We start from the raw sequence: 72,089 nt of genomic DNA, 5'->3' as shown, positions 1-72,089 counted from the left end.
AGTGGTGAGTAGGGGGGATTGTCCTATTTCTGCGGTATATACCTGCAGGGGGTTTTCTGCTGAGTAAGGTGTTGACTAGGCAACTGTTGGTAGAATTACAATAGATTCATATTTTAACGCGATAGCGTTAAAGAGCTCGTATCGCAGAAATTCCGCCGTCGGCGTCGGCGCCGTTGGTTGTGAGAGAAAAATCATCATCTTGTCCGTGACCGAAAAATCGAAAAAGCTGCAAATAAAATAAATAATAAAAATGTTAGGTCCAAGTGAGAATCGAACCCAGGCCGTCTGCGTGGCAAGCAGGTGTTCTACCACACAGCCACGCCCCTGCTTGGAGCTGCACTGAAAGTAACTTTCATGCTTCCCAAAAATACGCGTCCTGTATACAGGTGTCACAGTACGAGATGTAATATCGCAGTAATATTGCGTGGTACAAGCGTACATTGCCATCGGGCGTCACACCATGTCAATATCATAACGACTTCGTGGTTTAAAGACAGCCACCCATTACAAAAGGCACACACATTACTGCGCGTATTCCCTTGAGACCACGTAGTGGGTGCATCGCAACTTTGAAAAAGTTTCTCGCGCATATTTGCTCCTGGTTAAAAGCATATAAGGCACACACCTTAGTGCGCGCATTCTGTTAAACACTCGTAGTGTTCGAAGTGCGCACTAGGGGCAGGTGATCGCTATCGCGTTCAACTCTTAACGGCGAAGCTTAAGCGTACCCCAATTTTTTTATCAATTTCAGGGTGGCAGTCAGGTTGACGGATTCGCTCAGTTCGTCAGCTGCTGTTTGAGCTCAATCTGGGTGGCCACAATTTGAAAGCAACGGGTGTTCATCATTATGATAATTTCCAGTTGAGTAGCTAAGTAACCGTTCCCGGAGTAACAAAGGACCTGGTTATACACAGCCTCTCTGTAAAGGGTTGTCAGATAAATGTTCGGCCCTAACCAGAAACGCCAATCTGCTTTTCTAAAGCTCTTTCTTCGTATTTTCAACGACGTCAAATAAGTAGTTACTTATAGAGCTTGCTTTTGTGGGTTTTCTCGACAACAAAGACATTTATTCGACGTTTCGACCGGAGTTCGGCCTTATTCAAGAGAAATAGCGATCTCCGGTCAAAACGTCCAATAACTTTTGTTTTTCTTTTTGTACGTGCTCCTGCACCTATATGCATGTATGTAATAAGACGTACATACGGCACTCAGGTTCGTACATCGCTACATAGAAACGCGGGCAATATGCATAAATCATGTCTGCTGTGCTAATAATGTCGTGCGCAAAAAACAAGCCCAGGTCCTGTTTTCAGTGCGTCTGGACATGAAAACAGCACCCCGTCATTTGCACTGCGAATGGTTTACGCGCACACACACGCGCGCTAGTCGATATGTATTACCATTCGAATACCTATTATAGTTCGAGAACTTTCGCTATCGACGCAAATAAGTGAGATTGACGGCCACGAAAAGCACGTGTATTGATAGATAAAACTAGTAGGGAGCGTCTGGTGTACTGAGTGGCGGTTTTGATGGCAGTGAAACTTTAGACAATTGCCGGAACACTGTTGCGGCTCGTTAAAAAGCACTTGGGAAAATTGCTTATTGATTCCCTTGCGAAAAAGAAGCGACAAAGGCAGAAAGATCAAGCGCAACATCTAATGGGAAGTGCCTTCCCAGAAACCTAAATTTACACCTCATGATTGCTCCTTGGTCGTGGTTGAAAAAAAACTGCATAAATGAAGCGTACGCACGGAACGCTTTATTGACGCCACGTGGCTAACTTCGAGCCGGCCCCGTATACGTGGAAATAAGCATACTCCTCTAAAAGCATAAACTAATACGTGAATTAAGTGTTTTGCAATGAAACAGTGAGAATAGGTACAGCTCCTCTGGTTCGGGAACGTTGGTAAACGTTCAAGGACAGTATTTCAACGAGAAAATACAAGGACAGGATTAAGACATTCCTTCGTCTTTCTTCGTATGCACGTTGCTTTACGGGAGTCTTAACTATATGTGGCCGTACCACAGAAACATCAGAACACAATGGAAGTGTAGTATTCGGCAGCAGCTTCTTTCGTTTATATTATTGCGCTCCAACGTATACACTACTGCCACCTCGGGTAGCCGCGGTAAGCTAGCTACGCACGTGATCGGAGGACGTCCTTGTTGACGGACAGGAAAAATACATGGAATTCTATGCAGCTGCCCTCTAAGAATCTGTGGAGGCAGCCTAACACAGAATATTGTGGAAGACTACGAACATGCCAGCCCACCGTACTGCGTTAAAAATTTGTGTTCAAGTTTCACTTTCGTTCTATCATAAGAGTTCAGTTTAGTTCATAAGTTCTGCATACATGCATATACATGTACACAGAACGGGGTGCCAGACCACACAGCTGAAAGGGGACCTCCTCTCACAAGATAAACATTGTGCAAACATACCCAGGATGATACAGCAGTGTTGTAATAGTCACTAAGTGGAATGTCACACGAAGTAAATAGTATAATAATTGTTAGGGTTCTACGTCTGAAAGCTACGATATGATTGTGAGAAACGCAGTAGTTAAGGGTTCCGGAAAGTTCGACCACCTTGGGTTCATTAACGTGCATCTAAATTTAAGCACACGGACCACCAGCATTGGATCTCCATAGAAATGCAATCGCCGCGTCCGGGATTCAATCCCGCAACATTCGAGTCCGCAGTCGAGCACTATAACCACTAGACCATCGTAGCTACGGTGGTCTAGTGGTCATGGTGTACGCGAAGCAAATGTAGTACAATTTGCGAATAATACAATGTAAATTACAGGTAGTGCGACAAAAATATGTAGTTGAGGCACCTATAATGAACAAATCCTGGTTTTGCAATAAAGACGTGTGGCGACGAGTAATCGGTCCAGATACTTAGAGATCAATATCCAAACACGACGCTAAAGAAATAGAAGTAATTTTGCTAATGATTCACATAGTCAGCAAAAAGAACCCACATAAGAAGCGAATATGAATCGTCGTTTTTCCCGACATTACAGACCCTCGAGGGGTTACGGTGTAGCTTCCCGAACAAGGTCTAGCCGCTTCATCGTTTTCAGAGTCACCTAATCCGATGCGAAAATAATCCGTATCGGTGCACGCGATATTGAACGCAATACCGGAAACGTCGACCGAGCGGTCCGCGTCGTCGAAAGCAATACCGTGTGCAACCGAGCACCGCTCGGCCAAAGTGCGTCGCTATCACTTCTTTGCAACGCGACTCCAGTTTCATGCAGTTGGAACGGCATACGACGTCACCAACTCGACATGGGAGAAGTGGTTGCTGCTTCAGCGTTTGCTGAGCGCGCAGCGCAGCGTTCGCTTTTGTGCGTGCCTCTCATAAACAAAACAACCTCTAGTGACGTATATGAAACCAGCTTTCCTTGCACATAAAGAGAAGGATGTGTATTTGGTAGAAATACTAACTCTAAGTGGCTTCTTTATACGGAAGCACTTGAAAATATTCCTGCGTGCGCCTGACTTACGCTCAGAGCCAAATAATTGATGGACGTAATAGAGGCATTCTAAAGGTATTTTCCTGAGGCACGCAGCGGCTTCGTTTGAAAGGAACCTTGAGGAGAAGATATACCTTTGACGATAAGGCGGGCCCTCGAAGACACACGAAACCATGCGCCGCTGAGTTTAAGAAAAGTGTGCTATGGACATAGGATGCAGCGCAGCTTTCAAAGGCAATATTATGGGAGGGTTCGTTCGTTCATTCTTCAGCAATGTCGCTTTTGTGACATCCACGTCACTACAGCTACGACGCAAAAACATCTATTACCACAGTGAAGTCATTCCACGTAGCTGATGACAGAGTGACCGATATCCTCCATAGTGTTAAAGATAACGAAGAAGATATAAAGGAGAAGATTCTTATATTATATTCTATTATTCGATTCTTAATATTTTTTGTTTCATTTTTACATCTTTCATCTTAAATAGAAAATATTTAAGCTTTAACTTAAGAATTATGTTATAAAACTATTCGGTTCTTGGCCAATCCCCCAGCGTGGGTGTGTGCCAGAGTTTCTAGGTTCTACTCTACTCTGCTCTACTCATCGTGGTTTATATTCGGTTAACAACATTGTTTCAACGTACTTTGCTTAAAATTGTTGTAATGTATCTGATTTTGCAAGCCAAGCCACAACCACAATATTATTATGAGGCAGGCCGCTGGCGATTCCTGAACACTTTTCACCGCTTTGGTTATTTAACCCGCACCCAAATATAAGTACATGGGTGTTATTGTTTTTCTTTTTTAGCCCCATCGATATGCGACGGCATGGAATCGAACCTGAGTCCCCGAGCTTAGTAGTGTGGCACCTTCCTCGCCTGCTAAGCTAGCACAGCGCGTAGCTTAAGGTACGAACTTACACATACATTTACATAATGTACGACAGGTATCACCGCACCAAGCTTTCTTTCGACACAGCCTAGTTAGAGGCAACGAGTCTGCACACTTCTGAAATATGTATTTGAAACTTCTCCTCACATATCTGTCTGCGTATTTCGCGGATCTTATATTGCAGCTATGCAGCAGCGCAACCATTGCCTTATGTTTTAATATCTTAGTTGTTCACGAACCAGGCTAGTGAGTTGCATATATTGCCAGAACTTTCGTCAGTGTCGCTTTTTTTATTATTGTTCGGCTTCGCCAAAACAATGTTTTCTGTATTGCTTGAGAAAATAATAGTACCGCAGGTGCATGCTGTTTTGGACTGATATAATAAGGATAATTTTCTCCTATTCCTCGGCGTAAGGCTGCGTAAGCCTTGATAATAAATAAAGCATAAATTAATAGGTAAGCAGACATGCCCTGTTAGTAATTATAATTCTGAGTGTTTGGATCATTGTCTTATGCCATAACATTTTTTTATGGAAAGAGCCCGAATGATTTCTTAGTATTTATGTGACGAGACGTGCAAACGTAGCGCTTTTGTAGGAAGCACGTGTAAGCTTTTTGAAAAAAGTCACAGTTTCGCCGCAAAGCCGAAGCAATGACTGCGATAGCAAAAAATTACAATACCGCAAGAAGAACACCAAGAAGCTCTATACTTGCGGCACGCCCATCATCCGCAAACGACTCACAGAAAGAACACGCACAGGATGACCACGAACTAACAACAGTAACAGCTCGACGCTTGCAGTTCGCTGCACTGCTCAAACAGAACGAAGGACGCTCGAAAAGAACGCACAGGCATACACAGGACGAGCGCGAACTGACAACTGTCCCAGTTACTTATTCGTGTTTGAGCGGCGCACTACAGCCCAACACTTTTTTTTTCTTTTGTTAAAACTGCGGCGCGTGGAGTGGCCGCTCCGCGTCTCCTGCCGCGCGGTGGCGTTCGACGCATTGTTTACCCGGTGTTCTACATCGCGTGTATGTACAGAAATTGGCCGCTTTTTAGTGCGCGTGTCCAGAGCAGTTTTCAAACAGAAGGAAAATCTGTCATTGCTTTAAAGCGCACCCTGCGGGCAATCTCGCGAGTGATATCGCACAACCGGAAGCACCTCAGAGATCTGCACACCGCCAGCGTTAAATGGTGTATATAAATAGCTCGCGGTTAGTACTGTACACAACCGGTGGTGCTGAGGAGCAAGCGGCGCGCCGAGGAGCAAGGGGTCGAGGGTTCGAATCCCAGTAGCGCACTTCGAATTTTTTTCTTCTGATTTATTTGTCTTTTTTGGTTTTTTTATATATATACATATATATACACATCCGGGGCATGACGGCGACAAAAAAATCAGGCGAGAGTGCCAATGTAACTGCTATCGCAACAAAAATTCACCACCCAAGCACTCCCTACAGATGTTTAACCAGCGGCACCGGTGAAACATGCGGCACCGGTGTTTGTCAGGAGCTGTGATCTGTCGAAACGTATTCTGTTGTAGCTTCTAACTTCTCGAACAGCACAATTACCAGATGCGAGCTTTTAATTTTGCGTTTGGTGACGTTAGATTAAGTGATATTAAGAAGAGACGTGAGGAATTTTATGGGTAGAGATTCATGCTGCGGCTGGTATCATTCCTAGGCTATATATGCTGACAAAACCTGAAGAGAAACAATTTCAAGCGCGAAGACCCTTCGAGGTAGCTTATGCTAACATTGCTTCTTCATTATATCTTCTGCGCACTCACGGACTCACCGACCGCCATATTTTTTTTCGACCTGCTCGTCATATACAGCCCCACTCTCAAAACTAAAGAAAGCCACTAAACCATACTACAAGCATGGCTGTGCGTATATAAGAAAGCTGAAGCTTTGGGGGCTGTTTTCTGTCGGGATCAATTTAGGAGGCATTCCGGTCTGTTTTGAGTTATTCAGGAAGACGCTTCAACGCAAGGTGCGATACTCGAAAATAGGAAGCAAGAACAATTTATTACACCGACCGCGATACTTGAACAGGGCACTTTGTTGAAGAACGAGCAACTCGAACACGCCTGGGATAAAACTTTCTCGAGCCAATCGCCTTGAGCTGCAGTCCGTCGGCTAAGATGGAGCGGTTCCACGGATCGACGCATCTTACGCAGGTAGAGGAGCCAAGAGAAAAAAATTAAATAAAGTGAAGAAGTGTTCGTAAGGACGGCCTGGCAATAGTGCGTGAAAAGGTAAACGGTCATTTATCCAAAATGATGAATGCGCACTGAGCGCCCCGACTCGTGGAAAGGAGTTCAATCATATTAGGGCCGAAGTGTGTCCGACAAAAGATGAAAAGCAGAGTACGCCTAGTAAAAAAAATTAATGAAAAGATTACTTTTACGTTAGGTTGTTGGCTGAATAAGGTCACTCACAGCCAAAGCGAGTGTGCATTTATTTATTTATTTATTTATTTATTTATTTATTTATTTATTTATTTATTTATTTATTTATTTATTTATTTATTTATTTATTTATTTATTTATTTATTTATTTATTTTCACACCTGATATCAGAACTCAAAGAGCCAACACAAAAGGAAAGCTTTCCTTCGAGTCCATCTCATGGTTGTTTTGTTACCTAAGGTCCTTGCCTGTCACGAGGCTGAACCGCCACGGCGGTCTAGTGGTTATGGCGCTCGTCTGCGGACCCGAAGGTCACGGGATCGAATCCCAACCGCGGCGGCCGCATTTTCGATGGAGGCGAAATGCTAGAGGCTCGTGTGCTGAGACTTAACGACATGTTAAAGAGCCCCAGGTAGTCGAAATTTCCGGAGCCCTCCACTACGGCCTCCCTCATAATTATGTTGTGGTTCTTGCTCGTAAAACCCCAGAGATTATTATCATGTTATTTTCTCAAAGCACAAGAGTAAAGTCGTGCGTCATCTTACATAATCATAATCTTACATAATAACGTCTAATTATTTTACCGAACGCACATATAATTGGTTTTAAAGATGTATTTCATAGAACGTCACATATTAGTTTAAACCAAAAGCCTGAAGTTCAATCCACCCCACCTCTTAGGCACGCACGCACATCTACCGAAATGTTTGCGTATCTAAGTATTCATATAAATGCCAATCCGCAATAAAGCCAGCTACCATAAACACAATACTAGGCTTGTTTCTAGTCATTTTTTTAGGAAATATCAAACCAAGAGGCCATTCTCTAATAGAATAGGCTACCTAATGTTGCCACTACAAACAGGCTATTCCTTAATGCTAACAAAATGCCGTCCAAGTGATTGCATCACAGAACTCAACGGTACTTGCGTTCAGAAAGTTGGGCTTCTGCAGGCTCGCTCATGGTGCGGAACCCAAATGATTCCCACGAGAGAACAAGAAATGAGGAACAGAGAACCTCTGCGGGCGGATTGAAAGATAGGCATTGCCTGCGAAAAAAAAGACAGCTGTTCGTTTTAGGAAGACGGTAAGGTCAAAAGTTGGGCGAGTTGGTGTTGGTTCATGATACACGGAAGAAGATGGACACGGGACGACGCGCGTCGTCCCGTGTCCATCTTCTTCATTGTGTACCGTATTATCGCGCCCTTCCGTGTATTAGGAAGACGGACACGAATCTCAAGTCATGTATAATCCCTTAGGGTTAAGGTTAAGCCGTACAACCGTCTTTACTCCCTAAGTATCCGTGATCGCATTCAGGCTATTTCGTATTCACTATTTCGAATTCAGGCTATTTCTTATTCACTATTTCGTATTCAACGAAATAGCCTGTCTACATAAAAATACAGCTACCTATACTACCCGTTACGGTGAACTATGGTTTGTACCAATATGAGAACAAATTATGGCTTGCAAATTATAAAAAATTAGATTACCGAGATTGCTGAATTCACTTGAAAATGCTGGCTTTCTAACCTCAAACATAACATGGTCTCAACTGGCTTCGCTTATTCGATCATTTACATAATTTTTGTTGTTGGATATTGTCCGTTGAGCATTTGTTGAACATGTTTGTTCTTCTGTTGAAATGCCGGACATTTTTTGTCGAACACTTTTTCTGTTGTTAGAACTTACCGCAACCTGTAAGAAGTGTATACTGTAAGAAGTGTGCGATCATGTCGTCAAATCACAATGTCCGATAATCGATTCCTTTCTTACCTGTACTTATAACTATGTACTTTACATTATTTTGTAATTTTTTGTTTGTATTGAGTAATTCATGTCGCTCACGGTAGATGAAATCTTGATTCTTAAAACTCAATCATGACACCTATGCCATCTCCGCCACCTGCTGCCGCCATATATCACCGGGGGCTAAGAACTTCTCAAGCTTCCTGTAGCAGCTTTTATCTTAGCCCCTGCCATTGTGTAACGATGTTTTCAAAGGGAAACAAATAAAGAACGAAAGAAAGGATAACACAATTTGGGCAATCCTTCCTTTGATACTGGACATATGAAAGCTTAATCTACTTTTAAATCATTTAGGCGTGTAACCTTGCGTCGTAAGTTAACTGTACACGCTAACTAACAGGAACACTAAATATAGGTCCCCAAGAACGACGAGGTTTTCAACACATGTACGGTTGTGAACGAGAAATTGGAGGCGGCCCTAATCTCTCACATTGTTGTCCGGTAGTGGCGCTCCCACGTCAGCCTTCGTGTGCCCTGGTGTATCCGTAGAATTAAGATTGCGTTTGGTCGCGCGGCCGAAACGGATCTCAGGGGCCACGTAGAAAAAAAAAAGGGTGCACCCGATGAGTGTGCGATTAATTAATGAAGAGAGACGAGAGTGTGCACGTAGAGGCGTAATGCTCGAGTTGCATTCTGTTACACTTCGTCCTAGTGGTATCGTTGCCGCGAGAGATTCGACTTCACCGACTTCCATCGCTATCAAGACACCAAAGCGCGCGCTCCCTGCATGATATATATAGGTCCGAGCGCGGACAGGAGGAGCGCCCGAGCTCTCTCTCCGCCGAGCGAGCTCCGCGATGCGAGCGCCCTCACCGGGTACACTTTTCCTATCCCTTACCCTCCGCTGCTCCGCGATGCGAGCGCCATCCCACGCCCGCGCGCTCCTCCTCTCCCTTACCTTCCGCCACTCACCACCTGCTCCGGTTGCTAGGCGCGGCGCAGCTGTTGCTAGGGGCGAGGAGGAGCGCGCGCGGAGAGATAACACCGGTGCGCACGCCGGCCAGGGACGCAGGACAACCCCCGACTAAGAAATGCATTCGCATTTAAAAACGCGTGGTTGAGATCAGCTCCTCAGGCGCCCCAACGATCCAAGCTGCTAACAAGAAAAACCGTTTGTTTTGTCAATGAACTCATTCAATTAATTTTCAGCAATTACCCTGAAAGTTAATCGGCCCTTATGTTAAATGAAGTTAGGCTGCGATATCATATCTATCCAATGTAGGTCTTAATTTGAACCGGAAACATCGATTTGGCACCAGTTTTATCGTTTAGAAGACTTAGTTCTCAATATTCGGAAAATCCGAAGTGACTGCTCGAGCTCGAGTGCTTGGAAAAGAAACCCGAGCGTCACGATGTTCGTGCCACTAAAACATTACCCACATGAGAATAAACTTCACTAATATCCGCCTCGGTGATAGAGCGGTCACGGCGCTCGCCAGCTGACTCGAAGGTCGTGGGTTCGATCCCTGCCGCGGAGGTGGCATTTCGATGGAGGAGAAATGCTAGAGGCTCGTGTAATGTGCGATGTCAGAGAACGTTAAAGAACCCCAGATGGTCGAAATTTGCAGGGCCCTCCATTATGGCGTGCTTCATAATCATATCGTGGTTTTGGCGCATACAACCCCAGATAATATGATCATTATCATTAAGGGGAGAGCCTTAGATGCCTTATCAAGCCCGAAACTTGATCGTCGGCGTCGGCGGCGTCAACACGAGTGACGCAACAAATTATCATCGCGTGATAACGTCACCATATGGCGTCATCACAACATCACAGGCCTCAAAAACTTGTGACGTCATCACGAAGTCACTTAACGTGACGACACATGATGACGTCATCGCATAACATAATCACTTTGTCAAAGGTGGCCCGATCACGGAGGCAGTGCAAAACCAGGCGAGGTGCAGAAAGCTTGCCGGGTTGTCGGGGGAGGATCAATACACTGACTGAGAAGCAAAATAAGAAGAAGGTGGCTTTCATCTTCGAGTCGCCTTAGGGGAATGCACAAGGGACCTTGTGAGTTTTTTTATTATTAAATTTCACAAACGTTAGAGGTTACCTGTACCTTTTCACTGTGATCGCAAGTCCGCATTGATATATGCGCGGCAACGTGAGACCGTTCAAACGCATCGTAACAGAACTGCGAGCGCTGTAGCGATAGCCAGAAGCAAACATCGGATCGATATTGCGGGACGAAGAGCCTTTCGTTCAATGAATATTGAATCTCGAGGCCTTGGGATCGAGGGAGCGCGAAACCTTGGAACATTTTTTTTTTCTTTTTTGCTCTAGTCAAGACGTTGTTTTTCAAAACATCGTCTTAGCTCTCGAACTTTCGTTTAGTTATATCAAATCACTCAGAAAGCGTGGCGAACAATAAAAACCTGATGTTTTGTTTCCTTTTTATCGGCTACGATGGGGAATATGCTTAGAGGTCGTGGCATCAAATAAATAAATAAATAAATAAATAAATAAATAAATAAATAAATAAATAATAAATAAATAAATAAATAAATAAATGTACTCACAGGGTTCCTTATGCATTCCACTCAGACGACTCGAAGACGAAAGCCATCTTCTTTATCTTCTCAGTCGATGTATTGATCTTCCCCCTCCCCCTCCGAAAGCATTCTGCGCCTCACGTGCTTGTGCATTGCCTCCAGGATTGGAGGCATTGCAAGCCTTCTGCATTTCATCTGGTTGTACACTGCCTCCGTGATCGGCCGAGCTTTGACCAAGCGACGGTGTCATGCAATGACGTCATCACGTGATCATGATTTTTTTACCAGTCGTGTTGTCGCCGACGCCGCGGGACGCCCACGCCGATGGTAAATTTTCGCATTTGATGAGGCATCTAATGCTTTCGCCTTAGTACATAAACTAAGCTCTATACGAACACTCGAAAAACTGAATAATACATAATAGTTGGACCAATGACCTATGGTGCTTCTGTACGTGTTTCAATGAAAAAAATGTACAATTCGTGGTCACAACAACCAGGAAGCAATCGTTAAAGAAATATTCATTGCGAAAGGTTAGTCTGCGATGAATCACCGATTTGCTGAACAGCAAGTTCCCTTGTTGCGAAAGATCGATAGGATGCAATTCAGCAGCCCGGATTCCCGAGAGAGAGGTAATTACCGGCTGTGCGCTCAGACTTGTAAACAATCCACGTTTCTAGCAGATGTTCTCGCGAGGAGTCGATTGTGCCGGAAGCGATGTTCGCCTCTTCGAGCCGGCTTGGAACGTTCCCGCCGGGGACGTAATAATTTCATCTGCAGTGTGTGTATTCAGGTGAGTAGATTGAAGGTGGATGTACGCTAGAGGCACCCTACATATACTCACGGATTGAAACACGAAAGTTTAGTGCTAAGTTATGCACGTACTTTCGTTTCCAGCCTGTGCAATTGGTGTCATAGGGTCGTAATTTTGACCCGAACACTTAAACACGAGCCAACATGCTCTTTAGCGGCCATATTTGCAGCAGTTATTGCTCACGATAACTGCGTCTTGCAGCTAACACACACACACACACACACACACACACACACACACACACACACACACACACACACACACACACACACACACACACACACACACACACACACACACACACACACACACACACACACACGTACCCTTTAGCTTCTTTCCACGCGTGCCTCTCGACTTATCTGATTCTCTCGCCATCGCGCATTGCGAGAAACCGCGAGATCCGTTCAGTTTCCTAGAGACCTGTTCCGATGCTGTGAGTGACTACCGTCGGTGGAACTACCTTTACTTACCCCCTGGGTTGTAGTGTATAAACAATACAAACAAGACAAAGTACGACTGCTTGCTTTGCGGAAATCCACACCCACGATTACCTGCGAACGGCTCGCTCGCTCCATTGCCACTGTTTCGCTCAGAATCGGGGAAGGAGACTTGAAACGAAGATACTTACTTCCGCGGCCCACGAATGCTCTCTCGCGGAGCGATGCCGTCGGCGAAGCACCAGGAGTCTCGCTGATTGCACAAAGGCTGCAGTTTGAGCTTACGTGGCGTTCGAATACGCAGCTGTATGTGTGCGTGCCGGAGTCGAAATTACTTGTGTGTTGTTGTTGTTGTGTTCGTCGTTTACGAGAAGCAAAGCTTAATTTACCATCTCGGATTCACTCCGAGGACTGCCGTTCCGAGGCTGCTGGTTGTTGCTTTCACTTAGTTCGAAGGAGTGATCGCGAGCTTCGACTCATGCCCAAACCTCGCCAGTTCCTGAGAACTCCCGTTTTTTGCAACTCAGTGCTTGTTTATACATACGAAGCTGCGTAACGAGCTGATCTTGTTACACGCCAATGCATTTCCAAGTGCTTTGATCGAATTTCGGGAGCGGTGATATTTGGCAGCACGCGAATAGGTGGAGTATTGTTATCACGCAGATTAAAAACATTTTTTAGTGAAGTTCGGTTTGAATGGCTGCCATAAATCAAGCTCATTACAGGGCAACGTATTCTGTTGGAGCGAATACAGCAACTTCGCGAACTTCATACAGAGGTGTTTTTTGCCCTCTCGCGTATGATACGTATTTTAAGTTAAAAAAAAAATAGAAAACTCAAAGGGTCCCTCGCCTATACGCCTTAGACGACTCGAAGATGAAAGTCATCAACTTTCACTTCCTCTCGGTTGATTGTACTGATCCTCAGTCGTATGTGTGTGAGGGGTGGGGGTGGAGAAGAGCGCAACCGATAAAGTTTGACTGCCGGAGGTTTCTTTTTAATGAGCAACTGTATCTAATTACGTAGATGTTTAGGCAGCAGTTGCGATGGCCCCGACGTTTCGAAACCGGTACGATCTCTTCCTGAAAAGTTGCTTGCTCGAAAACGGCCTCAAAATCGATCTCCAAGCCAGTCCCGAAACGCCGCTACCGTTTTAAACTGTGAACCGCGCCAGCTCAGCATCGAGAATGTTTTTCACGCAGTCATGCGTACTTTTAAGCTATACCTATGAGCGCGAGTGTTCTGGCGATCAGCGTTCATCACCGAAATGCCGAGTCGGGCTTCGAGCCCGGGACCATAAATATAAAGAAACTTTACGGTGCAAATAGAACAGGGATGAGAGCACACAAAACAACAGAAGAACGTGCCCACACTGCGAGCGCTGTGATAATCCGGATGCGTGAGTGCAGCATGTCGTTACAGAATGCCCGCAATACGCAGAAAGCACGCAGAGCTGAGTGGTCTGTTGAACAACCTCGATAGACGACCACTCACAAGTAGAAAAGTGCTTTGACCGTGGCCAAATCCTGACAAATAAAGACGCGCAGTGAGCACTCTGCGTGGTTTTTAATGGACAATAGCTCAATAAGCCGTTTATGATTTTCATCATTGCTTCCTTGCATAGCATTGTTTTATTGGTGAACATATGTCAGAGTCATGTTATATTTAATTACATAGAGAACTATCTGTACGGACTGTATCCGAGGTAATCCATGTGCCCGACCTCCCTGTATGTATTGGACTCTACGGAACTGAGCAGGTTGACCACCTAATTTACCTATACTTTTCTCAGTCACCATCCGCAAGTTGTAATTAACGTGAAAGAACGCATGGCAGTTTTCTCTTTTGGACTTGTTAAATAATATTTGTTGTCCTGTCTAACTGCATAGTAAAAGCGTAACCTCAAATGCCATGTGCACTACGATGTTTGTATAAAAAAACGAACTTGATTGAAATGTTTTTTTTTTTGTTTGTGAGTTGCGAACTGTCGCTAGTAGTGCTGTGCCAAGTTTTTTACCCGGTCAGTGTATCCGCTTTTTATTGTAAAATTTTTAAGTGGTGATCACGCAACTGTTGAATAGTTGTTGGGCAGTAGGGCCATTGTGAGGCAGTTAATTAACCTTTAGCCATACCTTCCCTTGACATATATAATCTTGAAAACTATAAAAATGAAATGAAATCAAATGTCCGTAGACTCTGCTAATTGTTTATACGCCGTATATCGTGTATGTATGTAGTGCTTCTCACTATTTTTCTCTTTTCTTACACGTTTAGTCGTCCTAGTCTTTCTTGTTTTTGTGTGGTGCTTCAATACTGCTATCATGTTGGGAGGGCCAGCTCTAACCTAACCTACATCGCCACGGTTTTTGTTTTCATATATAAATAAAGAATTTGGCGCAGCTTGCACTAGTAGTGCGAGGCTGGAGAACCAACGGTGGAACTAGTATTCGGACTCCCGAGGAAGAAGCCACCCTCCCAAGCCCGTGTCCCTGACACGTGTTCCCGCTAAAACCGTGTCGTGGGTTTGGCGGGGGTCACGTGACTAGCGTTACGTGATGTTGGCGGAAACATCTCACGCGACGAGTGTTACGTGATTTTTCTGGCGGGAACAAGTCACGTGACTAACGGTACGTAATTTAATGTCATGTGACTAGTGGTGCGTGATTTTACGTCACATGACTAGTGTTACGTGCCTTTACTTCACGTTCCCCTCCTCTTCCTTTTTCATCATTTCTCTCTATTTCTCGCTTCCGCTTTCTATTTCTTTTTCTCTTTCTTTCTCTTTCCATCTTGATCTATTTTTATATCTTTTCTTGTCTGTTTCCATCTCTCTCTCTTTCTCTCCGTATATTTCTTTCTCTGTCTTTCTGTCTTCTTTTTTTCTTTCTCTCTATTTCTTTATTTCTCTGTCTCTCTCTCTCTCTCTCTGTGCGCATTCTCTTGGAGTTATTGCATTGCACGCCGGAGAAATCGGAGCACGTGTTCTGGGAGTAAAGCAGAAGTTGAAGAAGAGAACGAAGAGGAAGAAGAGAGCGCACGCCGATTCATGATGATGATAACTTCCGCTCGCACTACCCGGCGTAACGAAAAGCTTAAACAGATTCGCCGTTAAAAATAATGCAACAGGATGGCACCCGTCATTTTGTTTTGCGTGTACATCGGCCTTGTTCAACTTGCACCGCAGAGCTTTTTTTCAGTTATGAGAAAACGCCAACTAGCTCAAACCGAGATTCTTCCCAAACCCGGGTACGCGACCTCATAAGCGAAACGCCACATTCACTAAAATACAGCGACGGCTTTGGCGAATCACTGCTGGCAGGGCTCCAGCTCTTTTCGTACATTGACACTGCAAGAATATTGTCAAGTCGCTGTGACGGTGAAGAAAAACAATCGCAGGCGTTAAAGATCAAACTTTTTATTGAGTGAGCTGGTGCCCAAAAATATATAATAATAATATCTGGGGTTTAGCGTCCCAAAACCACCATTGTTATGAAGACCCGTAGTGGAGGCTTCGGAAATTTCGACCACCCGGTGGTTTCTTTCTGCACCTAAATCTAAGAACACGGGCCTCAAACATTTTCGCCTCCACCGAAAAATGCAACCGCCGCGGGCGGGATTGGATCCCGTGACCTTCGGGTCAGCAGTCGAGCGCCATAACTGCTACACCACCGTGGCGGTGCCTGGTGCCCAGAAAATGAATGACACCCAAAGTGCAGCGATGTCGGCGCATGCAGTCGTCGGTCGTCGAATAATCTGCTGGTCGGTGAAATTCACCGCGTTTTATTCATCCTTTATCGAACCTTCCAGCGTTATCGATGGCGCTCGGGTTAGCTCTAGAGGAAACTGTATTGTTCGCGTTGTGCGCGCAATCTTGTCGGAAGATTTGAAAATAATCGGGAACGTTCCGAGACGTTTCGGGGCAACCTGTGCAAAGCAGTGGTTGTATGCGTGACGGGCTGGTCACATAAAAATAGAAATATAGGCGCGTGTGACAATGTCACCTAGATCTACGAGGCAGCCTGTGAGCTTCCTCAACAACAAAAAAAAAATTCTGCAGCGTGATTTTCTTCCTAATTTCAAAACTGTGGACTCGAAAGCTCGGAACTGCGCTACACGCTGCTATGGTTAAGACGTATTAGACACCCGCGCGCTCGAGGTTGCCACGAAGCCTTTGGAATTTGCATGCGAACCTCATTATCAGAGTTGTTCGGAGAGACCTCCGTCGCCTTGCGTGGCTGCTTCGCCGTCTTCATTCGCGTGTTATGTAAATGAGGAGCTCCTTCAATGACGGATTAAGTTCGAGTGGCTGGTTTGCATAAGCTGACGCTCTCTTATTTCGTCCCAACCTTCCGTAACTGCTCGAATGGACCGGCTGCGGATTCCCGTGCAAGGAACCGTTCACATTCTGATAGAATAACATTGTCACGCACAATTAGCGAGTGGCTTCTTTGCATGCCTTTAAGCTGTCTTTAGGTTGCCACCGGTACGAATAACATTATTGCATCGCTCAGGGCAGACACCTTTAATGTACAGTCGGCGTGAAATGTTTAGGGGTCACGAGACACAAGAAAAAGAGGAATATTCCCGCTGCTTTGGCAGGCAGTTTTGAATTTAGATTTCAGGCCTGTTCCAAAACGCGCTAACATGTACTGTACAGTTAGACCGAATACAGCCACAAATTTTTGGGAAATTCAAATTTTGCTGAGACCTAGTGGTCTCTAAATTTTTGATGCCAACCGTACGTTCGTGCGTTTTTATGTATGCTTGTATACCTAAACATGCAAAATTAAAATCTTCGGGGGAGGCGTTTAATTTACCCCCCCCCCCTCCCGCCCTCTTTCGGTTACAGCAACGGTCTCTGGCAAACGGATGCGCAAGTAATCGTTCACGTCGTCATTGAAGTTTGTTGACAACGCGTTCGGTGACTTCACTCTTATTTGCCACGTTTCCTAACAATTTCCTAACATCACATATAGTGCTTCTGTGACGGCAGAGACTGTTCGCGAGAGTTGAACCTTGTCGTAATAAATATTCCGAGAGGAAAGTGTCACTAGAAACAAGAAATAAGACAGTATTTTCGAGTCATTTGTTTGCAAAATAAGAGACTAGATTCAGTTTCAAGGAGTGGCGGCCACGTTCTGCGAGCAGGGTGGCGCTTAATTACCGCTAAGCACATCGCTCATGAGTGGCGGAGCACCTAAGTTGAGGTCGTTCATTTATAAAGCGCGTAATTAAAGGCTTCTGAAGAAGGAAATATGACTCGTTCCCCCTTAGCCAGGTAAAAAAATAATGTCCCCCCTCTCCTCCATATCCATCGGTAGCAGTATCTCATGGCTTCGGTTTTTCGCTGAATAATATACAACGCCAGTCTCATCAAGAGAAGCTGTTTTCCCCAGGAGGTTCACGCTGCGAGAAACCTCGAAGGTTGCGTTCGTCGCTCGCGCGAGTCATTAAGAAATGGGCACTGTGCAGTTCGTTAGGAGGCGCGTAAGAGTTACGCTATTTCGAGGGAAAGACTAAGCTCTGGGGTGGCTATATGTTAAGTGAGTCAGAAGTGGAAAAAAAAAAAAACGTTCTATCTCGACAGACACTGAGCCGTATTTTGTGAGGCTTTGTTGCGTTTGAAAGACAATCTTAATGTCTAGTGAGTGTAGGAAGGACATTGCTTGCAGGTCTGCAGTGTTTTTGGTAACACTTGGAAAATCTTAATTAAAAAAAAATGGCGAAAGCACCGAGCTTACAGCTTTGCACTAAAGGAATATAAATATCACAAATCTGTAAACTGCGCTTAATACTTCGCGTAAATCGCGTAAAAAAAAGGATACGGTACACACAGTTCTGCAAGAAACGTCGCAAAAAACGTTAGTGCCAATTTCGTGAAACCCTTAGGACGCCGTAATAAAATAACGTAAATTGTAAATTCTTATATCAAACTTCTGCGCTTGGCATTCCGAAATACACGACCTCTTTCGAAGCTTACATATGTTTTTTTTTTTCCGTGTGGAACTACTGTTCCTAAACATTGTGCTTCATCAATATCGCGCGCTAAATCAAATCCCCGCTTGCTACTGTCACTACAATTGCACCGTCTCATGTAGAGCGAATATCATTCGAATCGATGCCGTAGTTGTCTACTAAAATCACTGCGTGTTGCACGTATCTCAATAGGAGCTTCCTCTTACATCCGACGGTCCAGAAATGGTTGAGATCAGATTGAGTTTTGTGAATTTTGACAGTATTTAGAACATAACAAAATATTGCCCGAACAAAACAGAGGCAAGTACAAATATGTATGCATACAAAGTACCGATATTAAAGTGACGTAGTCTCTTAAGCAGCACGGCTAGAATGTTATTTCATCATCCTTTGAAGAAAACAAAGTAAATCTTTACTGGCCATATCTAAATCACCTTGCCTATGCGCACGCCTAAAGCTTTTTCAATATGTAAGAATTTGTAGACTGACCAGGGGAGTGAAAACTTGACAGCGCAGAAGAAAACAATCAAAGAAAAGGAATAGCAATGAAAAAAGAAAATGGACAGAGCGGGCAGTTACTTACGATATTAAAAGTATACAATGTTTTAGCGATAATGACACGGGTACTTTCTGGAAGGCTCGACACGACTTAGCTTTGTTCAATTTTTAACTAGCCTGATAAAACGCGGGCTACATAATAAGGTTCGCAACGTAGGGCAATCTGCTCAAGAGCCTTAAATGCAGCAAAAAAAAATTAAGCCGGACAATAAGTACAACAAAAAAAGAAGTTCTTCATGCGAGATTTGGTGCTTCAACTTAAGAGACGTGGGGAAATATCTTAGGTCAAAAAAAAAAAGATAATAATAGTAATGAATGGTGAAGATGTTTTGCATTGTTATATTTTCAGAGTATTGATGTGCGCAGAAGAGAAGGGGCCACGTTATTCTTCTTGCGGCATTGATTTTTTTTACATTTACGTTGTTTTTAATAGTTATGTGCACTGTTCCATTATAGGCGAGAAACGAGCTTAGGCTTCACGCCCGTGACCTATGTTTCAGACTTAATCTTGAGTGCTAGGCTTACTCTTTCGAAACCACGCCCACCTACTTTCTGGCGATGCATTGGAAAGCAACTAAAAACGTAATTACATTTTATGTATGCTGAGGGACGAGTATCTCACATCCACCTGGCCATCCCCTTTTTGCTTTTGGGAAAAGGGGCTCCATTATATGCTCCGATATCTGTGTTTAAAAACACGTAGGTGAATTTATTGTAGGCCCTATGCATGGTTCTCGTAGCGTAGTAGCGCAGCTTTTTTGTGTACTGCTACCTCGTGCGTGTGTGTGTGTGATGCAGCGAGGATTCTTCTCAATTACTTAGTACGAGATTGTTGACTGGATGAAATGTAATTCACACGCCGGGGCAAACTAATACGGTGTCTGCGAGCACGTGCCAATCCAAACTTTTTTAGCCCGCTGACGAAGCCAGCAACTCGTGACGAGGGAAGACTTCGCGCATGCGCATTCCGTAGTTCTCGTTGACGTACGAATACGGCATCATTTTTTTGTCAGCAACCCACCGCGGCGGTCGAGTGGTTATGGTGTTCGACTGGTGACCCGAATGCTGCGGGCTGGAATCGCGTTGCAAAGAAGTGATCGAATTTAGATGTATGCGAAATGCTAGAGGCCCTCGTACTTAGATTAAGGTGCACGTTAAAAAAACCCCGCATGCTCGAAATTTTCGGAGCCCTCCACTACGCTGTCTCTCATAATCACGTCACAGTTTTGCTGCGTTAAATCCCCGCAATTATTTTTGTCAGCATGTTGTCGGAATTGCATTTAATGCGGAAGGTTACGCCAGGAGATCTGGATCTGTTTTAGGCCTTTGCGGGACATGCGAAAGAGTATATAGCGCGCCTGGCGCGGTAGCAGTACGAATATCATATTTTCTAAACGCGTCTTTCGTCAGCGAACACAGTGGTTTCTGACATGTCGGGACGCTCGCTTGAAGGCACTAGCCATTCGAGCAAGTGAACCCTCATTAGTTATTCAATGTTATGCACGATACGCGAGTTGACGTGCAAAAGCGGTGGCACTACTCAAAAACCTCAGATTCTTTTTGGTTCGCTAGCTAATTTTATGACTCACTACACTACCAGCCATAAAAACGAGAGTATCAACGCGCCTATGTAATCTGAACGCCTTCTTCAGGGAAAAAATGGAGTGATTGACTCACCAGTTGATACGTGAAACTCGCCTTTAGGACATCGTCTTGAGGCTCGGCATTTTGGTACGTTGATGTAGCCGACCGGGGTAACTGCTTCTTCCAACGTTGAATATGAGTGGTGTACGCTGTCGTATGCGTTCTGTTCCATGTGAACCATCCGTTTGATCCAGATCAAATCACACCAGTCAGTTCCTTATCGACGCTCCGACTGCGTGCGCGAAAGCTCCTGCGCATGCGTATAGTACTAAATAACGGTAATTTGTGCCACGTTTTGTTCAGGTGCGCAATGCGCTCTTGAAGGGCCCCTAAACTAATCCGAGTTCAAAGATGAGAGAGTTGTTTCTTTCTCGCCCTCACTGCCATTTCTGTGTGGGCTATCTGCTCCTCGCCACTTATTTCTTCATAAAACACGTGAAAAACGTCAGCACTAAGCGTCGAGGCTATCAGAATTCCGCACTTTTCGGCCACACGCTGTTATCTGCGCGTGAGCAGCCGAAAACACACAAAACGAAATGAAATCGGTCATCGCGCACGATAGTCATGAGACACAAGGCAGAACGGTGTGCGACTGCATGTCAAAGCAGGGTAGGAGATAATTCCCAACAGATATCGCTTATGCATGGACCAACGCTGTCTTTGTACTGTTCAAATTCGCGCCATCCAGTATTCAAAATCATGAACCAACCAGACCAGCAACGAATTTTGTTATGCTGACCTTATGAATTGTGCCGAAAAGACGGGAAGCGCTCGATTCTTTGTATTTCCAAAGGTTATTTAGGGGTCCTTTAAGCGCGGCACGTTTATAACATAATCAATAGACCAGATCATTTTACTGTCACACCAGCGTTTAGGGCAAGCATACATAACCTTGCTCACAGTTATCACCTTTTCGCACCGCCAGCACAGGGGCGGCAGGTTTGGTGACGTCACAGCTAACGGCGAGCAAACACTGGTGGTAGATGCGTGATAAGGACATGCCGGACGCTATCGCGATCCTTCGCTCTACCTAACCAGCAGCTTCCAGTCAAAGGTGGCTGCCCACTAGAAGCGAAGAAAACTCAGGTGTATAGCAGAGTGTTCAATAGGATCGGGTGAATCTTTTTTATGATGAAGCTACTTATGACTTGGGTCTGGTGAATTGCGTAAGCGCACAAAATGATGCTTAGAAGAACTCTTTTCGGTGTACCTCGCCAACGCCGATGCCACTCTCACAAGTGGCGCGATACTGGCCGGCGGCACTTCCCACCAGTCTCGTGACGTAGAGATGACGCTAGAGGTGTTATGAGCAGTTGCCCCTTTTGTCTCGCCATGGGACGGACGCGTGTCGCTCGCTCGAAGGAAGTACAGCGGTAATTGAAGGAGCGTCGACGCGCCAAGAAGCGCGAATGGGCTCGAAAACGACGTGAAGCCGCTGCCGCATAACGTGTAGCCGCAGCCGTTGGCTTTCCTGGTTTCCATCTTCACAGCCTTGAGAAGGATATAAATTTTTCTCTGAATAGTTCAGCCAAGTCACTACTACACGACAAATGACTGCACGGACTATCTAAAGTCAAACTGTGAGGTTTTACGTGCCACTACGCGACCACGATACTATTACGCGACAAGCTGTAGTGAAAGAATCGTTGAAAGCTGAGCGAGTTGGTAAGGGATCATTTTCTAGGCATTACGCAGCAGACGGGACACAAAGAAAGAACGTCTTTAATAAGGCCGCCAGTCCTGCGCCGAACACGCAGCACAGTCACAGCGAAAGCTGGAAGCGCGGCCGTTCTAGAGCTTGTTGTAAACTCCCTTGGGGAAACTAATATTAGTACACTTGCAAGGCACCCACTACGCCATGAATCATAATTTTTGTGAAGTAGAGAAGCACCCACAATGCCATTATTCGTCATTCTGCAGAGAAGCGTGGCACCCGCTACACATCTGTAAGGCATCATGTGCAATTTGTGCTGGGGCTGATGACGATGAATTATGGCTAAGCCCTTTCAACGACTCATCCGTTGCGCGATTCGCATTGTTTGACGGCTGGTTGTTATTTTACTCTTCTACCACACTATATTAAATATGTTAACGTGATTCCTTGCCCGACATGACGCCTGTATAGGGTCTTTTTGCGAAGATGTTTCAAGCGCCGGTGTGGTCCTGTAGTAGAATACTCGACTGCGACGCAGAGGGCCCGGGATCAAACCCCATTGATTCCGGGTATTTTCTTCCTCATTTAATTTTTGCTTATTTCGCGCGATAGCACTTACGGACACCGGCGGCTACGGCGGCGAACAACTAGGGCGCCAAAATCGGCTGCTGTTGTGATCTCATAACAGCTTTCGCTGTAATATACTAAGTATGTGCAGCGCAAAGTAACGAAGACAAGCGAACACACACACACGATATAGACTTGCCCTGTGTATTCTCTAGTTTTCGTTTCTTTGCGTTGCACATACTTAGTATTATCAAGACATGTACCAACTAGCCCACCAACGGATTCTTCTAAAGTAAGGTATGTATGTCTCTTTTCGTTCTTACTTTGTTTCGCGTCTGCTGCGTAGTTTGCTTGATTAAGAAGCTGTGGTGCGGAACCCAAGATTAACATTAGAGCCTGGATTTCTTTCACTTGCAATGAAATCGAGGCATGGCGGTGTTTTTATATTAATCTCCCATCAAAATGCGGCCGCCGTGGCTGGGAATCGAACCCGCGTCTCAGTTTCGCAGCGGGACAAGGGCGTAGCGAGGAATTTTTTTTTTTAGCGGGAGGGGAGCGTGTGTGTGTTTCAACCATCCGTTGTGTATGTTCATGGGTGCGTTTGCATGTGTATGTGCATATACAGATCTGCGAAATTTTAAGATTTTTGGAAGAACTATGAAATCCCTCCTCTGTTATATCAATGCTAAGCTACCATGGCGACCTTCATGTATATGTACGAAGCCGACACGTTAGATCACCAGATCAAGTTTTCGATGACCGATGACTGCGCTTGCCGCTATTATTGTACTATGAGTGTTACTTGCTTTGCTGGACGCAAGTTCTCCCGATAAGTAGTTCAAAACTTTATTGAAGGCTTTATTGAACGCTTCACCGCCACAAACAACGTGGCTATGTGGAGAAGACCGTTGATTATGAATGGTCCCGTTGTCTGTTATAGTCTATTTTAAGAAAGGGCTTCGGTGCCGCAATATTGTCCTTGCCGTTTTGTATCTTTAACTAAACGAGCAGTACTACTGTACGCGCATACGCATGGAAACGGCTGGGTCGGTGCAGTGGACGTTTCGTGACCTTATGAATTACCGTCGCGATACACAAAAATAAGAAAACTTTCGCTTAACAAGCCAAGATGGCGGCGCCCATGCGTCTTAAGTAAGATCGTCTATTCATGGACCATCACATGAGTCTCAGATCACCATTTTTAACGCAAGTGGCCCACAAAACACGCGCTCCATTATCTGGTCGTCACGTCACCAAACGGCATTCCACATCGCAAGATCTCTGTGTCACTGTTATCGATGACTGCCCGTCCAGTTCTCGCATACCACCCATGCCGTCTGCGCTGTCAGCAGCCATCCGTCGCCGCGAGGTACTCCTTGTGGTCCCGAATGTGCACGGAGTCGACGTCTTCCCGACTCGTTGAACTGGTGTCGCTCTTGCACTCCTTGTCGGGCGGCTTTCGTCGCTTCTTCATCCTCTTCTTGCGGACGTGTGCGCAGTATATGGCAACCAGTGCCGTCAGAGTCACGGCGAGGCTGCACGCCAACACGACGACGCTTAGGGCAAGTGTCCAGCGTCCCCCACGTGTGTTCCTCTGGAGATCTGCGTGTCAGTGAAGTGATGCGTTCATAATCATAGGTCGGCCAAAAAAGCAGAGCTCACTCGGACTCAATAAATATATTTTGCGGTTAGGCCTATAGCTCGGACTCAGGCTCACCGATATTTTCCTCAACCGGACTCACTAATACTCAGTCTCACGAAAATGTTTCTTAACTGGACTCACTCAGACTCAGACTCACTAAAATATTGCTTGACCTGACTCACTCAGACTCAAACTCACCAAGGTATTCCTCACTCGGACTCATTCTGACTCACGGCCTCATCTGAGTCTGAGTGAGTTGATTCGTGAGTGAGTTTGTCAAACTATGCTCATAATTCAACAGAAACAATGAGTTGAATCCTGCTTACTCTGTTTGTACAGGGGAGGATGGAGGAAATTAAGATTATAGCGTTTAGTGAGAGCGATTACAGCTTTTTGAGAACATTTTGGAGCTATGCTCCGTTTCATACGTCCGGTGCAGCGCTGTGTAATCGGTGCAGCGCTGTGCAGCGCGCGTCTCGCGCTTGGATTTCGTCGTCGCAAACGTGGCCTCCGCGATTGGCTCTGGCTGCGCGCTACCGGAACAAATTGCGGAGGCCACGATGCGAAAACAAAGAGACGCTAAGCGTTCCAGAACAACCTATTTACAACCGCATAATTGATATAAATAACGGGGTTTGTTTCTTTCTATGGCACAAAGCATATTAATTTCTTTCTCAGTCTAAAAACAAAAAAACAAACACATTACGGGTGGTAAAATTTTCGAGGGTTCCTCGGTGGGTTATTTCGTTCATGAACATTGTAGCAGAACAGCGCAGAAAATGGGACAAAGAACGCAGAGGAGTTGATAAATAAGCGCTGCATCCTGTGTGTTCTTGCTCCCTTTTTTTTTTTTCGCTGTTCTGCCACAAGGTGAAATGACTCAACTATTTCTTGGCGTGAACACATCTACTGCAAACAGTCTCGCAAGCTTCCGTAGCTTTGCGCCCGATGTATGAAACGTACTATTGTGCCGTGCCGTTTGTCTGGGCCATTTGTGCTGGGCCGACAACGCTGTGCCGTTTGTTGAAGACGAACGCCACAGCATTGTCGAAACGTTGGCTTCAGCGACACCCCGTGTTCAAGAATTTGTCATCTCCGTTTAAATCAACACGTTCACCTTTGGCTTACCTGTGCACCGCGAAAATATGTTTTATGGCAGTTAACCCTACCGTCCTTTCCAGAGGCTTTATCGTCCACTAGATACAGTTACACGAAACATATCACAAAGCAAATAATGCCGGCAGTTTCTGTTCCCATTTATCCAGATTGAGTGGTACATTGTGACACAGAACTTTCTCGAATTATTTTTTTTTCATTGTTTAAGGAGATTCAGTGACAAAGATAGCGTAGCTAGAGCATTATGATCAAGGCTTTCACGGCTCTCACCTCCTTGGCCAATAAGAGTTTGTGCCGGACCCAGGGTGCGTGCGTAAGTCTTGAAGCTCGCCTCGGGAGGCATTTGAACAACGACCAAGTATTCGGTGGCCGAGCGGAGTCTGTTGACGAGAACCGGACCCAGGTCCGTGCTCCAGAAGCTGCGTTCCGATCGGTTGCCCCTCCTGGTGTCGAACACCTGTACTCGCAGTCTTCGTTCCGGCCTTAGTTTGGTTGACGACGTCGTGGTGACGTTGGCGAGAGGTGTGAAGCAGGTCAGGGAGAAAGAGTTGTCGGTGAAGTTGCCCACACTGCATGTCAAGGCCGGTGTGTTCACGCCTGCACATATGGCAGATAAGCAATGTTTTTTTTTTCTTGCTTTTCGTCGCGACATGTGCTCCGTCTTGTATGTCTACGGATTTTTTTTTTTCACCAGACAGCCGATACATCAAGGTCTGTTTTTTCACCGATACATCAAGGTCCGTTGCGGAGTTAGAGATAAGAAAGTTGGTTTCAAATTAAGTACCCGGACCAAGTGCTTGTAAGGCAAATAACGTTCAGGTGAATCTACTCAATGATTCTTGAGCAGCTGTTCTCTAAAAAATGCGCTAGGCCAGGTAGCTAAGTTATAGTGCCATGCTGCAAAGCTCCCGAAACGCAGCAAATCACCAGAATAAATGAAAATAGGAGAAGGAACAGTTGGAGTCCAAACAGCGTTTGCACGTCTTCTCAAACTTCAATTTCATCCTTCCATCATAGGAGCTAGCATTGCAAGGGTGGAGTCTTGGGTTGTAGTTAAGTGCACGTAATTCCACAATGACCAGATAGGCTTTCGTTTCAAATGTTCAATAGATGTTGCGGAAGGGTGAGAGAATGCCCGAAGTAATTATTAAAGGCAAACGTATTTCCATATACTTACACTTTGCAAAAAAAAAAAACTGTTATAAAAGAAAGACTTGGCTAGCTCCACGCCGTCAAAGCAGTCGGACAGCGAAGCTGCAAGCGTGCGATTGGTTGTGATTGGCTAGCGACATTACGTGGTGTGGTTAAACAGCCGCTAGATTGGAAATACACGCGCTTCGTTTTACAGCGAAAGCTGTTATGAGATCATTTCACCGGCCGTTTTTGGTGCCGTAGTTGTCCGCCGCCGCCGCCGCCGCCGGTGTCCGTAACCGGTATCGCTCGAAATAAGAAAAAAAAAACTAAACAAGAAAAAAATTCAGGATGGAACGAGGTTCGAACCTGGGCCCTCTACGTGGGAGCCCAGTATTCAACCCCTGAGCCATGCCGGTGCTGAAACTGCTTTGCAAAAAGGTCATACAGGCTCATGTCGGGAACGACCACACTAGCATATGCCAATATAGCTGGGTGAAAGAGTAGAATAAGCACCAAGCGTCGCACAACGCGAATTCTGTAACCAGGCGTCACCACAATGCGAATTGCGCAACGAGTAGGTGTTGATGCTTCCAACCCATTACAAAGAGCTCTGCCATAATTCTTCGTCGTCATCACGCACGCATTCGAACACAAGTGCGCATAAGCCTTACATGCGTTAGCAGGTACCAGGCGGTCTGTAGAATGGACGAAAAATGGCACAGTGCCTATGCCCTACTTCTCAAAAATTACAATGTTTATAGCGTAGTGGGTTCCTCGCAAGTGCACTTCTGTTGGTTGCCAAGGAAGCCCATAAGGCTCCCATGATCCATTCCTCAGGGTCTCACAATAAAGTCAATTTCTCCTCCTCTCTCTCACGCTTAGCTGTCTCGGTTAACGTGATGATAAAGCGTGGTGGGACAGTTAAATAACGACCGGGGTCCAACAAAATAGCACTTACGTAACTAAGTGGGTCGTTAGAGCTTCCAACCCATTAAACAAGGGCGCCAACCATAATATCATCGTCATCAACCGCCGCCATCAACAAACTGCACATAATCGCTACATATGGTACCTGCTTCTCGCAGAACAACGAATAATGTCGTGTGGGTGCTTCCCACCCACTTCCCAAAATACGCCTTCGTGGCGTAGTGGGTACGTTGCTAATGTACCTGTATTAGTAGCCACAGGAGAGTTTATAACGGGGACGAACATGCCGCTCTTTCCAGCTTTCGCTGTGACTGCTGCGCGCTTCCGCGCAGGCTGGCGTTTTTTTAGCGCTTCTTCATCATCTATACTCTGCCTCCACGTGAAATGCATGACTCTTCCTCCTCTTCTGTTACTATACACGAGGACGACAGACATCTTAGTCGCATTTCAGTCATCATCATCATCATAATTTGGTTTCATTTATTTCTTCATTCACTCCACCTCTGGTAACGTGACTTGTGCGGCAACTACTACTACCATTACTACAACAACGAATACTACTATACTACTACTACTACTACTACTACTACTACTATTACTACTACTACTACTACTGCTACTACTACTACTACTACTACTAGTAGTACTACTGCTACTACTACTAGTGCTGCTACTGCTACTATTACTAGTAGTAGTATTACTACTAAAGACAGCTTCGCTATAATAAAGTAATTGTGACTTATACAGGTGCTTTCGAACGAATACGCAGCTACATACCCTTACCTATAAATTTGAACCGACACCGTCTCTCCTGAGTTCCCACGGCGTTCTCCGCCCAGCATGCGAGCGCCGCATCGAATATCGAAGCGTTGGGGACGATCTCCAGGCGGTTGGATTCCGTCACGACTGGCAAGAGCAGTTGCTGGCGGCGCCTGTTAGGATGGCTTTCCCGCGCGGCTTCCGTGCCACGCGTGCCGTTCACCACGAGCCAGAAATAGCGCAGGCCTTCGCTGGGATCAGCTCGCACGAAGCAGGTCAGGTTCACGGCTGCGTCTTTCTCGACGCTCAGGACGAGCTCTTCTTCAGAAACGCACCTGGGAGAGTCTGTACGGAACGCGGAAACAGCAGGTGGTCAGAATGTATGATTAGCTACTTCGGCGAGTCGGCGCAAATGCATAAATACTGCGTTACTTAAAACATATACACAAATCAGAGGCTTTTTATCATCTGAAAACAACAAAAACAAGTTTCTTGAATGTGCATATTCTCTGATCTGCTCTCTTGGGGTTTGTTTGTTTGTTTTTATGTTTGTTTGCAGGTCGAAGGTGTTGGCGGTTTGTTATATTGCTTTGCGCGTGCTTATTTTTTCCCCTATTTAGAAGTTTTATAGCGTAAACTTCAAGGCCCAATTGACAAAGTACAATTAACTTCAATATTGCCTATGCAGAAATGCGCGAGGTACAGGTAGATAATTTAAAGACGATGCGCATATGTACCTATCCGTGCGGTCTCCTGTTAAATATATCAGCTCTCGTTAGCTTAACAGTTTTGTAGATGAGAAATATTTCTCGAAAGGGTGATTCAGGTATTACCCAGAATTGTTTTAACCCTGGCCGCACGACACTATTCAATCAAAGGGTGATGTTATAAAACCTTGAAGGTTGACACGTCTACTCACATCTGACACGGATGAGAAGCGGCGTGCTCTCGACGGTGTCACCCCGGGTGTTGGTCACTCGGCACGTGTAGCTTCCGCCGTGACCGGGAGTCACCCGGCGGATCACCAAGTACCGGGAAGTGATCACCATTCCCCGGGCCAGGTCGGCGTCCAGCTCTCGACCGTCGCGACTCCACGTGACGTGGGGGATTCTCGAAGCGACCAGGACTGAGCATTCCATGTAAACGTCCGCTCCCTCCATGATGTGGCTCGCGTTGAGACCCGTGCCTAGCTTAATGCTTACTTCCGGCTTGTCTGAGCAGAAGAAGAGCGAAACATATGGTTTGTGTATGTGAAGTAAAGCCCGTTGACTTTCGTCTGACGTCGAGGCCTAGTTCATGCAGCCATAATATGTCCTATATTTTAAGTAACCCCTTATTCCCAATTACTACCTCCGTACTGTCTCATTAATATTCCATTTATATCGCGTTACCGTACCATTACCGCTCAGGCATTACTGAATAGATACCACATCGTTGTGTTTCCGTTACAACGATGTTACCATTCAATACAGATACTGTTCCGTTACACCACTTTACGATGCTTTTTTAAAATATTGTCTCCTTCCCAGTACCATCGCGACACCGGTTTACGTCAGGGAAGAGCTCTTTCTCGACAATTTTTCCTTAACACAGAGACTGCGGTAATGTCAGATAATTGCCCAAAGACATTGGCGAGTTGTTCTTGAGGAGAAAGTCGAAAGTGAAATTGATCTTTTCAGGTGCAAACCAACGCCCTGACGGTGACTTGGTGATGCACTTTACGGATGTGTGGATGAAGAACGCAAACAAAGTATTAATGTTCCATTTTTTTAGTGCGTCCTAGGCTGTGATTAACCCATTCACAAATTTCATATTTGGTCGCATCGGTACATGTCATATATGACAAACGTTTTCTCTTTGCTTGCTTTCATTAGACTTTTACACCAAAACCGCATGCTGAAGCCGATGACGTTAGGTGGATGTTTCGGCTTAGTTCGGCCCTTCGAAGGTGTACCTTACGTTAACGACAACCGATATTTATTTTAAGTGCAAGTGATTCTTGTCGCCAATAGTTAGGTACGTAACTTATTGATTTTATTGCGATAGCAATTCACCAATGTACATCGAGCTTATCGTACGTGAGACACCGTCGGTAACCTGTCTGACCCACACATTGCTTGGCGACTCCAACTATCCTTTTATCTTCATTATCTTAATTGCGTTTACTTACTTGACACATTCACGGCAAGGTAGCGACTGAGCACACCACGATGCTCCCGCAAGTTGTCGTTGCTAGCACGACACTCGAGAAGCTTTCCCGCTTGCTCCGAAGACGGCAAAAGAAGTACACTTGCTGTGACGTTGTCCTCGACGCGAGTGTGGCTCAGGCGCTCGTCCAATGGCAGTCCGTCCAGGAACCACGTGATGTTCGCCGGCGGACGACTTCCGGTTGCCTCGCACTCGAAGCTGCGCGGCGAGGAGAAAGTGGAGGCTGAAGACGAGTCCGCGCTTGCTGATTGTATGGCTCGACCGGAGAAGGTGCCCGAGATGATATCCTCAGTATCGCGAGCCGAAGTCGAAGCCAAAGCCGAAGACGTCGTTCTCGTTGCCGAAGGGGCGACCATAACCCAGCCGGAGGCATCCGCGTTATCGTGAGGCCAGCTCCATACGGATACTTCGGCAGGCGGCACTAGGATAAGTTGAAATTATGGAAGTAATGTGGTTATTTGTTTTATGAAATAACGAAGAGGAGTAGTTGGTGCCATTAGTGTGGAACCGACTATACTTAGCAATTTAGAGAATGCAACAAAATAGATTTGTTTATTTTCACATATTGTAGACCAGCTGCAGGGCTGCCATTGCAGTACGCTTGAGGGTGGTTCCACAGATGGATCATAGCTTTGTGCGTGTTGTGCTTTCATCGCAAAGTTCGCGCTGAAGCCATAGACCACTACCAATTTCAGCTACTCACTGCAGTAGCTTTCTGCGACTTCTCGTTTCTTTCATTAAAAGATAAATAAATTATTGAAATAATTTCAATTGAAGGAGTGGGTGAAAATACAAAAACAAACATAGCCAGCATGAATGCCAAATCCAGTCAGTGTGATTCAAATGGTGTCATGCAGCAACAGTCATATAAACATAATTATGCAAACAATAACAGCAAAATAGTTTACAAAAAATGAGAGGATTGTGGTTGACAACGTGTCAAGGCATTTAAGAAATGGTGTATGGGTAACGAATGAATATGACCTAGTTTACTGCTCCATACTTCTATGGTACGGGGGAAGGGGCTCTGTATGAAAAAGTCAGTCCGCGAATAAAACACAGATACGTTAAGTACACGACTGTTTCTGGTGGATGTTAACATGGTAGGTCTTAGATAGCTGTTATGTGAAGACCAGTTATTGCGGTGAATCTGAACAATCAAAACGAAAGGAATGAATTTCACGAAATGTCGAACCCAGTCGCATATCAGACTTATTGTTTGTTACGTACCTGATTTATTGATAGGTAACAACCTAATTTTAAACATATAAAAATTATGGGCAGTTTCAAATGATTTAATGTCACGAAGGCTGATTAAATAGCGGAGCTGGTGGCATCAGTTTTAGCTTAGCCATAGCCGAACATTCCCGAGGGAATGCGAAACGAACAACCCAGAATGAATGCGAGACCCACAGCTTTTCCAGGATAGTTATCAGCCTGTCCTCCTCTCCAAACCCCGTGCTTCGCTCCCGCCTTAGCTTCGACTTTGCTCTCCTCTTCTCTTCCTCTCTCCTCTCCATGTCGCTCACCTTTATTTACCAGGCTCAACTCACTGCACTAGGCTTCCCTCTCACCCACTTAGCTTTAACCACGCTCTCCCTCTCGTCAGGTTTCACCCTCGCAGCTGGGCTAGAAAGTGCGAACGACGGATCCCCAGGGATTTACCTGGGCCTTAAACAACTACACTGTTAAATTTATACGTGTAATTAAATTCAGGCATTTCGTTTGTGCGGTTCGTACGTACTTACGGAACATGTCGACAAGCACAGAGCTTTCCATCGGCAGAGTGACGTCACTGGTTGCCACGCAGCTGATGTTCAAGAACAGATCTTCGCGAAATAGAGGGCCGAGGTCTAGGTGGGTCTCCCGGCCGCCGCTAGTCGTCGCTACAGTAGCTACCGGCGAGCTCAGTGCCTGGCCCTTTCGCCTCCAGGTGAGCTTCAGTTCTGGATCGGCTGCGCAAGCATAAGCCGGGGTAATCACGAATTGTTTGAACAAGTTACCACGAGCGTTTTTGCATTATGCATTCTCTATTAATTGAGGGCCGGTGAGTGTTGAAGCAAGCGTGTGTTAGGTCGCTGTATTTTAACGAGACGAGCGGAGTACCTTCGACCACGTTTTTCTGAGTTGTGTAGATAGAACACCATTTAGGAAGTGCCAGTTCTTTCTTTCACCACCATCACCGAAGAAGTAAGCGAGGAAACGTGATCAGAGGGAGAGAACAACGTGATAAGAGAAGAACTTCATTTTACGAAAAACGATCAGACTCGGTGAGTGCCTCTCACAAAGTAGTTATCGCTAACATGAGCGCGTACAAGGCAGAAAACTGGAGGCCACCACTGGTTAACATGCTTCTCCGAAATTGCGTATATGGTATTACGACGAAGTCCACCTGACGAGCTGAGGGTAATAAATTGACTCCATCAATTAAATATTGAAAGTCGACATGAAACATGTGAACTAGAATCAGGCCCGTAGCCAGGGGGGGGGGTGCTAGGAGCCCCCCCCCCTAAATTTTGGTGAAGTAGGCGTTTTTACCAAAAATAAATAATAAAAATAGGTGTTTTTCTCAAATAGTCAAGGTTTTCAGCAAGCGCTACCCCCCCTCCCAAAAAAAGAGAAAAATTCCTGGCTACGGGCCTGCCTAGAATCGAGAATGAAGTTGCAGGCGTAATGCTTAGGAAAATCGCCGCCTTCATATGCTAAAGCGATCATAAACAGACTCGTTGTGTGCTGTTCTAATCACGTCGCCACCTTGTTTTTAAAGAATAAAAAAAGGTGACGAATATGAAGTTGTCGTTTAATTAACAAGTGATTTGATCTTCACACCTGCAGGCACGGCGCAAGTCAGCCGTACGGTGTCGCCCTCAGCGTAAGGCCCCGCTGTCATGCGCAGTAGGTTGCCTTCGGAGTCCCTTATCACAGGAGGCTGCTGAGGAACTGCATGTAAATGTAAAGGAGAGAGAGATAGAAAGAACAGTCATCGCAAGTGGGCATATCCGAAAATATGAATGGCATTGTTCAAAGAGAAACATAGTTGCCTCTTAACAAACATTGTTATGGTTCAGTCCCAACTCGTCCACCTCCTCGACATTTCGCTTTCGTCAAAATGCAACCACCACGGATGGAACCGAACCCGCGTCCTTCACTTCAGCCGCCAAGCACCGCAACCACCGAGTCACCGCTGCGGCAGTGCTAGATATAACCGGAGAACGAAGCCTTTTTCGAAGCTTTTTTCGCAAACACTTTATCGGGCAGCTGATTAAGAGTGTAGTTACACGATGGTTACGTGAAGGCCAGTGAGATCGATTTCAGGTGGCGTAGTCGTGTAACAGTGAATATATTGTGTAAAAAAAGGTTATTACTCAAAACTCATCCGAATTCCCCCACTGCGTCATGCCACATAATCAGGTCGCAGTTTTAGTAAGCAGGACACTCAATATACTTTTAAATGTCTCGGTCTCAGTAACCGCAGCAGTCATGAACTAAGCCATATCTTTCATACCGCAAGCGCTGGTCACAACATGACTATAGAAACAAGTGGACAAGCAAGAATTATGGCGATACCCAGAAAACAAAGATGCCAAAGCTGATACATTTTTTTAGCAGACACTGGAAACGATGCCACGTGCCGCCGGTTACAACCACACGCCTTTTTTTTCTACATTATTTTCTTCGCTTCCTGGGTAAAAATTTTGCCGTTCAGACCCCGTTAAGTAGGTGGTTGGACGAGTTAAGAAAACGACATGTGGCAAACGGAAATGACATGTTAGAGAATACGGTCCCATGCTTCAGTTAAAGTTTTCCGGGAACCGCGTCACAAAACAAGTTCTTTTTAAATATACGGCTGTTTCACCGCCCGAGAAGCGGCTGCAAACACGTGTCTTTGAGCAAGAGAAAAAACGAAAAATGTTTAGCGCTGAATATGGCACAAGTTTGATGTACGATCTCCCGGTTGTCTGGACCGCTAGCTGCCTACGCATATTGCAAACTACGTTGTTTCGTGGAGTATAATAAACTACGTTTCAGGGAGTATATAAACTTCGTTGTTTCGGGGAGTGTGGTGCTCCTGCGTCTATCTTTTCTTTGGCAAGTGGATAAAGAATGATTTGTGTTCAGCCAGCTTCAAAGCATAGCAGTTGCACGCGACTGCCAATCGAGCGCCCTCCACTAATGTAACGTAATTACGGGGTTTTACATGCCGGAACCACAGTGCGATTGTTAATCACCCAGTGGCGGGGGATCCCGGATCCATTTTGGCCACCTTGAGTTCCTTACCGGGCACCTAAATCTGTTTACACGGACGCTCTTACATTTGGACCCGATCGAAATGCGGTCCCAACGGCTGGAAATCAAACCCGCGTCCTCGACTTTAGCCGCCCGATACCTTACCTGCTAAACTACAATCACAGGCGAGTAACTGCACGGATAAGCTGAGTTCCCATAGGTTCAACAAAGTGCAACACATTAAAAAAATATTCATAATAATATTCGATTGCGCGAAATACATATGTTAAGTTGTTCAATCATTTTTGGCAATTAAATTAATGTCATTTGTGTTTTTTAGACTAAGCTGCCCCCTATTCGCTGACGTTAGCACGTTATTGAAGTTGCTACTGCTGACTGTTGTGACTGTCGTTTTTTACAAACGTAGCTGGGGGCTTACGTCAAGCTGCCTCTACGGAGAGTAGCTATTACCTACAGCTTCCACCAATGTAATGATAAAAAAAACATTATTATTATTATTATTATTATTATTATTATTATTATTATTATTATTAGTATTATTATTATTATTATTATTATATTTATTATTATTATTATATTATTACAGCGGTGTTGGGAGAACCTCGCTATGTTTCTCATGTCGTCGCGCGCAGCTTCGCCTAGCTGATATACGCCACAGAAATTGGGCAAGGAAAGGTCAAGTACACACATCGGGCAGACTAAAAACGAAAATGCTGTCTAGCCAAGCGCAAGCTCCTAGTCCTATAAAATGCACCACATGCTGGTGTTATGGGCACAGTGCTAATGGTTGTCTCGAACCAATAAACTAATAGAGGAAAACGAAACTGAAACTGCACCAGAGATTGAAGATCTGAATGACCCGATGCAGCTTGTCAACGCTTTGAACATCGGGAGCCGAACGATGGCGCAGTCGGAGTGCTGCATTCGTGCGAATACCGAACATCGAAGAGCTTTACTTGAACAATCAAGACGAATATTACACTTCATTAGAGGCAAAGGATAATGTATACAAAACTTCGGCTGCCGAGTTTGCTAGGCTAAAAGAACACCCCCTTGACGCGATTACCAAAAGTATCCCGAGGGGTTTTACAATGCGCCTGAAGATGAATTTACAGTCACCGTTCTAAATGTCATACAGCTTGGCAAACATTATGCAGACTTGGAAAACGATGACGTCTTCCTGTTTATAACCGAGACCCGGTGTGGTTTGGTACTACTTTAACGGGCTTCCATTATCTCCGCTGTTCTTTTTGTGTTTGCAATAGCAGAAGCACGCATAATTTTTACAATCATTATTATTGTCGTTGTTATTGTTATTAATTAGTTTACTCTACGTGAAAGCTAACGTGCTTGAGCCTTAAATCTTCTTTGAGGCAAGCTTGCTGCCACTGTAAGTGTAATATACCATCCCGTTTATTTATTTAGATTTTCATCTATTTGTTTATTCACTTACTTGTGCGTTATAGTATCAAAGTCATTTTAGAAAATATATTTTTAACTCCGACACAGTCCATCGTTGCAAACAGACATCCGAGTAAAAACACGACCTCGACACCTTCCGTCGATGTCGCTCAAGTTTTACAAAACGGCCATTTTTAGAAGCAGGGCGCTTCCAAGTTTTATGCGAAATATTCCAAGAAAATAAAAAAATACGCAACTAAACCAAAACACTTTATTATAGGCCCTCCATCTCAACTCTAGCTCTAGCTCAAATCGTAAAGACATCCTGGGTCGTAAAACTTCGAAACCCGCAGGAAGGTCTCTTGGCGTACGCGCATTATCGAACACCTGTTTGAGGTTCGGCACGTGGCGGTGCTTATATGCAAATTAATCGCCGTCAAATTGCCCCCTGTCTGATTTAGACGACTGCGGGAGGCATACCTTCGTGAGACACTTTGTGGTAAAGACGGCGCAGACATGCCCGAATGATTTCAACGCATTAGGGCGCAATACAAAATCGAGCGATAGAACACTTGCAGCGTCAGTTCGACAATATATATATATATATATATATATATATATATATATTATATTATATTATATATATATATATATATATATATATATATATATATATCTATATATATATATAAGGACGACAGGCAGTGAATTCCTTCCAGTGCCTGGTTTTCCTGTTAGGCACACCCATACGAATGGATACACCATATAATTTAGCCAAGGAAAGCATAGGGGGCGTCATTTGTTGTCCATTGCTGTAGTATAATGGTTATGCCTTTAATCAAAAGGAATCAAAAAGTGGACTAAAAAGCACCGTTTCTGTCCGTGGGATCCGAACCCACAACCTTCAAACTTGAAGGCTGTGGTTCGGATCCCACAGACGGAGAGGGTGCTTGGTCGTCAACTTTAATTCCTTTCAATTTAAGTCACATTACACTATAGCTGGAAACAAGGAATAACACTCCCTTTGCTTTCCTTGGCTTAATTGCCTGTTGGATTTACGTGGATGCGCCTAGTGAAGAAACAATCCCTTCGAACGATTCTACTTCTTTCGTACTAAATACTCAGTTGGGACATCGATCTATTACAGAGGAACGCGACTACATCGCAAGGCACCTGAACCTACAAATTGACACAACCAGTAGATCGATCCTGCGATACACGGGAAGAAGAACTCGAGGCCTGACCAAAAAGTAGGCGAAAGCAATACTCTATGTCCACTAACTCAATGAAGCACGTGCCCTGTGAATACAATGAAGGCGCCAGCGCGTTCTCGTCACACTAGGCCCCACGGGCCCGATACTCCGTCGACAATGACCCGGTGGTAGAGTTTTCGTTTACTTTACGCCGCGAAAAACAAACGAAAAGTCGTTGCTTCCGGAGCGGCGCAGAAAGCGTGTGACCACGGGCGCCGGGTCAGCCGGACCGCGGATAGCATTACAATGAGCAGTTGAATACGACTGGACGCAAGGAAATCTTAGGTACCACGAGCGGGACAATGTTCGTGGACGTGACGTTTCAAACCAAATGAACATGGTAATTTGTTCCATTGTTCTGTGTTGAGATTGAGGAAGGTATCTTCGTATAGTCAACAATGATCTCGAATCCAGGACTATGGACATGTGCGTTAAAGGCGCAGAAGGCAACAAAACCGCTACTGAAATACCCAAATTCAGGAGATCTGTGCGGCCGCCTGTAGACTTGATGTGCTCCCCCACGTCTGCGCGTGATTCTTATCGCCCCTTTATTCCTACACCCAGTGCAGCACATGTGTCTGGTTAAACATTTTCTTGCCTCTCTCTCTATCTCTCTCTGTCACTCTCTAGACATCTGAAACGGTGGTTCATTGTTCGCGTAGTTGTTGTTGTGAAGAAGAACAAAAATCCGAAGGAAAAGAAAAAGATGAAAAGACTTTCCAATTTTGGATGCGCCTGTTGGAATCGGTTCTAAGCGATACTTCAATTTAATTCTTCTGATTGTGTGCTACATGTACCAGTAAAAATGGCTTTACCTTTAACCCTTTGTATCCCAGCGTCCACATATGTGGACAAAACATATCAGTGAAGTGGGATCAGGCTAGCCAACGCATTGCCTTAAAAATCGATTTGAAATGTTGGCATTACTTCAGAATTTCATATAAACATCTATATGTGTCCACTTCTGTGCACAAACAGCGGTAAGTGCGCACAGAACAATGGCGTTCTTCCCAAGTCGCCTGTAGAGGTGTATGCGTACATATTTTTTACAGGTTCACTCTAAATTCGTAGTGTTTTTATATTATTGAGATTTATTCGAGAAAAGGAATGGTTTATCTTGTCTTTGTGTGACTTTTGTTGCACTGTGAGCGACCAAAGTTTTGCAAGTTGAGTTGTCGCTGCGGCGTCCACGTTTGTGGACACCAGGCATACCGAGTTCGTGTAAAAAGCTGATAGAACGCCGCATGGTAGTAAGACCCGCTTCGTTGCCGTGCGGCTCTACCCAAAACATTATCAGTGATATAGCTAAACACGCCTTGTAGAAGTTATTAAAATTTATTTGCTTTATTCTGGACGCGGATTAAGTGATGACGACATACGTGCCATAATTTTCGAACTGACTAGCAGAAGCGAATGATCCGATTTGGAGGGCACCGGTAATTAGCACGTTGAAGTAGAGCCATCAACAAGCAAATGCCTTATGAAAAATGCTACTGCTGATGATGAAAGCATTCAGTTTGAACGTAACCATGAACGCGCTGGTAATGATGATCAACCAAGATAAAGATGATGACGAACACGTTGAAGTAGAGCGGTGGGCAAGCAGATGGGCTTTGAATGGTGATAATGATGGTGATGATGAAGGCGTTGAATCAGAGCCGTTAGCCATAGGCCACGTGACCCCATATGATGATGATGATAATAATAATGATGATGATGATAATGAACGCGTTGAACTGATGATGGCGTTGAATATGGTAAGTAGTGATGATGATAGTGATTATTGTGTTGGAACAAAGCCGTCGGCAAGCAAAGTTCCCATGTACGATGAAGGAGGATGATGGACCCAGTGTAACTGGTGTTCCCAGCGTCCACATATGTGGACACTTGTTTTCTTGTAGAACTAAAGCTAAAACTTCCCATGTTTTGGTTTATTCCCACTTTCGTATGTATTGTAATTTCATATGCGCAAAAAAATATTTACTTGCGCAGCTGGATTGGCCATGGGATACAAAGGGTTAATGTAAGCAAGATAAATATTCTAAAAAAGAATCAATGTACGGGGATAGGGGTTCGAAAATACGCGAACACCTGCGTGCTCAGATTTATGTGCGCGTTCAAGAAGTAGTCATAATTTACTCGGATTTTCTGCTTTCGCTCATACGTGACATAATTGATTTTGTATCCGCAAGTTTTGTATCCGCACTCGGCATATTCGTTGCGCGCGCTCTTCATTGTCCACGATGGTTTTTGTGCGGGGATGCATGGATGAATGAATAACTGATTTGAGCGTCCCCTATATATCGAGGCGGTGACCTGCGAGCCACAAAGCTCAATTTTTTTTCATTCGGCCTGATGCCTTGTCTATCTGACATAAATGTTCTATTCTGAAGAAACAGAAAAAAGACGATAGAATTCATAACGTAACTCTATTCGTCTTGCAGTAGAGTGATATTGGTTATCACGCAATCTTAGGTTTGTTTATTTCTGCCTAATTTTGCGGCACCAATCCTCCAGGAATATTTTACTAATCCCATTTTCGAAGATTTTAACCTTTACCGTGCTGTACTATAAAGCCCAGCGCTTCATGTAGGCTAATACTGAAACAAACGCTGGGATCAACAAAGGCTCACAGCGCATATAAAATACACACAACAGAAGAATGACGACAACAGACAAAGCACCGACCTGCAACTGAGGCCATTAAAAGATAACTGATTTAATGAATTTCACAGATTTGATAAACAGTTTGTAAGTGTGCCATCTATGGTATTGACTAAAAGAGACAATTATTGTACCTTGCGCATGACCGACGTAGACGGCGTAGGCTAATAGACATTTCTTGTAACGACTCTTGACATCGTTCTTTTTTCGCTTTCTTTCTTTTGTTTTGCGTTTGTTTGTTTTTCATGGTGTCGCGTCTTTTTTGATATTCCGCTGCTCCAATGAATTTCAGTTGTAGGTCAGTGCTTTTTCTGTTGTCATTATGCTTGTTTTGCCCGCGTTTCTTCTGTGCTGCAAGCCTTTATTACGGACCACCAAATTTCCCAAGGAATGACACTCAGGGATTGATATACTTACATTCAATTATGACAAGCTCTATTGTATTCTTTTGACAACTGCGCGCGTATTCTTCTTTACTGGATGTCGATTTAGAAGTACGCGTTGTCAAATAACTCGACCTCGCTCTATTGAGTAAAGCAAACCAACAACGCAGAGAGCCTCCGAGAGGCGTCATTGCCCAACATGTTTCTTTTTTTTTTGTTCAGACCAATGCAGTCCAGACCCTGGAACAAAAACACTCACACGCCCTCCGATGCAGTCACTTAATGCGACTCGAAGGCGGAAGCTACCTCCTTTTTCTGCTTTTTTTATTGCGATAGCAATTACATGAACATTCTCGGCGGGTTTTTGCCATCGCCGTCATTTCCCGTATGCGTTTATGTATCTATATATGAAAAGCCCAAAGAAAAGAAATCCGAAACAACCGACCGCGAAATCGAACCAGCGACCCCTCTCTCCGCAGCACGCCATTTCAGACATCTCTACCACGTGCCATGCATCCGCCAGTATAATAACGGTGAGAAATTTACATACCACCAATTACCGCTGGCGGTACGCATATCTTGGAGAATCTTGAGCGTGTTTTCTATCACGTAACCTCGTCAATTTTCTTTCGATTGAATGCCCTTGACACCCAGATAATGCCCCTATTTGTACCCCTTCGCGATGTAGACACCCCCCCCCCCCCCCCCCCCACCAAAAAAAAAAAAAGAACGCCCGGCACATCTAGCGTTACTGTATATGCCACCTTTAGGTGAAGGTAGCATATACGGTAACTCTAGGCACACCTTGCGTCAGATGCCACCATGTGGCAGGCGACGCAGAGGTGTCAATGTACGCGCCGCACTTTAAAAGAAAAAGAAATATCTAAGAGCGCCTGATTCTACATTGCCGACATTTGCAGCGCGTTGCTCAAGCCCAAAGACGTAACAACTGCGACAGTCGTTAGTTCACGCTTGCCCTGTGCATGCCTGTGCGTTCTTTTCGGGTGTCCTTCTTTGTGCTTCAGCGGCAAGCTGCAAGTATCGAGCTCATACGAAAAATAATAAACTCTCCAGCCACTTTGAAAAGCTATAAAACTGACTCGACGTTTCGGGACCGATTCGGTCCCTTCCTCAGGGGTGACTGTTCGGCCGGCTCCGAAGCTAGCGAGTTTCTTTGGTGGTGCCCCCTCTCCATCGTCCTTCTTCCCGCTGGAGAGTTTATTATTTTTCGTATGAATTTTTCACCCAGCCAGACAGATCTCTGTCGAATATGTTCACATTTAAAAAGTATCGAGCTGCTTGTCGATCTACGTGTGACATTTCAATTTCTTGCTATTGCATTGATTGCTACGCTCTTCCGGCGAAACAGTGACTTTTTTCTTATAAGTCAATCTATTCCATCTCCTGCGCCCCCTTCCGAAAACTTTGGGCAGCTAACGTGGTTTCGCAATGCCTCCAGAATCGGAGGCATTGTAAGCTTTCTGCACCTCACTTTGCTTTGCCCTACTTCCGGGATCGGCCCATTTCTGACCAAGCAATGTTGCCATGTGATGACGTCTCAAATTTTGGCGATTCTGTGACGTCATGATGGCGTCATTTGGGGACGTCATCACGTGATGATTTTTTTTTCGTCCGGCGTCGATGGTCAATTATCGTGGTTGATGGGGCATCTAGGGCTTTCGCCTTAATGAGACAACTCCCAAAGGATATTCTGCGTGGATTTTGAGGCAATAGCTAGCCTTAAGTGTTTCGTTGCGTGGACCTTTGAGCGAAACAGTGCAAGCGAATAAAATAGTAAGGAAGCCCACGTGAACGACGTCACTAATGACATCATGCCATGTCGTCGTAATGTCACACATCTTCGGAATTAGTGACGTCATATGATGACATCATAATGTGATGTCTTCAGTTGGCATCGTCGCTTCGTCTAAGATGGCCCGATCCCAGGCGTACTGGAACGAGTGAGGTGCAGCAAAGCTTCGGGATAGAGAGGGGGGTGCGGGATGAACAACGCAGTCATCTAAGATTGTCAAGGTAATTTAGTACGTGTCTTTAGTCTGTTACATTGACGCTCGTTATGTATTGCAGAAGCGTGGTCCCCGATTGTGTAACTTAATGCATTGCCAAGTGTAAAGCAGGCATTCTCCTTCAAGTGCTAGCGTAACATGCTGCCGAATTTCTAAATATCTTTACGACGCTGGGAGCCTTTAGAAATTCTGCCGACCACAAGCGATGTCATTGAGGTGATGATCTGCAGTGATTGCAATCGGGTAGAAAATTGGAAAGCTCCTATTGAAAGCACGTCTATATTAATTGAGCTAAAGGTGTCATACAGTGTACGGATAAGATCAAAACGCCAGTTCTGCCATTCTGGTTGATCAGTATTTCAATAAATACTTTTCATATTCATGCAGTCTTTGCAAGAGTAATTGGTGGGGCTGTGTTTTAAAGCAAGTGACCTTGTTCTAATGCATTTTGGCTCTAGCTGCAGTAATTCTTTTACTGCCATCGAGGGGTAGGTTGTAGTACTCTAAATCATTCGTCACATTTCTAAACAACACGCAACGAATGCGCGTCGTTCGTAAAACATATCTGATTCATTTTCGTATGGCATTTCTTTAAGATGCGAAGTATGTTATGGCGGTGTTCAAACCGGTGGTGGTGTAAGGCGTGACCACCATAACTGCGCATGCGTCTCCCACTCTCCCTCTGAAACGTGGGCTCAACATGCCGAAACGGTGCTTCGCATCGCCTCATGGTCCCCTTTAGCGGGAGATGGTATGATTTTTTAACACGAAAGTGTTTTATGCAGGGGTCCACCAAGATTTCAGTGACGTATTTCCGTCACGGAAATGACACCGAAAAAATTTACTCGATCGGATGGCAAAGAAAAAAAGTTCCGTCAACGGGCATCGAACCCACGACCGCTCGGTTCGCAACAACAGATGCCGGGCACGCTATCCACTGCGCCTTGGTCACAGACTCTAGAGGCTTTACAATAGCGCCTTTTATATCTACCACTCTCCCAGTCTGCGGGGTAGTGTTGTCATCTGGGAGCGGTAAAGTTAAGTAATTCGTCATTACTGTGGCCTCCGCGATTAGCACATGCAACGCGTTACGCGTCCGTCCCATTCGGCGCGTTTTCAATAGAAGTTCAATTTTGTCAGTGCCTTAACGCACCGCGAGGTGGCGATCTTAGCCGAAGCGTCGTAAAAGCGTCGGCCTCGCTCATAGAATCACGCTAATCCAAACGAAAAATAGCTGTGTGACGTGCACCTGCCTCACCTGCTGGCTGCAACACCGCGTTCCCGCTAACGCGCTCGCCGCGAGAAAAATCGCGGCAGGGCTACCGGGGCGGCACGACGCGCTTTGCGTTTCCCTCTAGTCCGGCCGTGGTGTTCAATCACATTTTAACATGGCGCGTGATGGCGACGAAGTTCTGCGTCCAATATGCGACGCCCTTCTGGCTATCACACCTCGTTTTCTGATCACGCTTTCACCGTTAACTACTACAGCTACTACAAGGTTTTGTGTAATATTTAACATGGACGTTAGTCGTCGGGATGGAGATGTACCACCAATCATCAAAGTGGGTGCATCGACGTTAAGCGGTGCTATTCGCCGCGAGATCAGGCTGGAGGCGGCAACACCGTCGCCACGTTTGTGTGGATAGGCGGTCGGCGGCACGTATACAGATGTACGCAGCAGCGCTTCGCCGTAGGCGGTTTGAGTCGATTATCGGCGAATAAAGCGCGTTGGCTGCAGCCTAACGGTTCTGTATTCACCTCCATTGCCAAATTAATGCACGAGATTGGCCTAACGTCCCTATTACGTGTGAGAGAAGCGCAATCTGCCAGTAAAGGGGGTACTGGCCTTCGGTCACATTCGTGTATTGCACAGTGTTCGATGTTTTTTCATGCTTTATTTGCACGTGTTTAAATTGTGTTTTGCCTATACCACAATATAAATAGTGTTGCACTACTGAGCCAAATAAGTATTTACTTCTTGCTCTGGCGTCTACAAAGAAAAGGGGGGGGGGCTGTATTTCTGCGTAATTAAATGAAGTAGAACTTAGTGCACTCTGCTTTTCTTTTCGCATCTATGCGCGTAGTGCTATAGAAATTAGTGGCTTCAGGTCTTTTTAACCGCTAACAGGCCTCTGCAGAAGCTAGTTCATGCTTTGCGGTAACAAGGATTTCCAAATCGCCAACACTTCACGTCATGGTGTCGTTAAAATCTTGCATTCACACCTCGACATTTGGTACCTTATTTTTTCGTTTAGGACGACGCCAAATATACAGTGTAATCTGCTTGAACGGCAACGTGGTAACCACAGTGAAATGATTTTGGCGAATGGACGGTACGATGGTTAAACCTAGCGCCATACCGACACGCACGTGCATGCACTCGCGTATTAGAGTGCATACAAGTCTAGTAAGGCGAAATGCTTATGTATCTTGTGTAAGCATACGTACAAGCATGTGATACTGTGCTAGCACAACGGAATAAGCTGTAATCTGAGGACGTGCATGACGTACAAGCACATGCGAACACGGTGTGGCTAGCAGACGACGCAAGGAGCCATCCACACCACGGTGTTTGGTCCGCTCGCCGCTAGGTGCCGACTCTGCTCGATCTCGCGGCCAATAGCTACCAGACATCAATATACATTGCGCAAACTCTCTTATATCAATGTACAGTACACATTAGGCTACTTCTGTAAGGGCACGCTTTACTTCCGTGTTATTCCGATTCCTATGACGGAGGGATCAACCATCTTTTTTAACCTATAGTGCTTTTACAGCGGCCGGCCGCGGCGCTAGCATTTGAAATGGTCGCGAAAATGCCACAGACAGGTGTACTTAGATTAAATGCATGTTAACTAACCACAGGAAGTCGATATTTATGGAGTCCCCCCCCCCCCACTATGGCATGCCTCATAAACATATTGTAAATTTCGCAAGTAAAAACCGCAGAAATTATCATTTTTACAGAGGAGCATGCAAGTGGCACACCACCTCGGTTTTTTTGGCGTCCGTCAGCGTGCAAAAAAAAAAAAAGCAAACCCGCGTGACCTATTCAGCGTGAGCGATGACGGCACCTAATGATGTCATCATGATGTCATAGATCGCCAGAACTAATTGCGTAATCATGTAGTCATCGTGACGTCAAACGATGACGTCACATGATGACGTCATCAAGCGACCCCATTTATCGGTCAAAGGCGGGCTGATCCAGGCGGCCGTGCAACACCCCATGAGGTTCAGAAGGCTCCAGGGAGCGGTGCGCTTTTCGTACGTGTTTAGCCACGTCAGTCGAGCCTAGGTGCTAACTTGGCGCGATCGTGCGGGGCAAGTATGGGTCGATCGCGCTTTGTAAGAACGCCCGAGGAGCGGGTCGTTTATGAGGGACAGCGACGAGACCAGAGGCGAGAGTGCTTCCATCAGCTGCGCTCGTCACCCACCTTCAAGCCTTGATTATGAGCTATTTTATGAAAACACTACATACGAAGAAGACGTAGAGACGAACAGAAGTAGACGTTCGTCTCTACGTCTTCTTCGTCGGTAGTGTTTTCATAAAATAGCGCATAATCAAGACTTCGACATGAACCAACTAGCCCCAACCATCGGCTTACCCACCTTCACAGGGTGGACTGGCTCCAGCTTTCTCGATTTGAACAGAAGCGCGACGCACTTGCAGTATTTCTTTTCTTTCTTTTTATATGTTTCTTCGAGTCGTCGGTATTGCGCTCATTGTTCGTATTTTTCTGTTTTAAGAAACCCAAGTGAATTGCGGTGGCAAAAAGTAAAAAAATTGGAGGTGGGTAAGTTTATCCGGTGAAATAAAATCATAACGGCTTCGTTTTCGGCGTTGCCACTTGCACAACAATATCGGCGCATTCCAGACTATCAGAAGAAGCGATGAAAACGACATGCTGAGTTTGTGTCGCAGGACCTGTTTAAGCTTTTCGTTTGTCCGTTTCCTGCGAATCGAAAGTATCATCCTCATGAACGGCCTCTACCATATATGGCATCTCGCGCCGCCCAGCACCTAGCACAGCTGCGCCTGTCGCGTGCAACGCAGTAAAACTCGGCCGGCGCGGGCTCTCTTCGTCCTCTTCTTGATCTTCCGCATCGCTCTCAGAACGCGCAGCGTCTATTTGTCCGGCGTGGGATGCAATAACGCGGATGGGCGAGTGAAGGAGTACAGAGAGCGAGAAAGAGAGAGAGAAAGAAAAGAAAGGGATGAAAAGAAAGAGAAAGAGAGAAATGAAGAGAAAGAAAGTGGATAAACAAAGAAAATGATAGAGGGCATAGAAAGAAATTGACGGGGAAAAAGACGTAGAAACAAATACACACAAAAAGTGATAAAGAAACAGAGAAAAAGACAGAAATAGAAAGAAAGAGAAAAAGAGAAAGCAACAGGAAAAGAGATAGAGAGAGACAGAGAAATAAAGGAAAGGAAAAGAAAGAAAGAGCGAGCAGGAGAAAGAAATAGACACAGAAACAAAGAAATAGAAAGAAGCAGAGATAAAAAAGAGATAGACAATACAGAGAAAAAGAGAAATAAAAAGAGGAAGATAGCAAGAGAAAAATAAAGAAAAACAAGAAAGGCAGCCCATTCCCGCTGTTCCTTCAGCCTTGCCACCACTAGTTCGAAGCTGCCTCTCTTTTTTCTCAGTCAGTGTATTCTTCCTCCCCGCAGCACTCCGATAGGTTTCTGCACCTAACGTGGTTTTGCATTGCCTCCAAAATCGGAGGCATCGCGAGCTTTCTGCGCGTCATCTGGTTTTGCACTGCCTCCGTGATCGGCTTGCCCTTGACGTAGCGAAGATGTCATGTGATGACGTCATCATGTAACGTCACGTTATGTGACGTCGTAGGGACGTCATGATAATGCCACAAATAAGGGCGACTTATAACGTCAAGACTGCGTCATGTGGCGACGTCATCATTCGTGTTGACGCCGACGGTCAATTTTCGCGTTTGATGAGGTATCCACCTTATGAAACATCCGTGGTCCTTTAGCGCGGCCCTACAGAGGCAGAGTATATAGTGAGAAATGCGCTGCTGGGAATTTCAACACGAAATATGGCATCGTCGCTCCGATTATACTGTGATGGAGGCATATTCAACTAAAGGGTTTGCTATGTTTGCGAACAAGATAAAGAAACGCATAATTTTGGGTTTTAGTGATCTGAATAAAAGCAAGAATTTTTTTCAGAAAGTCGCAAAACTTTCCAGAACGATAATTGTGGTTATGTTCTATAACGATTACAGTGTCTCGAGCTGACTTCGGCTCCAGCAGCACCGTCTCTCAAGCGCTGAAGTATGCTCTGGCAAGCTAACATAAATTACCCTCGTATTCTAGAACGTCCATTCGCTCAACGCTACACCTTGAATTGAGAAAGTCGATGGAAGCGCTGTCTTTAGGCAGAAGTCACTCCATATCAGCGATAATATGCAGCGATTCTTGAAAAGCGCAGCGTCATTTTCAGTCGAGCAGCGGTGCTGTGCTGAACTCGGTCAAGTGAAGGACGAAATTCGAGTGGAGGCGTGTTCGAGAATACGGGGGTTTGTCTGCTTTAACTCTAGCCGCAGTCTTCAGGGGACGGCTAGAACAATTTGTTCTAAACTCAGCATGATGTTGAGTGAGCGCCGCCATCACGCTTCAGCATGAAAGGTTTGAGTTCAGTGTTTGAGGTAAGCAGGTAGGGTTTCCCCGACACAAGTAGAATCTTGTTAGGAAGATTAGCAAATTCGGTGTGCGACGTGCGCTCTACGTTTTGCTGCGCTTTATTGACTTCCTGCCGGTTACTGCAGTTGAGATACGTGTCGTCTGCAGCGAGTTCCGCCAGCTTGTTTCCCCCGTCAGATTTAGCGACGAAGGCGCCGGAGAGGCGTCGGTGGGAGAAGCAATCGCGCGCTTGTCAAGGCGGTGGCGCCCTCTTACACGTACAAACGTCAGCCGCACGTTTCCGATGCGCCTAGCGATCTTAAGTTATTATTGCGATGACTTCTTAGTTATTTCTGTTAATTATAATATTTTAGACCTTGTTTGGTTCACTTTAACCGGATTGTGAGCATTCCTAGATTTGTTTTAGGCCTGTGTTGACCAGAGTGTTCAGCACGGATTGACAAGAAGCCGGGCCCCTAAACTGCTGTGCACTAAAAGAAGAAGACGGCTTTCGCTTTCGGCTTCTAGTCGTCTTCAGGGAAAAAAAAGGGAACCTGCGAGTTTTTGCAGTTGCGTTGTGCAATGAGTACGCTTTATCGCATGAATTACGGAGTCAAACAGCGCTCCTAATGCCTAGAGTTTTTTCGAGTGCAGGGACAGCTCTCGCATATTGGAGTGTATATCACTATAAGTCGTTCGCAGTTTGATCTGAATAAAGCTAAAAATACAGAAACACCGCCCTCCCATTGTTGAATAGATAGTGCTCTAAGATGGTTTACTTCAGAGGCTCTTAGACCATCCAGAGGTCGAAATGCCGTTGTGGTGTTACAGTTATACGCGAGTCTAGAATGAACCCGTAGCCGCGAGGATTTTTTCGAAATCATGCAGTAATAAGGGTTTTACGCGGGTTTGATGACAGAAGCGCGGCCCTTGCTCGTTTCGCTCTTTCCTTCGCTACGCTCCGATCGTCAGCTCGTCTCTCATCCTCTCCGAGTGCTCCTCCTCGCCATGCGAGGAAGAAGAGCAGGGAGCGCGCCAACCTGCTAGCAGAAACACAGCTTCACGCTCGAACACTCGACAGCGCCTGCTCCAGGTGACATCACCTAATCGACCGAGTGACGTCAAAGCCCAAAGAGGAGCACGGGATTGTTTTCTGACTTGGTGTCGTTCCCGCAGTGCCTAGCGTTGCCGCTTTTGCTATTTTTGATCGTGACGGCATTCTGATCTCGATGCGCGTGTTTACTTGAAATGTAAAAAAAAATATCGTAGGTAGTTTAGGGGCCCTTTAACACGTCGCAGTTGCTTCTGTACTCGCCACGGTGGTCTAGTTGTTATGGTGCTCGATTGCTGACCCGAAGGTCGTGGGTCGAATCGCGGCCGCATTTTCAGGAGAGGAGAATATGCTAGAGGCCCGTAAACTTAGATTTAGGTGCACGTTAGAAAACCCCAGGGGATCGAAATTTCCGGAGCCCTACACTACGGCGTCCCTCATCATCATATCGAGATTTTGCGGCGTAAAACCCCAACAATTGTTATTATTACATTTCCTTCTATCCCTATTTCGCTGTCTCAGTTTTCTTCCGTTTTTTTTTTGTGTGTGGTGCTTGGGATTCCCTTTAGCAAGACCTATGCACACTGAGAGATGCATATAGCAGCATACATATGCTTCAACGTGTTTACAGCTCGCCCTTTTCTCTTAGCCTCAATGAAATCAAACAGGTATATAGGAAAAGATACTACGTATAAGCAGTATTTACCAGCATTAGTTCTTTGGGAGAGGCCGTGAAAAGATCAAATCGTACCGAGTTATATAGTGGCTTAACAGTGTGGGTATTGTTTAGTATTTGCAAAACACTTCCATGACGTATTCGCAACACGCTCGCAGAGTCACCTGTCGGCGACAGTGCCGATAGGATCCGCTCTCTTTGTTCAGGCAAGTCCCGAAAAGCTTCACTTAATGCCAAATAGGAGTGCTCGGTCAGGATGGTCTTATTGTACACGTTATCATATAATAGTGAGTTGCCGCTCGTTCAGAAAAGCTATTGAGCGGCATGTTTTACTAAAAAACCTTGGTTTGCTGTCGACAGGATTCCAATAGCCATACTGCAGTTCTTGTCCAACACTATTTAAACAAGTGTAATGACAGGGAAGAGCAAGGCTTCCCAGAGAAATTGATTTGGCTCTTTGCTATGCGTCGTGGTGCGCGCTTCTGATGCTGACGCTGATCAGACATAAATGTTCAAGATTGTCTCTTCTTTAATTTGTGTGCATTCGGATATACAGTACAGAGATAAATGAGTGTTGTAGTGTTCATCTGTAAAATGTTTATTAGATGCGAAGTATCTTATGGCGGGGTTCAATCCGGTGGTGGTAGTGTGCAGCGTGACCACCCTTAATGCGCATGCGCATACCCTCTCAATTCCCCTCTCCACTTTCCCTTTGACACGTGTGGCACGTGTTACCACTTACCGCGGGACGCCGTATACGGGTATGCACCACAGGTGACTGGCAGTTTATAACTACCCAGGAACGACGAGAACGGTCATTGTTAATTTAAATGCGAGAGCGTTAAGAAAAGCCGACACCAGCGGCGTAGACCAGATGAATGCAAAAAATAAAAATTAGGATCCCAGCAGGAATCGGAACCAAGCATTCTGCGTGGCAGTCAGATATCCTACCGCAGAGTGACGCCAGGTCTACAAATTGCGTTGTAAAAAGACCGTATGCAGGCGTAATGTCAATGAAACGTCAATTACCGTTATAGTGCTGGGTATATAATTTTTTATAACAAAGCAATAAACCCTACATGTGTACTCTTACGATACAGGCGTCGTGTCAGGTTAACGTCTGTGGTGCCAATGTTGGCTCTGCTTTTATAGCGGTCTAATAAACATTTCGGTTTCATTCCTATCATTCAGCAAGCTATATTCAAGCGTTGCTCGACCTCAGAGGAATACGCTAACGAACGTCACGTCTGATATTCGCATCATCGCACCGTAAAGCGCACTTCGTTTCGATAATACTGGCGTGTGTGCTCTAACGTGAGTGCTGACGTTACGTCCGACCATAAGGTTACCCTGACAGTGAACTGACATTGCACAGTACACGGGCCTCTAGTTTTTCACCGCCATCGAAAAGCGACCCCCGTGGCCGGCATCGAACACGCGACATTCGGGTAGACAGGCGAGCACCGTAACCACTGTACCACCGAGGCGAACCATAAGGTATTGGGAATGTTATGGAAGGGTAACCGTGACTCTTTAGTAGGGATATCCTCAGGAAATGACTTATGCCTCATCAGTGCCGGTGGCGGCGCAGGTACAATTTTGTCAGTATTAATACACCGCTGCCTAAAAAACAACCCAGCCTTCGCCGTGGTCTCATCAACGCAGCGGATCCCCCATCTCCGCCACGACCCTCGCCCGAGACCCTGAAGTGGCGGAGCAAGTAGCCATGGGCCTACCTGGGCTCGACAGCAAACGGGAAGTCATCTACAGCGACTCCAGACCGGCCATCAAAGATTTAGAACGCGGCGTCGTCTCCGACCAAGCGTTACGCATCGCCCGCAGTGCGGATGCGAGTACCCTCAAGTTCCACACCGTAATCTGGTTCCCTGCCCATCTCGGTCGGGTGATCAACCTCAACGAGATTGCCCACGACGACGACGCGCGCGCGCGCTCATCGACCGCGCAATCCCAGGGAAACCCCATCTCGCCGAGCCAGAGGCCAACCGGGATCCGCCTATTACGTACAGCGAAATCAGAAAACAATTCTACCTGGGATGCCGCATCTTTCCGCCCCCACCTCTGAAACTTAACAGGCCGCAGGCACGAACCGTACGCGTACTATAAACGCACACGCACCCCAACCCCGTCAGTCTCACTGTTTTAGGGGCGAAGCTCCTTAAAGCGGCACCCGTTCGTCCCCGTCGTAGTGCGCAACCAGTCTTAACGCTAGTACCAGATCTTGACCTCCAAGGTGGTGCCGGTGGGAGATTTCTCCTGTGCGTTGTTGAACAACAAAAAATTCGCAGCGTGCGCGTTAGCTAAAAGCCGACTTCTTCTGTCTCTCGTTCCCCATTAGCAGCCATTGGCATGTTCCAGTAGGAAACGTTAGTAGAAGTAGAAGTGTAAGTGTTAGCTAAAAGCCGACTTCTTCAGTCTCTCATTCCCCATTAGCAGCCATTGTTTACCTCCAAGGTAGTGCCTGGTGAGATTTCTCCTGTGCGTGATTAAACAATAAAAGTTCACAGCGTACATGTAAAATAATGTGAGCTGCAAGTCGCCATGACTCTCATCGACCCTTTAGTATAAACCGGCCCGATCTCACGTCGTTGATGATGTACTGGGCGTGAAGCTGCGCGACGCCGCCGCCAAGATCCTGCCGTACGAGGGCTTCGCCCCACTCATCATCATTCACCCCGTGGATATGCTGTGGAATTTTTTATACCGACGTGTACCACAGCGACACGTGCCCCTCGTGCAGATACAAGGCGACACTTTCACCACATGCCCTGCGAGCGTAGAAACGCTTATCCCATCTCAACCTCGGACAAGTGGGACAAGTCCCTCCGAAGCTTGCTTCTCGCCGACCAGCAATGGGCTCTCCAACAGGCCCTCGAAGCGGCCGCCATGTAACCCCTGTCGGTCCCTGCGTGGGGGACGCCCGCTACGCGCTAAGCGCGTCCTGCAGGATCTAAGTAAAGTTTTCCTCGTCCAGTTATGCTGATAGCTATAAGTGTATTGTTATGATTACGCATTGTGAGGCACTTGGTTTTGCAGTAACAATAATTCTTTAAGCACACAAATTTTGACCAATTATATACAGTAGGAGCAATATGATCAAACGGATATAATTTCAAAATAAATCCTAGCCAGCTCCACGCCGTTAAAACCGTTGGACAGCAAGGCCGCGCCCTTTTTTTATCAAGCATTACATTTCGCTCCTAAGTTTCGGCAATGTTTTCGCGAGCACCATCACCATTATAATTTCGTTTTATTTATTCGTAGAAAAGTATGATCATCATCAAAATCGTTTTGAGCATGTGCATCAGCTTGTTTTAAGAATTTTTTTATTCATTACCCCCTTTGGTCACGTGACCTGCGTGGCGCTTACTACTACTACTATTGCTGCTATTACTACTACTACTGCGACGACGATGACGGCACGGGGACAGCTTCGCTGCAAACATCTAATGTCAATTTAAATTTCCGATAATTTTCCTTCCAAATCTCCTCACTTGCTATTTTTATGCGTTGCTATGTGGTTATAGAATATTGACACTAGAGGTATGCACGGGCTCCGGGTAGCCCGAAAGCCCGAGCCCGACCCGGCCCGCGGGCCGGGCTCGGGCGGGCCGACGTATTTTCGCCTCGGGCCTGGGCCTGGGCCGGGCTCGGGCTACTTGGAGTTTTATCGGGCCGGGCTCGGGCCCGGCGCAAAGCCCGACTCAAGCCCAAAATATAGAGAATGAGCGGGAATTGTTTTCGAGCACGCAAATAGCGCCTTTTCCGCGACCGCCCTTTACCGCTTTTCCTTTCCATTCGCTGCTTTAAACAAAAGGGGAGCAGGTAAAGCACTGCCTCTGTTGCACTCCGACGAACAGAGAAGTAACACCACCTGAGCTAGTGACGGCGCCACGCGACTGTTCGCGTTAGATTTGAGGCCAAATCTTATATGAGTGAAAATGCACGCGACAGCGACGAGTGACCCGACGTAGATCGCCTTCATGCAAGCTTGCATGGGCATACCCCATACACGTGACGGCTTTGGCGAGCGAACTCCATTGTTGCTGGCATGAGGCCGTCTACTTGTAATTTGTAATCTGTGTAATAGAGACCGTTCGTCGTGTGTCGTTTGATCATATTTGATATGCTCAATAAAATGCCAAATTACCGGAAAACGATGTTTTGTTTTCGCGGCGAACCTTCAAAAAGCCGGGCTGGGCCGGGCCGGGCCCGGGATTGTGTTTTCGTACGTCGGGCCGGGCCGGGCGGGCTCCCACCCCTTTGCCGTCGGGCTCGGGTGGGCCTTCGACAAAGTCAGCGGGCCCGGGCCGGACTCGGACTCGGAAATGCGGCCCGTGCACAGCTCTAATTGACACTGCATTGCATGCTGTATACCCCTAACTGTTTTTAAGCCTATAAGCCTCGTCATCGCCGCATTAACTTGAGGCACTGCCCATGCATGATCAGTGCGTCCTGCATTGCATATGACGCACTCTGAGCACGCCTTCTATGCACAGAACCAACTGGCGGCATAATTCAACGACAGTATGCGCTCTCTGGCCGGGGCGCTGTACCATATCTGCAGTGAATACGAATAAAAGTTGTACATGGCCAAAAATTGGAAATCTTAACCTATGATATTGCGCTTTCGCTCCTTTTGAACATTTTTGGGGCCTATTGAACTAAAGGGTTTTTTTAATTATAGAGAAGATTGAAATGACGATAGATATCAGTTGTTGCTGCCAAACTATGAAAAAATATTTATCCGATAGTCGAAATGTTAGCTAGAGCAATCGCTGAGACTGTATTCGATAAGATCTAGCCTTACTCTTTCCCCTGATGCCTTGCAATCACCAGTTCTCGAGGTGTTCTACTTGTACGGACACTGTTACTAAGTGTTCGTAGCGTCCTACGATGAAAGAAAGTTTTTCTGAATATAATTCTATACACACTGCAGTGCAAACGGATCTCTTAAATCGTTACCTCTTTGTTCTAAGCAGAAATCTATATGCTAAGTATACTCATGTACAGATTTTACGCGACGTTAGAATATCTCTGTCCAATTTGCGGCGCACCTGACACGTTGGCATACCTGATCCTCGCGGCGTGCCCGTGCAATGTACACATATAGACACAGACACATCGCCTTCGCCGAGTGCATCTAACACCAGTCAAGAAAGCGAAGACCTTGACACGTGGGAGGCCAAGCTCATCTCAGAGGACCTGGACCAACAACGACGTCTCGCTGCCAGGGCTAATGAGGCAGCGAAGGCCAGAGAGCTTCTGGAGTAAGGAGACCCCCCACTTAGTGTAGAAGCGGGACTTGCACGCCAATACCGTTTAGAACAATAAAATTTTATTCCTCTTGCTTTCTCACAGCTCTTCTATGCCTTCTCTAAGTTGCCTTTCATGCAGCTGTGTAGTATGACGACAAAGATAGAACTGAATCGATGTGGACGAAAAAATTACACCATCTCCCGCTAAAGGGGACCATGAGGCGATGCGAAGCCGGAGCACTTGCACGATCGCGTTCCGTTGGCGTTCGTTGGGCATGCTACAGACCTCGCGTCGTGGAACGCGACGAAGGACGCTACGCGCGTCGTATCTTCTATCTAGCCTGGCCGTTAATTCTCACAGGGCGAGCGGGGAACGCGGTCGACAGGCGGGCAGCGTAGGAGAGGAGAGAGAAGGGGAGGGGACGCGCATGCGTTCGAGCTTCCTCTGAGCCCGCGTTTCAGAGGAAGAGTGGAAAGGGGAAGGGGAGAGGGGAAGTGGAGAGGGGTATGGGAGAGGGTGAGTGGAGAGGGGTATGGGAGAGGGAAAGTTGAGAGGGGAAGGGGAGAGGGCTAGAGGACATGAGAAATGGTGAGGGGGAGTGGAGAGGAGGTGTGTGGAGAGGCTATGCGCATGCGCAGTAAGGGTGGTCACGCCGCACACCACCACCACCACCACCACCGCCACCACCGGATTGAGCTCCGCCTTAAGATACTTCGCATCTAAAAAATAAGGCAGCTTTGCACTAGTGGCGCCAAGCCTGAACGTAGACACCGATTCTGTGTTCCTACATCTATCCTACAGTCCAACTACATTTACACCTCAGTGCAGGCTGTGCTGAATCCCCCGGGCCGACCTCTTTCACATACTATGGGGCTGTCCCAGTATACGTATCTATGGTAGCCCACAGTAGAGGTGCGCACGGGCTCCGGGTAGCCCGAAAGCCCGAGCCCGACCCGGCCCACGGGCCGGACTCGGGCAGGCCGACGTATTTTCACCTCGGGCCCGGGCCAGGCTCGGGCTACTTGCAGTTTTATCGGGCCGGGCTCGGGCCAGGCGCAAAGCCCGACTCAAGCCCGAAATATAGAGAATGAGCGGGAATTGTTTTCCAGCACGCATACAGCGCCTTTTCCGCGACCACCCTTTACCGCCTTTCCTTTCCATTCGCTACATTACACAAAAAGGGAGCAGGTAAAGCACTGCCTCTGTTTGCACTCTGACAAACAGAGAAGTAACACCACCTGAGCTAGTGACGGCGCCACGCGACTGTTCGCGTTAGATTTAAGGCCAAATCCCATATGAGTGAAAATGCACGCGACAGCGACGAGCGACCGCAGATCGCCTTCGTGGATTGCCTTCGTGGAGACGTAGATCGCCTTCGTGCAAGCTGACGCTTGCATGGGCATGCCCCATACACGTGACGGCTTTGGTGAGCGAACTCCATTGTTGCTGGCATGAGGCCGTCTACTTGTATAGCAAAAGCGCCGCACTTCGTTGAAGCCGGAAGCGTTGGACTCCTTGCTGTTTTTCGACGACAATTTGTAATCTGTGTAATAGAGACTGTTCGTCGTCTGTCGTATGATCATATTTTATATGCTCAATAAAATGCCAAATTACCGGAAAACGATGTTTTGTTTTCGCAACGAGCCTTCAAAAAGTCGGGCCGGGCCCGGGATTATGTTTTCGTAAGTAGGTCCGGGCCGGGCGGGCTCACAGCCCTTTGCCGTCGGGCTCGGGCGGGCCTTCGAAAAAGTCAGCGGGCCCGGGCCAGGCTCGGGCTCAGAAATACGGCCCGTGCACAGCTCTAGCCCACAGGGGTTGAAAATTATCACGGTACAGCCGTGGGAGGCCACACTGCTCAGCTCCGACCCAGACGAGCAGGTCTGGATCACGAGGCGGGCAGAGGCGGTGGTGGTCTCTGTCATACGCCAAGCCGCCAAAGAGCAGGCGCTCCTGGCCGACTAACCGTCGTCGCCTTCCGCAATGGAGGAAATCATTTTCATCGGTTTCCAATAAAAGTGTTGCCCTCCTCCGGCCTACTTTCTTTCTCTTTAGTTTTCTCTTTCTTTTTTTTACTCTCTTTTTCTCTCTTGTCTCTGTGTTTGCTATGTCTTTTTTCCTGTTTATTTCTATTTATTTCTGTCTCTCTCTCACTCCCTCTCTTTCTCTTTCTTTCCTTTCGTTTTCTCTCTTTCTCGCCTGCTTCGTCTTTCTATCATTTTCTTTCTATTTCTCTTATTTTTTATGCTATCGTTTGCTCTCTGCCCTCCTCCTCACCCTCACTCTCCTTTCCCTGCTATACTATACTATACTATACTATCCGCCTCGTGCATCGGTATGTTGGCGCCACCGCTCGGCTAAGGCGGTTGTACCCTCTCCCAACCCCCCATAGGATCCCATGCATTTTGAATGAAGTTTGCGATTTCGTTGCGCAAAAACAAACTAGCGCCATCTCTCGACAATACGCCACACCGACGACGCAACACTTCCTCTTGCTTCCACCGATACGCGATGCTCCTAGGTGACCCCTCTCTCCACTTTCTTTTATTTCTTTCGGTGGCCGTGAGAGCGCGCGCTGTGCACTATGCAGTTAGGGAGCCTACATGACCGGTCGTTCATGTCACGACCTTTCATGTAGGCTCCCTATATGCAGTAGCGCACCCGACAACACCGGCTGGGCTCGTCGCTTTCGTCGCGTCTTCCTTGAACGTTGCAACGTTAATATTGTGTTAAGGCGGTGGCCACACGTCGGACGATGAGCCCTGATTTCGTTCAGCTGCCATCTCTCATCAACGGCAATGTTTCAGACGCGTCAGTTGTGTGCTTTTGTCCGTTGGTTGCGGGACAAGATGGCCTCCTGCAAGACCGCGTTTTTCCAAGTCAGCTGTGTGTGTAGTTCTCGGCGTTGTAGCAGTTTGATGACGCGAGGACGTCAACTGGTGCTACATCGTGGGAACCGCTGAAGTGACTGCAAGCTTGACGACATTGTGCCAGAATATTCTAGCGTACTGTACGCGCACGATTGTGCTACACTTAAAATACCGCGCTTGGCCTCGAGCATCAACCTGGTACGCCTGTGTGCAACAAGCGTGTTGTTATCGTTGTTGCGTCGGTTAATATTGAATTGCAATTGGAATACCGTTTTTGCAAAGGTAAGTGAAGCTGTAAGTAGTTGTCCTGCTATATGCTCGCTACTCCACGAACATTACTTCTAGAATCGCATTTTATTTTGAGCTGCACGTACCAAAGGAGAATCTAGCATACGAGATACATTGCACGCGTGCGCATTTCCTATATAAGTCTGAGTAATGCCATCCTCAATTTAAAGCGCATGTGTTAGAGTATTGTGGCTTCAATGGTGAAAGTGATTAGATATTCCGAAATATGTGATTGCAATGCAGTTAGAACTTTCTCACATGTTAACGCGGTCTGTGAACAAAAAAAAACGCTGTGTGAATGTTTGTTCGTCATTTGCTAAAGTACTTTCACGCATTGTTATGCAGCTGTGTGACGGCTGTTAAAACGTTCAGCAAGTTAGATTTTGGTTTTCTTGGCCCAGTTGAGTGCTACGAGTGTTGGGCGAAGATAAAAACTCGTGTCTTTTGTGCGTTTCTTAAGCAGGCATACAGCCGTAATAGTCATCGTTGTTGTACTGTTTGGGGTGTTCAATAAAACAAGAATGCTGTTTTGTACTGCAACAATTTTTATTTCATCTGTGTTAACAGATCACGCAGACAACTTGGACACATGCACGTAAGAAACGTGCGCAGTGCATCGCGCGCACGCATATAAAAACGGGCCTGTCATTTTAAAACAAATAATATAGAACAATGGACGTAACAGACGGCATGGTTGTCTAGTGGAGCAGCGTCGGCAGTACAAATATCAAACCAGAATGAAACATGAATAGAAGAACGGAGAGTAACAGGCGCTTTACCCACGGCTTCTATGAGCCGCGTATATCCACCTATCGCCACCGTTCGCCGTTGGTGGCGCCACCAGTACCACTGAAAGCAGCAGCGCACGAGGAGGATACTATACTATACTATACTATACTATACTATACTATACTATACTATACTATACTATACTATACTATACTATACTATACTATACACTATACTGTACAAGGCTATGCTATGCTCTGCTAGCGTGCCTGGATAACCAAGTGGTTACGATGCTAGCCTTCGGATCGTGGGTACATGGGTTCGAAACCCGCCTCAAGAAGAATTTTTCTGTGTCTCTTTATTTCCGTTTCATTTTTCTCCCCCTCTTTCTCTCACTCCCTGTACTTGTTCTCATGCCTATCAGAGTTACTGCAGGACAAGCAGGCGCACGTGTTCTGGGAGTGAATCAGAAGAGGACGAAGAGAGTGCGTGCCTGTTCATGATGATGATCATTTCTATTTAACCGTCATGGGTCAGCGGGGAGGTAAAGAGCTCAGCTATTAAAACAACTTGCTTCCTATGGGCACCGAACTCACACCTTCGAAAGTTCTCATCGGCGGAAAGCTGTCTTGTCGTACTTAAATCCACATCCCCCCTGTCCAATACTTACTACACTACAACTTAAACCTACAGATAGCGCATTGCGTGCTTTGATTGCTTCGTTAGGTTGCGTCTTGCAAAGAACCGAGTCCCTCAATCCAATTCCCTTTAACATAATCATACATACATACATACATACATACTACATACATACACATACATACACATACATACACATACATCATACATACATACATACATACATACATACATACATACATACATACATACATACATACTGCAGCACTTGTTTGTGCAGCAGCAGTCGACAAGAAACGCGAAAACAAATACGCACCTTGAATTCCGATGCCGAAAGAGCAAGTGAAGCCACATTAATTTGTGTAAGACATCTTTTGTAAAAAGAACAATACAAGCCCCGAAACCAAAATTAGGCGAAAAAAAAGAATGCCACACGGCTGAAGGTTTTGAATCTTGAAATATCGCTACCACGCCAGGAGCATTCGTAAATTTTGGCTATGGTAGCAACCGAGTTGTACCACGACATTTGAGAAATCGATTGTGCGTAAGAAATGAATGAATGAATGAATGAATGAATGAATGAATGAATGAATGCGACAATGAATGAATCATGTGCAAGTGCGTTTGAATACAATTTCAAGAAAAGTACAGGGGCAAAAGGCGAGCAACGCCTGACAGAGGCACCTGCACCCACAACATACTAAAACAACATTTTACATCATTTGGTTGCAGCTCATTGGCAGTGACTGAAGCCCGCAAGGCCGTTACATATTTCACACACAGGGGATGAGTTACCCAGAAATTTTCAATAGTATTAAATTGAGAATTATTGTGCTACAATTGGTTACGGTGGCCGCATTTCCATGGAGGCAAAATGCCAGAGGCCCGCGTGCTTAGATGTAGGTGCACGTTAAACAACCCCAGGTGATAGAAATTCTCGAAGCCCTCCCGTACGGCATGTCTCATAATCATGTCGTGGTTTTGGAACGTAAATCGCCACAAATTATTATTGTTGTGCTACAACTGGTTCTCGTGATAATAATAATAAGAGAACATAATAAGAGTGTCATAATAAGAGAACAAAAAGCTACTAAGAAAAGGATACTAAGAAAGAAACTAATAATATCACCTGGTATCAAAATGCCACCGCGGAACGCGGGAGATACCAAGGAGATGGAGCGACAAAACTGGATTCTCTGAAAAGCAGTCCAATAGGCGCACGCCACGCTCTGGCTGTCAAGTGAACTTATTGATGACGTCAGCGTGGCAAGTTGCGTAAGTAAATCTCGAGTGCGATGAAATGCCATAAGCGCAAACTAAGCAACTTTGAAACCAGGTCACGTGTCTATACACTCCGCGTCGCACTAATTGAGCGGTGAACTTCAGGGGACGATAAGCGGATCAGGTTCCGGAAACTGGAGTGGAGTGTGCGCGAGTGGCCTTAGACGTGCTTGGTTTCGTAAGTTCGTTACGCGAATCCTTTTATACCGTCGGCACCTCAGTCTCCAAGTGCGCGACGTGGAACTAAACTGTGCATACGCGCATTAGCTTAGGTATCATTAATATTAGCTGAAAGGCCTTACTGATAAAGCTGTCCTCAGTGCACCAGTGTACAAACCGGAAGAATGCGATGACCTACTAAACAATGCAAATAAAGGTAAAAAAAGGAAGAAGGTTGGCAGCAGTCACCAGCAACTGGTTGCATTTGAGATAACCAACAACACACTACAGAACGCTGACCGTTCTTGCTGATTGTATATCTTTTGTGAACCGCCTTCCAAACCCTGCGTGTAACGCATCGTCAAGAGGGTCATGAATAAATTAATGGATTATTGACCCAATAGAGGAACAGTGATGGTTGTAGTATTGATCATGATGACCTTAAGGGATCAGCGAACGGTGCTTAGGTGATTTAATTATAAAAAACAAAATTCAGCAGCTCTTTTCCTACCGCCAAAATGGGGGCCAGCGAAGCTTGACGTGTGTTTGCCTGACTTGCTGCTTTTCTTTCGTATCGCGCAATGCTCCCTCCTAAAATTTTCCTTCCTCCATGCCGGGAATTGGAGCTTTATCCACGTGATTAGCAGTGCCGCAAGCTACATGCAACAACGACGGTCACGCGTTCACATCCAGGCAACAATGAAATGTGGCAACGCAAAATGACACGTCACCGCGATAAAAGTTTAGGTTGCCATACTAGAAACTGCTGATTGCCGAGAAGCCCGCGGTGTAGAGATCATCAATCATTCAAATACGCTTTTCACGTCGCACATTCGAGGGTTGCATTCTGCGCCAGGTTTTCTGAGTACGACAACGCTGCCACCGAAACCTGCAACTCATAAGCACCTACGCTTGAAAAAAGCTGAACTATTTAAAATGCAGTGACATTGTAAATGGCATGCTTAATTGTGTACCCTGAGACTCAGAGAGCGAGAGACAGTGATCCCACCGTCTAGGCACGAAATAAAGTACGCCATAAATCTACCTCAAAGAGGTCATGAGCGATTTTACGTTTTGCTTTAACTGAGTCTCTAAGCTTTCAGACAAACAAGGGCGCAAGTAGATAACAACCTTAACTAAGCATACAAAGCAAACCACAGTCACCGCAGACGCAAAAGATGTGAAGGTACAGCATTATGCGCGTAAGTACGGACTCTCGTGTCGGTACTTCCTTAAGCTTAATGGCCGTGGAGAAGTTTCTTTTTCATGCGAAACCCGGCTGTAGGTGCTTTCCAAGGCGACTCTTGCAGTTCTCAGCCTCTGCTACGAGCTAGACATCTAATGAGCTCGCCGCACGCCATCTATATACACTCGAGGAAGTCGACTTCGCATAGCATGAGGCTAGGCTGCACGTGTTTATTTTGTTACCCACTGGTTCATTTTGCTAAGTATCAGATACTCCTCGACGGAACTCCCCCCCCCCCCCCCCCCCCCCCCCCCCCCCCCCCCCCTCCGCCATCAAAGTAATAAACCACGAAAGTTGGCTTTGCGTTCGACCTAATGAGCTGCGCGGTTTGAAGATTTGCCTACGTTACAGCCCGAGTATCATCAAGCGTTCTTGGATATGATCAAAGTGTGCTCGACTTTCGAAACGATGCTGTATTCATTTTTAACTCGTGCTCGCAGTTTTATCTACGGGCTCATACTTTACACAAGCAATGCACAATATGACAGTTTTCCTACAGGATACAAATAGCGATGCATGGTTTAAAGAGAACTAACAGACAATAATGCCAAGGAAAGTATAGGGGATGTTACTTGTAATAATTATGATATAAACGTGAAGAAATTAAAGTGGACGAAAAGATAGGCAGAGCATCGGACGCGCTATTCGAAGGTCGCAGGTTCTGTCGCTGCCGGTAGCAAGTTATCTTTTCGTCCAATTTACTTCCTTCACCTTTATATCATACTTACTACAAATAACATCCTCTATACTTCCATTGGTATTATTGTCTCTTAGTTATCATTAATATTGTGTCTAACAAAGAAAACCGAGCCCTTGAAGTAATCTTCTTTCCTTGATGTATGGTTTAGTACGTTGACCATCTCTGGGACATGGCGTCAGCCCACTCGAAATTTGACCTTGGTATGAGGTCGGCCTATTTTGACCGTTCATAAGTCTAGTCGGGCACGGCAAGGTATGGGCTTGGCCCAATCCTACGTTGTTAGGGCGTGCTGTACATTGCCTTGGCGCCCTCCTAAGATGGACTTGAATCAGCCCCAAAATTAACCTTACCTATTTCGATAATCAATTTAACCCACGTACAAAACCACTAAAAAAAGTGACTTGGTCAACCCTCGAAATTCGCGTGGCCCAACCTAAAAAGCTGACTTGTTAAGCAGTGGTCAAGCATCGCCTGACGCGGCTGGAGAGTGATTTCGCACAATAAGAGGTTGTTTTGCGGAACCAAGCAGTTTCTGAATTGTATTTACTTAAAGAAGACCCAGTGAAAAAAAATGAACACAACTCCAAATATAGTTGGACAAAGCGTCCGAAGATGTCAACACCATTGTCCGTCAAACCACTATTTCGCAAACGCCTTTGCGTACATCGAAATACCGGACACACACATACACACACACACAGAGACAAAAAGAACTCCCTAATAAATAAATAAATACGGCGAAAAATTTGAAGCACCAAAGTTGCCTGTTTAAGATGTTTTTTCTCGTGCCACAGGGTGAGAAAAAGCCGGTTTCTCTTCTCTTGCAGCGTTTCTTGATTGAGTGAAAGCACGTTCGTGTATTCAGGCTAATTAGTTTCTTTAAGCGAGGACCCGCGTTTGTCAGAAATATAATCCAGTACAAAAAACAGCTCCCTCTACACTTCACTCGGGCATAGACTTGCAACAGAATAAGAAGACAGGGACCAGTAGGCATAAAGACATTTTCACCCCAAAAATATATATTGGACAGGAATTTCTTGAAAACCATTTCCTGAGAACATTAAAAAAAAAGGTATTCAGTGCTGGCTGTCGGCGAGTGATAGTTCACATATTTGAACATTCAATTTTGAAGCATCGCCGCACTCGTACTTTAAAAGGGGTTACCGTTGCTTTAGGAAGCGCGCAACTGTACACATAGTATCAACATCACAAGAGAAAAGTGATACATCCAAAGTGAACTCGCAGCAGATCGTCTCTGTATTATACGTTATCAATGTACTTCGTGCAATAGATTTTCAAGCACATATACAGGACACTTTTCGTCGACTTCGGCCCACGTCCGGACTGTCTCGACTCGAGAAAACGGTGCTTTGCCAACTGCGGCTTGGTGTCACTTTCGCCAAATCTCTTGCCTTCCGAATCGGTATGGAAGACAGCGCTGCTTGCAACCACTGCGGCAGTGAATGATCTATACAACACATTATTTGTCGGTGTCCTCGCTACAGCGCGCAGAGACTGCTACTAGCGGCTGTGTTGGGCCGCCTTGAGGACAAGCCCTGTCGGAACTGTCGGCGCTAGGATGCCGACCCGAACTGTCGTCTCACCGGAAATCTATTGAGGCCTTTGAACTATTTGCGTGGCTGTGGCCTATTGGATAGGTTATAGTACTCCTTCTCCGCACCTTCCAGTTGTTTGTTTCTTTGTTCTCGCACGCATGCTCTTCTCTCCGCTCTTCTTTTCATCTCTGTACCCCCTTCCCCCTCCCCCTAGAGTAGGGCAGCAAACATGATGCTATAATCTGGTTGACCTCACTTAATTTCTCTCAGTGTTTATGTCTCAAGCATACCCGTCGTGGTGGACTAGTGGTCATGGCGCTCGACTGCTGACACAAAGGTCGCGGGATCGAATCCCGGCCACGGAGGCTGCATTGCGATGGAGGCGAAATGCTAGAAGCCGTGTACTTAGATTTAGGTGCACGTCAAAGAACACTAGATGGTGAAAATTTCCGGAGCCTCTACTGCGGCGTCCATCATAATCATATGGTGGTTCTGGGATATAAAACCCCAACAGTTATTGTCTCTCAAGCAGATATGAATTTGAACAATGTAGACGCGTAGCTTGGACATATACAACGTGTTTTCTTTATCTTAGTGTGCGTTTTGAGTGTATGCATACATTTTCTTCCTTCCTTAATATCCGACGCACTTGTCCTTGAGACATTCGCTCTGATAATTATAAACCTAGAGGAATTAACGGATCAATACACCAATATACAATAAAACAATGAGAAAATGTCTTTCGGGTAGTCTTAGGCGAATGTATAAGGAATCCTGTGATTTTCGTTTTCTCGGGAGGTCTGAACAGTGACGAAAAAAAAGTGCACAAGCAGTCACTGGATCATTTTACCAATACTCAATCTCCTTAATCAAACACAAACTATCGCTCGTCGGATCACGAGGCAGTTAAAGCACATTTGTGCTTTTTAAGGATTACGGGCATGTGCTAATGCCTTTGATTACTGTAAAGTGCCACCATAACATACGCGTCAGCACCGTTATTCAACATTTGCTTCTTTCCTTCCCTCATATCTCTCTCTCATCTTTCCACTCCCCTTTCTCATTCAGCCAGAGTAGGGTAGCCAACTGGGGATGTGTCTGATTAACCTCCCTGCCTTCTCTTCTTCCTTCCTTCCTGGAATGAAGCTTTCTAGAGGTGAAATTCAGTACATCGATGAAGCAACTCACCTGCGATGAACAGCTCGACGGCTGCCTCGGTTACGGTCGCACCGGCGTTGGTTACGTTATCACTACGGTACGACACGTTGCAGACGTACTGTCCAGTATCGGATCGATTCAGCCGGTTCAGGAGCAAAGCCGGTGGGTCGCTGAGCAGCGAAAAGAACGCCCTGCCCGTCCATGGTGGCTGCTTCCAATGAGCACCGTCCACTAGTCCAACACTAGCTCCCAGCACAGTGACCGACGGTGGTTCTGGAGCCACCAACGCGTAAACCTTTTTTGGTTCCATGTGGTTGTCCCCACTTTGGGGTAGGTAGCTGGACAAGTTGAACTTCACGTCTGCTACGCGGAACCAGACGACAGACACCGGTTCCATCGACGTCATGTTGATGGGGCAAGGAAGTGACGTCTGTTCGCCTTCCAGTAGGCTTAGTCTCAATGGCGAAGGAGGTGACGGACCCAGTCCTGTAGGAAAAACAAGCGAAATCGTCCCGTCCTGCATTTTCTTTACGAAGAACCCAGGAACATAGAGCTTCCTAATGATACGCTAGAGGGAGATGTGGCGCTAGTGTCTAAGGGAACTGCAACACATGACGATTCAGCCAGCATAGGAGTCATGGGTAGTACGTAGATTTACATAAGCTTCGTTCTTTCGCCTCTGTGGGGCTCCATGTGGCCTAAAACAGCCTTGTCGTAAGACAAAGTTCAGCAACAGTTCCGCGGTCCCACTTCACCACCCTGAATGTTTTAGGCGGACCAGTTCAAATGAGCTCACGAGGTTCACAACGAGGCATTCTTTTGTCAGAAACAAAAGTCAAAACATGACAATAAACATAGCCACAAGTGCGTTCTATGCCTCAAGCGCGTAGACTGGGCAAATCTATGTACTACCCATCATTTCCATGGTGGCTGCAAGATTGCAGCGTCACATTTCCCTCTTATAAATATAGTAGGAAACACTATGCCTACGAAGGGAAGCTGTGTGACCATGCTTAAAAGTTTCAGCGAACGAAAGCAGTGACGTTCGGCTAGTTCTTATCGCAGCGTTGCAGCTAGTGTTCGCTATCCATTAGCTGTGACGTAATCAATCGTGCAACCCTTGGGCTGGCCACGGTGACGGTTGATAACTGGGGTCAACAATATACATGCTTACTTCAAACACGGGTGTTACAGTAAAATAATCCAGTCTACGAGCAGGAGTTAGCATTCGCTCTAACGCTCTAAAGGTACCTGAGTTCTTCATCCCACGAACTTCCATAAGTGCCGGCTAAGTCATATTGAAAAAAAAAGTTACCGTTCTTGAACGCGGCAGGTTTGTCGAGTGATATGTCGGTTTTTCTTTCTTCGAGAAAGGGCAAGACCACTGGTTTGCAGAGACTTAACGGCATGTAAATTAAGATTTAGTGATGACATTGCTCTGTTATGTTGGAGGCGGTGGGTTTGATTTTGAACTGCTCCGTGGCCGCATTTCCACCCCTATTCGGGCAGAATAAGAGAACTTCGGTTAACCCCTTCAGACGCCACCTGGAAAAGCTGCCTGTAGTTGCGTCAAATTTAGACAGCGTAATTTTAAGTCACTCGATATTGATTTGCAACAAATATAATGTCATAGTACCTTGACTTATGTACCCTGCAGCAATTGTACTTAATTAAATTGGGATTAAATATCTGTTTATCCTGAAGTTATTCACGTTCTGTTTTTCCATAAACAGAATAAAATTTCAGGCTAGAAATATGGTGCCCATTGGTCTTCTGTTATGTTCGTTTTGAGCAAAGAAAAATAATACTTTGGACGTGGGTCATGGAAAGCGGCGAGTCGAACGATTCGTAGAACATGGCATTACCTTCAGCAAAGTGTTGATATGTAACAGTACACTTCAAATGTAAGTTAAATGAAGGCACATTTATGACGCAGGTGGTTCAGTTTATCCAACCCTTACTGTATCGTGCTCTTAGCCACTAATCGACGCAATTGTGAAAAACACGCGGTGTATACAGTCGTGTACAAAGCGTCTGAAAGGGTTAAAGATATCCGAGAACTCCACCGCGACGATCGATTATATTCCACGGCGCCCCATTATACAGCTTGACTCCTAAACAGATGTCGCTTTCTCAGAAATTCTCAAAATTCATTTTTTATCAAGTTCACGACTTTCTCACTGGCCGGAATTCTGACCAGCTGGCGCTAACGACGTGAAATTCCCAGCAACACTGGCACGATACACAAATGACCTGGGCTGCATTAATTACTGACTCTTCTTATCGGCCGAGGTGAGCGTGCGGCTGATGACGTCCTAATTCAAAGGTTCATTAATTGCTTTTGAATAAGGTTTCAAACGTCTGAATAATGTTTAAAAAATATAGAGTGTCCCACTACAAAGAACAGGTGTTTGTGGGATTAAAGGAACGTAGTCGCGAACGTTGCCAGTACAACGACTTAAATTATTGTCCTTGTAGTCCCCAGCATTCTTTCATTGATTCCCAGCTGCGAAAGGGCATGGTTCTGGTACAACACGATTAATAATGGAGCAACGGTGTGATGCTGCGTATCCGATTTTTTTTCTACTGAGGGATTTAAATACAACTTCTTCAAAACCGCGCAGTCCACGTGTCGAAAGGTGATGACCCCTTTTGAACAAGAATAAATCATATTCAGTTGAATCACAACACGCAGATGCACTGAACGCAGACCTCGCAGAATATCTCTTAAAGGCGGTGTTACCTCGGATGCCGTCCTAATTACTGTCAGTAAGTTCAACAGCAAGTCATTGGCCGAACAATAAAATGCAAGTTAGTAATCTACGACGCTATTGTAGATACTCTAGATACTGCCAAAGCATACCATGCGTCAAGGCGCTTTGTCAAAGGCGCCTGCTCATCCTTGGCGTGTTAGATTGAAAAGGTTCAGTTATTGATGCGCGTTACGGCAAGTACAAACAGTGACACTCGTAGCATCATTCTGCTTGTTGATACTTTTTTTAAATACAATAGTCTTTCTTGGGATACTTGAACGCAGAAATTTCGTCCCGTCTGTCTGTCTGTCACACGATTCGGCCACTTGGCTAAAGTTTAAGCACTTGCTGAACGCCCAGCCATCTTGAACTGGTAGCTGCATTCATACTTCTGAACATTGTCGATCAAAAAGTAAATATTACGCATATCTGAGGCGCAACATCAATACGTAAGTATTAGGTGGTGCGTTCCTTTACTAGATAATACATGGACACGTAATTCTAAAGACCCCAGTGTTTCTTAGGCTGCGCTGAAAATGCGACGCTATGCACGAAAAAGACCTCTGCCGACGTATGGTGCTGCCACCTGGCAGTGGCCCTGGGAACAGCATCACGGGTGGCCGCGGATGAGACCAGGACTCATGTAGTATGGCTGGCAGAAGACTATCGTCTGTCGACGACATTTGCAGCGAAGCAAACAGATGCGCGGCAATTTTTTTTGTTTCTATCACTTAATTCATAGCAGATAAAGGCTTCGGGTGCTGGAAATCCTAACACGGGGAATGTCGCTCGATGCCAACGTCTCTACGAGACCAGCGACTTTCCTAGCTCAAGAATTCAAAGGGAAATTCCATGCCATAAACTTTCCGCGTATGGCTGGCCCAAAACGCTTCTTTCGTTCCCCAGCGCATGCAGTAAGATTCTCGACTAATGCGATTCAATGCTAGCACGAGTGTCTGAGCGCTGGCTATGTTCTGTTTCTCAATATTGCTCAAAATGCGACGTCGTTCACGGGAACGCCATCTGGTAGACTATATATAACACAATCTCCTTTAGCAAATATTCTTCAAAGTTTAACACAGAACGTTTCACTACAGTGATCGCCCGAGGCACGCGAAGGATCAGCGAAGTTTTAATCCCTGAAATGGTTGTTTCGCCCGTTGTCACGTATACAAGAGACATGCGCCGATTTCGCTGAGTGAGGGAAGCCGGGAAGTGAAGCCTATAGCGGGATTTTGCAGGTTTCTCTATACATCATTTTGAGTAGCGAAGTTATTTATGTCGTAGAAGAGGTGAATCTCTTGAACAAACAAGTTGTTTACGTTGTCGCTGGAAGAGCCCTTACGAAAATGCCATATATGGCTCATATACGAGGTAAGTTAATCTTTATGATTTTGTTGCAATTCAGCACTGGGAAGAACGTGAGAACCACCTTCGCAGATCAGTTAATAATAATATCTGGGGTTTAACATCCCAAAAGCACGATATGATCATGAAAGACGCCGTACTGGAGGGCTACGAAAATTTTTACCACCTGGGGTTCTTTAACGTGCACCTAAATCTAAGCACACAGGCCTCAAACATTTTCGCCTTCATCGAAAATGCAGCTGCCGCAGCCGGGATTCGATCGCGCCACCTTCGGGTCCACAGTCGAGCGCCATAACCACTAGACCACCGTGGCGGGGCACCGCAGATCAGTTATGTATTCAGGGTGACACAAGGTGAAACAATTATCGCGCTCAGCCGCGCAATTAACTAAGATGGAATATTGAGCTTTTAGTGAGTGCAGCAATCGGGCATGTTTGCATTGAAAAGTTAGAGACAGTCGCGTTTCTACGCAGTTCCACTAGGATGAATTCTTCTACCAAGTCTGTGCCCCGAGATATCCCGCTGCAAGGTTTAATTGCGGTTTGCATGATTAGGCATGCGAGACGGTGAGGATCGGCGCAATGTTTCCCCCTGATGTGACGAGTAGTCATTGCTTGCTAGCGCCTACCAGTAGAAAAAGGGTAACCCTTATAATCTTTGCCTATACCTTCGACTCGTCGTCAGATTAAACGCCGCACGCAAATGCCGCGGCACATCGGGGAGGAGCTTTGCGCCAGTGCCCACTGTCTTGCATGTATAATTATGCAAACCGTAATTAAACTTTGCAGCGGGATATGTCGGGGCACAGACACGCTTGAAGAATTCTTCGATAGAACTATGTAAAAACGCGACTGCCTCCACTTGTTCAATGCAAACATGCCCGCTTCCTTCATTCATTAAAAAGTTCATTATCGAATCTTAGTAAATAGGACGTTTGACAGCGATAATTATTGTCTCACTTTCTCAGAAAGCCATAACGCTTAATTTTGAACACCCTGTATGTTTTATATATGGCCATATATAAATTTATATAATGTCATATAACGATCCAGTAAACCAATATGCTGTCATATACGACTACACATAAGCTCATGCACTTCCATATATGGCTGTACTTACATGCACATATGAAATCGTATAAGGAGCCCGTAAATGTAGATGTTAAAATTAGGCGGATATGGACATTTATGACCCTTATATCCCATATATGGTCTTGTTTGACATATGCGACCATATGCGCCACATTTCGATATGTCCACATATGGATTTTTGTCAGTCCATATATGGCATTTTGTAAGGAACGCTTTGTTTTTTCTTTTGAATAACCATGCCTGCGCGAGCTTAAGAAACGCTCAAGCATGAGAATGTTGAAGGCTTGCGCAACAGAGGATGTCGGTATACTAACAGCCCGGACGTGTCTCGTATCTCAACGGGAGCACAAGTGCAGTAGAGGTTTCCGCATACGAATTCATAACGATCAATGGCAACACAATATGCGACGAGCAAGAAAGCAGTTTGTGGTGTTCCCGATAGGAAATATTGTAAACAGTCCGAACATTGCATTTCTTACGTAATATTTACACTCTTTTCCAAATGCCGCAGAAAGAGCTCAAAATAAGCACCGTCATCTTATCTCATAGCTTATTAGAATCTTTTTAAAACGCAGAAAGTGTTTTATACAGGCGAATTGTAAAAAAATTTAAAAAGAAAACGTTGACTTTCAGGTCAAAATCGATATCTATTGACACCAAAATAATGTGGATATGTTTTCGAATTAGAAAAAAGGAAGTTCGAAGAATCAGTAATTTATATGTGACATTTGATGAAACAGGTGTAAGCTCAATACAATAAATATGACAAGTCCACTATAAATTAAGCGCGTACAATCTCTAGTAAATATTACGGTATCGGTGTGAGGTTTCCTCTTTTGATGTTGATATTTGTTATGCGTGATTATTCTTTGTGAATACCAGAAAAATGAGAGTTATTCTTGCTAATCAGTTCTTGCCCGAGGTAACAACCTTCGTGAAAAATGTGTACGTAACAAAAAAAAAATAACTGTTGACGAACCATGGTCAGTTTACAGCTTTCTGCCCTCGCCGAAGGCAAGCGAAGTAAACACACTAAAGTCCGGTCACCTTAGCGCGGTCGTTTGGAAGCGACAAAGAATA

General features: G+C 45.7%; 1 protein-coding gene across 1 annotated transcript; it reads right to left on the bottom strand.

Annotated features, from left to right (window-relative positions):
* Nucleotides 1–23,628: 23,628 nt before the first annotated feature.
* Nucleotides 23,629–66,281, bottom strand: LOC119376379 (hemicentin-1-like). The gene is made up of 8 exons (XM_049411408.1): nt 65,828–66,281; nt 33,374–33,484; nt 32,293–32,499; nt 30,507–30,965; nt 29,256–29,549; nt 28,355–28,681; nt 25,787–26,113; nt 23,629–24,360 (listed from the first exon to the last, which is right to left on the bottom strand). The coding sequence occupies exons 1-8, from the start codon at nt 66,201–66,203 to the stop codon at nt 24,104–24,106; spliced, it is 2,358 nt and encodes a 785-aa protein (XP_049267365.1). The 5' UTR covers nt 66,204–66,281; the 3' UTR covers nt 23,629–24,103.
* Nucleotides 66,282–72,089: the final 5,808 nt, after the last annotated feature.

Source organism: Rhipicephalus sanguineus, unplaced genomic scaffold (genome assembly GCF_013339695.2).
Source record: "Rhipicephalus sanguineus isolate Rsan-2018 unplaced genomic scaffold, BIME_Rsan_1.4 Seq1183, whole genome shotgun sequence".
Lineage (NCBI taxonomy): Eukaryota > Metazoa > Arthropoda > Arachnida > Ixodida > Ixodidae > Rhipicephalus > Rhipicephalus sanguineus.
The sequence above is the reverse complement of the archived record's forward strand: the minus strand, read 5'-3'. Positions and strand labels throughout refer to the sequence as shown.

Excerpts from the sequence above, each read along its gene's own strand:
- LOC119376379 (XM_049411408.1), bottom strand. The coding sequence starts at position 66,203 with ATGACGTCGATGGAACCGGTGTCTGTCGTCTGGTTCCGCGTAGCAGAC. Across the intron at positions 32,500-33,373 it reads GACTTGCGCCGTGCCTGCAG|CCGATCCAGAACTGAAGCTC; the intron begins GTGTGAAGATCA and ends ATGCTTGCGCAG. Across the intron at positions 28,682-29,255 it reads GCTTCTCATCCGTGTCAGAT|ACTCTCCCAGGTGCGTTTCT; the intron begins GTGAGTAGACGT and ends CGTTCCGTACAG.